General features: G+C 43.1%; 1 protein-coding gene across 2 annotated transcripts; it reads left to right on the top strand.

The window, feature by feature from the left end:
• The first annotated feature begins 41,048 nt into the window (after positions 1–41,048).
• PHF6 (PHD finger protein 6) lies at positions 41,049–66,989 on the top strand. Of its 2 annotated transcripts, XM_071442296.1 has the most exons (11): positions 41,049–41,249; positions 46,074–46,253; positions 46,436–46,537; positions 49,551–49,684; positions 49,993–50,036; positions 59,089–59,255; positions 59,433–59,576; positions 60,821–60,925; positions 61,815–61,948; positions 62,590–62,719; positions 63,008–66,989. In XM_071442296.1, the coding sequence occupies exons 2-10, from the start codon at positions 46,116–46,118 to the stop codon at positions 62,717–62,719; spliced, it is 1,098 nt and encodes a 365-aa protein (XP_071298397.1). In that variant the 5' UTR covers positions 41,049–41,249; positions 46,074–46,115; the 3' UTR covers positions 63,008–66,989. The 2 variants fall into 2 exon arrangements, with proteins under 2 accessions (XP_071298397.1, XP_071298399.1); XM_071442298.1 differs by having other exon boundaries at positions 41,060–41,249; positions 59,092–59,255; positions 62,590–66,989.
• The last annotated feature ends 5,100 nt before the right edge of the window (positions 66,990–72,089 follow it).

Genomic DNA, 72,089 nt, shown 5'->3' with positions numbered 1-72,089 from the left:
TCAGCCCCTGGATTTTGCAGAGGGCTGGATTTCCCTGCAGAGCAGCTGGAAAGCTTTCCTTCACTTCTACCCACAGCACACAGCTCTGCAAAGAGATTTGCTCAGGATTTCCTTGGATTTGAGCTTGGCACCAGGTCAGAGACCCTGACACAGGGGCATTAAAGAACTGCAGGAGCTCAGCCCACAGGGCCAGTGCCAAGAAACAGTGGAAATGTTGCTGTTATCCCACAAACTCTGGGACCAGAGCAACACCTGCTGCAAGCCAGGGGCTAACAGCCACCAGTCCTGGGGTTTGTTCATCCAGCCAGCTCATTCCTGTGCCTGCTGGTACCTGATTACATATTTAGCAAAGGAGTCTATGCACCATGAAAATAATTTTTCGATTTAATGCTCCATGTTTTCTGGGTGGTGGGGTGTACAGGACTTGGGGACAGAGGGAGCTTTCCTCTGCTTTAACCCATTCTACCATTAGCAGCCAGAAAGGGTGAGCAATCTCCTCAGCCAGCTCCATCCTGCAGCAGGCACTGACAGCAAACCAGCCCCACCATCACACACCCCTGGGCAGGCCCTGGTCCTGCTGGGACCACCAGGGAACACTCTGGGAGGGGACCTGAGATGCAGCCAAGGCTTTATCTCATCAGCTGATAACACCCACAGGGCACTGACTTTTCTTCCCCCTCATTATAAACAGATTAAGAACACTCATGGAGGGGATGGTTCTCCAAATTCAATCCTTAAATTCCATCGTGACCTGTTTGCTGTTTACTCCTGTACATCCACAGGAGAGTGATAGCAGAGGAGAGCCAAAGATAAATAACATTTCTGTCCGCACTGGGGCTGAGGGGCCACATCCAGGAGGCAGCAATTGCCCACCTGGCCACCTCCCTGGTTGTTGTTTTGATGCTTTGGAACTGCTGTTGGATGCTATTTTGAACTTCAACTCATCACATAACAGTGAGAAAAAAAACAACTGACAAAACCACCTCTTCCCACCCTGGAAAAAGCCCAACAGTTCAGCAGCAATTATTTATGCCCCTCTAGATGGAAAAAAAAAAAAAAAATCCAATTTTAAAAAATGCAGAAAGAGAGAATAAATTTGTCAGTGGTCAGGGCAAGGGACCAGCACCTCCTCTGGCTCTGGCAGCCCCAACCCAGGATTTACTTGCCTTAGCTCAGCAGTGACAGTGGCATGGCTGTGGGAGAGTGAGGATGAGCCAGAGCAGGGGCTGCCACAAGTGCAGGTTGTGTTTCCCTGGCCCTTCCTCCACCCAGGATACATCTGTGGCACAGGACACATTTCTCCCAGAGAGCTGCAACAGCTCCATCAGATTGAAGACACTAATAAAAACTTTAAATGGATCCAAGGTGTCCTCCCAAATGCTTCACACAGGAGGACATGAAAAATTATTTGAGAGAGCAAGCAAAGCAGAAGCATTTCTAGGAGGAGTTGACTGGAACAATCTACATTGATTTAAATCCACTGGTGCCTGCAGCTCTGAGGGCAGGTAGGGCTTGGGCAGAAATCAGGTTTGAGCAGCAGGAGGGCACAAATTCACTCACAGGGCTCCAAACACCAGCATTGGACACTTCCCCCAGCAACCACCTCTGGGGTTTTGGGGGTTTGCTGCTTTCTTTGCTCTCCTGTGGGGTTTTGGTTCTGTATTTCCCAAGTGAAGCTTTGACAGCCCTGGAGAGAGCAGCAGAGCAGGAGCAGCAGAGCAGAGCACACTGAGAGGGCTCCCAACCACAGCTCCCAACCACAGCATTCCCAAGGGAACTGAGAGGGACTCGGGGTTTATTGCAGTCACTGGGATGTGTCTGACTCCCAGAGATTGATATCATCCAGGGGCTTTTGCCCAGCAGCAATCACATCCCTTCACTGAGGGGCTGGGGCCTCCTGCCCATCCCTGGCTGCTGTGTCACCTCCAGTGTCACCTCCTGATGTGGTGACAGCAGCTCTGCCAACAGGACTGAGAGCACCAGGATTCCTCAGACACAGGAACTGCAGCTGGTGCTGCCAGTGAGAGCACAGCATTTTGCCAGTGCAGCTGGAGAGGGACTGTTCCTTTGGAGAGGAACATCCTTGGGGCCACCCCCAGGGCTGTCCCTGTCCCACTGTCACCCCTGTGCTCCTGCCCAGGGCACAAAGCCTTCAGCATCCTCCTTTGACACCCCAAGTGTCCTTGCCTTGCACTCCACAGGTCATAAACCCACGGGTATTATTTGCCACACTGACAAATCCATATTGCTTTGTTCTTCAAGTCACACCTTCCCACTGGGCTGCTACATGTGCATTAAAAAAAATAAATAAATAAACGAGGCATAAACTCAAGTCAGAGGCAGCATTAACAACTACCCAACAAACTCCAGTTAACTCTGAACACTTTTTAAACCGCTGGAAGCTGCGTTAACTTGCACAGTAGCCAGCAGGCAGAAGCAGTGAAGTCAGGGGGGACCATGGGGGCAAATCCCCAGGGAGCTGATGACAGCACCGTGGTGCTGAGAGCATCCCTGCCCTCGGGGGATGTGGGTACCAGGGCAGGAAAACGCCACAAACCTGCAGCTGGAGGAGCAGCAGCACGATGGGAAAAGACATTTATTATGCAGAGCTAATACTGCCATTAGAGTAAATGGAGTTTGCCCAGAGGAATAACAAAGCAGTGAGATGGTTACAGGAGGGTTCTCCTGGGCGAGGGGGATGATGGTGCTCGGGTGGACTCTGCACGTCCAGGCCCTGGGCACCTCATTCACCTCGTCACATCCCCCTTGGCTTTTGGGGGACAAAACCTGGAGGGGGCTGCAGCACTCAGCCCTCCCGAGCCCGAGGGAGCCGGGGGCTGGAGGATTTATCCACTGAGCTGAAGATTTCTCGCTGCATTTTCTTTAGAAACAGCCTGCCCTCATGTGGTGAATGAAAAACCAGGAGGCTGAAGATTTTGGACTAAAACTGTCCAGCAATGTGTCAGGGCAGGGGCCAGGAGCCAGCCAGGGAGAAAATCCCTCCCAGCTAAGTCATACACAGCTTTTCCTCAGCCCATTTTGTGCCTACTCCCCTTCCCATCTGCACAGCACCCACTTCTGCTGGATTGGTAATTCCCAGCACAGCCCCAGGGCTGCAGCTCCCACTGCCCTGGCAAGCCCTCCATGGGGCTACAGTGAGGAGCTGCAATGAGGAGAAGCCCCATTTGCTGTCAGTTTGGGCAGAACAGTAAGAAGATTTTCTCCAACAGCTCCAGTGACACTTTCCATGAGGGTGCAGCCTTGGCTCAGAAAGGCAATTGCACTCACTTCACATAAGGTGGTTTCTGGGCAGCCTCTTGGGGCAGGCACAGCTTATCGTGACAGGGAATAGAAGCTTTACCCAGAATCAACATTAACCAGAAAAAATGAAACCAAGCTGAGTAAGAGCCAAGAAAGTTGCATTTTCCCCACTCAATCAACAATTTTTTACATTAGTGATAGGCACAGATCTTCCAAACCAGCTGTGATGCAAGACCAGGCTCACCAAGAAGCAGCTGGGACAGTAACTCAGGGGTGATGCTGTGGGCCAGGAGCCACGAGTGCCCAGCAGCCAGCCCCAGTGAGAGCTCTGGTAAGGGGCAGCAGCTCATGGCTCAGGCAGGATATGCAAACAGGACCCAGTGACTCCTGCTTGGGGCTTGCAGGATCCCAAAACCCAGTGAGAAAACAAGAGAATGGACCTGCACATCACCCTGAGAGCCAGCACACACCCACAGTGCAGCCCCAGCCTCTGATGGGACACAGGCACAGCAGAGCTGATTCTCACTGCCAGTGCTTCTGAACAGCATGGGAAAAGCAGAACAGAATCCCACAGTGGGAAGGAAGTTGAAGCAAAGCAAATCCTGCCCAACACAGAGGCAGTTTCTAAGCCAGGATCAGGAGAGTCCCTGAGTCTTGTGCCACCACTCCAGGACATGCTGGGGGACAGTGGGTGCCCAGCTGAGCACCACAAGCTGATGTGGATCCACAGGAAAGGCATCTTCCCACCTCGCCCAAAGTTCATTTAATGCTCCTGTTTGCAAAACTCCTTGAGTGCAGTCCAAGCACCAGGGACCTGTCCTGTCCCTGTCTCACCTGTGCAGCTTCAAGACCTCCCCAAAGGCAGTGACTGATGACAGCTGATAGAAAATAAGGAGAAATGCAAGGAAAGGATCAGTCTGGATGGTGGTCATGGATTTTTACAGCCTAGACAAGCAGCAGCTGCAGCTTCACCTCCACATGCACATTTTCCATGAGTCTCTCACAGCAGCAGGTCCACAGGCACCACTTCCTGAGGCACCTCGGGCACAGCAGCTGAACAAGGGGGTCTAAGTCCACAGGGCAGGGCACTCACACAGATGCACATCCCAGGAGTTCTGAGAGCTGCTAATCCCAGTGCTCTGCCAGCAAGCTCCCAGCAGCTGGAGCGCCAGCCCTGCAACACAGACTGCCCGAGCGGGGAGCCACGAAAGGCAGCAGTGCAGCCCTGCCCGCAGCGAGCACAGGCTCTAATTCCATTTTATCTGCTTGTCAGCACCTCCTAAAACAAGCCAGGCCCATGTTTTAGTTGGAGAGTGAGGTGTAACTGGGTAAAAGAGATTTTTGGTACATAAAAATAATTCTGAGCAGGTCTGTTTACGACAGGGCTGCCTTGGGAATGGCCCCTCAGCAGAGCCAAGGCAAGGAAGCTATCAGGGTTAACACCAGGGTCTTTTGCTATATTTACTGCACTAAGAGAATTGCACAGGAAGGAGCAATGAATGACAAGCAATGCTCCTTCCAGCCCCACTGCTCACACGATTGGTGGTGGAGGAGCCACACTCTGCTGATGCAGCCCTAATTCTGTTAGTTTTTAATTTTTCTTCAAAGCTAACCACTGCTTTTACTGCAGATGAAGCACTTACCATGAAGCCACCCCACAACAGAGGGTGAGCAGCCATCTCATTCTTCTTTCTTATCTCATGATAAAGGGAACTAAAACATTTTTAGCCAATCAAGCTCTGTCATATGCTACTCTTGGGTTGAAGGATAAGGCTTAACATTTTTTGGCTATAGGGTCGATTTACAAGGTTTTCATCACCATCATCATCACCATTTTGTTTCAGCAGAAATTGGTCCTTTGAGGAAAGAAGTATTTGGAGGTTCACATAAACTCATAATGAAAGCAAAGACGAAATTCTTTTCCCATCTTCCTGCATCCTTTTTGCTCCATATCAATGCAAATCCACATTTTTCACCAGTGAAACCAGCAAACTTCTGTTGGTGCAAAGGACTCTTTTTAGTAAGGAAATAAGATGAAAATTAAAAAGCAAGTGAGAAGCCATGAGAGAGGCCAGTGCTGCAGCCTCTCTGAGGGTAGAGCAGTGTCTGGAGTAGATGGGCAGAGCAAACCTCCCATCTCCTGGTACGGTGCTGCCCCATCAGTCCCCAATTCCTCCCACATCCCAGCTGGAAAGCTCCAAACTCAGCTGCAGGCAGCACCAGTTTGCAGCTGAAGGTCCATCAACACCTCCAGCCGCCAACCTCAGCTCAGGGATCCAGGCTGGGACCTCCAAGCCACCTGCAGGGGTTTGAGCACCCATCTCTGAGCACTAAGAATTAATTCAAGTGGATGTTCTGGGAGCTGGTGCCACTTCCAAAACTGCTGTTTATTAAAGCACCAACAGGCAGCTGCAGCATTGCTGGGTATGGGGAGGGACAAGGGAATGTACACAGAGGAGTGGTCTGGCCTTGGAGGAAGGAAGGGGGCTGTGGGTTCAGGACAGGAAAATCTTCATTTTCTTCTCATTACTGCAATGACTCTCTGGGCAGGCAGGCAGGCTGACAAAGAGTGGCCTTTGAAGTCCCAAGAGATTTGTCCTTTGAAGCTTTCAATCTGTCCTGCCAGCCATTTGCTGTGGCTGCAGGGTACCTACCCAGGAAAAAATCTGGGTGCTTCCTCCAGCAGAGAACAGCACAAGGATGGTAACAAGGATGCTACTTAGCACCAAAGAAACCATTTCCATTTAACAAAAACACAACAAAAAAGTTTGGGTTTTTTTAAAATCACTTCAGCTCTGTATCACCAGAATAACAAAATGGCAATTTCCAATTTCCTCTTCTATATTATTTTATATACATCTATATATATATAAAAGTGTAATATATATATATAAGTGTAAAAAAGCATTGATGGTTTCCCCTTTGATTCACTAGAGCAATTCTCCACGTTTTATAAAATCCTTTGGCAAATGAAACTTAACCTTTACAAAGCAACACTTTGAGTGGGAAAGGTAATTAACCACAGAACTGGTGACTTGTGGCCTGGCTGCAGCAGCCAGCACAGCAACTGCAGAAGTACAGCAACTCAAATAGCTGGGTAGACGTAAAAAGGCAAAAAGAATCAGGAATGTTATTGTGGTGCATTATCACAGGGATTGGATACAAAAGCCAGGAGGAGATAAGGCAGGTGAAGCACACAATCACTGTCTCAGCCAGCAGGTCCTGGTCAAGAGCTGGTTTGGATCTGGACAACGCTTGGTCCAGTGACCAATATCAGCAAATTAGAAATACTTACTCCTCTCTGTCAGCTATGATTTAAACCTAATTAACATGTGGAAACAAAGAAAAGAATACTCAGATTTTTTGGACATGACTGTGATTACTTTGGAAAAAAAGTAACTTGGGAGCAACCAAAGATGATGGGCAGTGAGTACACAGACCATGTGAAAAACTCACCAGTTAGAAATGCTTACCTGGCTGTACTGCACTGATTTAGATATGAACATGCTATTTAAAAACCACTCTGAAGATCATCAACAGCAGAAGATACTTTTTTAAAAACAAGATAATTCAGAAGTATTAAGAATTATCTTAACAAGCTCCCCTTAAGAGAAAAACAAAGCACCCACTGGGTGCTCGGCAGGATAACCACTGATTACAGCTGGGAATAACCACACACAGATTAAACAACAAAGTGTTGTGTGACAGGAAGGAGACTGAAATAATATGAAATATTCCCACTCTACAAAAATAGCCCAGGCACTGTGATGTTAGAAGCCCTCTGGAGTTTCCAGAACAAGAGTTGTCTCTTTCCACGATCAGCCCTCACCTCTCAGTGTGCTTGTACCTATTTATCTACTTGCAGTAAAAAATCGCCAGTGCTGACTCCTTTCTGACATCAAACTCCCAGGAACAGCCACTGCAGCAGCTCCAGGGACAGCCCCAGCCCCTCAGCATCGACGTCCAACAACTTCTCATGGGTTAAATTCCTTGTTTAAGAAGCAGAACAGCAGAACAGCCATCCTTGCACTGGCACAGCAGCATTGCACACACAGCCAGGGGGATTCCATCCTTTTCCTCCTCTGCTGGAGCACTGCAGCCCCCAGGGCTTCCCATGGGAGAAGGGGCTGCACAGATCATCCCAAAACAGGTGGGAGAACCCCTGGCTTCAGCTTTTCCAAAGGCAGGGTCAGGGCAAGCCAAAAGGTACATCAGAAAAGCCCAAGATCCTGTGGATTCCCTCCTGGCAGGGAGCTGGAGGCAAAACTCCACAGCTCCACAAACCAAGTGGATGCCCCACTGCAGAGCTCTGCACATCCCACCTCTGCATCCTCCCTCAGAGTTCAGATATCCAAAATCCCCAAACCCAGCATTCTCAGGCGGGTTTGCTTTGGAGTAGAGCTTGTTTGTGGTGTTTTTCTGAGCTTTTTCTGCCCTTCTGGGGCTCCACTGATCATACAGAGCACCCAAAACCTCAGAATCAAGGACATTTCCTGAACAAGCTCCCAAAGCAATGCTCTGGGGTTAAGACAAGGCAATTCTGCTCAGTGCTGCTCGTACAAAAACGGGTCATTTTTGCTTCAAAACAGCAGCTTCGGCATTTTTAAACCTTTGGAAACCTAAGTCTCGACCCTGGGGCAGTGTAAAACAGGCTGTGGGCTGGGCACAGCTGTGAGCAAGGCTGGGAGACCTCAGGAAGGGGCTCTGTAATGTGTGAAAGCCAAGTTTATCCTCAGGTAAGAGTTTATCCTTAGCAAGAGGAAAGGACACAGGAGCTCACAGATAACACAGCTGCCTCCACGGGAAATGCAGTGATGAGTTAGTTCAGAACCAGACTCTGCTGTCACACGGAGCTTCTTTTCACACCACTTCACTCCTCATCAGCTTTAGAGATTTACTCAGGTGCTAATAGGAGCATTTTTGACTTCCAAATCCTGCAATTCCAATACCCTGTGGGTAAACCCCTCCTCACCATTCCACCATCAGCCCTGGAGAGGCTCTACCTGCCCTGCTGTGCTCTCAAGTACCAGAGCCTGACAATAAAATCAACTTACTACCGAGCATAAGCACACACAGGGCACAAGTTTGCAGAAGCTGCTCCCAGGGAGCAGATCTCACTTCCCCCAGGGCCTGAGCTGGTTTACAACTGCAGGAACATTCAGCTGGCTTCCATATTTCAGCACTTTGAGCAGAGTCAGTGAAATCCACGCCAAGCACCCAAACTGCACAGCGGGCTTGTCACCTAGAACAGATTGTGGAGACACTCACCAGCACAGCACCACACCTACGCTGCTGATGGAGCTCTCACTCACAGGGACGCACAGCAACCCCCTCCCTCAGCAGCTTCAACACCACCCTGCTCCCTGCCGAAGCCATGGGGGATCTGCCCACAGCTCAGCCTGCCTGGGGTGGCTTCAGGTGCCCTCCTCAGGCTCTGGCCACACACAGGGCTCACAGCCCTGCCCAGTGACACGTCCCGGGATGGCCACACCAGCCCCTCACACAAACACCGGCTGTGCTGAGCGCTGGTGGCACAGAATTCCCTCCAGCACCCATCCCACCAACACACCCCAAAACCACCAGTGAGACCCCATGAAGAGCTGGGTGCAGCTCAGTATTAGCAATACAAAGCCAAGCTTGGGGCATCTCCCAAGAGTGAACTAACACCACAGCAAACTTGAGCCTCATTCCCAGCACAGACACATCCCAGTGCCTTCCACCCAGCTAGGGCATGGTACACTGCAGTAAATCACAATTAGCCTGCACTCCAACCCATTGTTCCTCACTGTCACTATGTGGTGCAGCCAGAAGGCCTCTGTACTTAGGGAACATCTTTTCCTCCTGTTTGCACGGGGATTTGAAACCCAGATTACAGCTTCCCAGGCACAAGGAAGATTACAACTCAGCCTCAGATTAATTTCTGGGGTAGAAAATCATCCAGAGCCACCAGCTGCAGGGAGACCCTCATAGGAGCTTCTACCAAGAAGCTGTGCTTGGCATTTTCCCTTCCCTGCTGCTCACAACCAGCCCCAGACCACATCTGGGCCTGGGACACTGGGACAGGTTTCCAGCAGGGACCCACAGTGCTATCAGCCCAGCTGGCCACAGTAAGCCAGACCAGCAATGAGATTCTTTTGGATCTGACAGTATTTTAGCTGGGGCAAAAAGGGTGTTGAAAACTCACTGGTGCTGCCCACCCACTTCACAGACCACATCTGCTTGTGCCAAGGCAGCTGCAGCAACCCCATGCCTGGTGCTGGGCCACATGCACAAGTTTGGCCACACAATGCACATGTAACCAGTTTTAGGGGGGCAGGCTAGAAAAAACACCCAGAAATTCAAGAATCCAAGCAACCCCCTCAAGAAGTTGCCTAAGTAAATAAACTACTCAAAACAGACTAAAGCCAGGCCAACATTTAGCACAGGACAGCAATGCAGGACCAGTCTCAACACCACATCTATCAACCCTTGCACACCCACAGTTCAGCTCCCTCCCTTTCCAAAGCACCCAGGTCCCAACAATTAATCAGCACAGAGATTCTCAGCTCTTATAATCAGCTTCTACAGCAGCTTCAGCTCCAGTCCACAGTTCTGCCAGTCACAAACCACAGGGTCCCCACTCCCAGGGCAGCAATTCTAGATAGATGCAGCTCCACTCCCAACTTCAAGGCTGAGAGAGTCAAAGAGCTAATAAAAAAAAATGAGCATGAGCATGGCTTAAGGGTGAGCGAGAGTGGACATCCTTCTGGCCTGGAGAGAAACACTCCCCTTCCTAGCAAAGATTCTCCCTGAATTAGCAGCAGCAAGATGCATCTTCTTTAAAATCAAGGTGGAAGAGGTTGTTGGAGGGTGTAATGCACAATCAGCAAAAAAAGCTCCTTCATTTCTTACTTGTCTACTGTAAATCCATTAGACACGAGTTTTATTTTAAAATGTTTTTATTGGTAAGTCCACCACTGTCACTGACATATTACAGGAACAAACCCCCAAAATGTGCTTCCCTGGACCACCACAAGTGTTCATGAGGTTTCCTTCCCAGGCTGTGTTTTGCGCTCTTATGGTCTTTTTAAATGGTGGACAAACCTTAGTGTGGAAGTTTTCTTTCTTGGTGTCCCTTGAGGCTGTGGAGCCAGCAGCAAGGACAGTCCTGTGAGCGGGAGCAGTGACACAAGGCACGCTGTCAGCGATGAAGGTCTTGCGGTTTACAGATGGATACCGTGCAATTTTTCTCCTACTAAACTAATCAAAATTGCATCGTGATCCACCCGACAACAGCAAAACAAGAGAGCTTGACCAACCTGGCAAACCTGGGGCAGCTCAGCCTGAAGACAAGTCCTCCTTTCCTCCACAGGCCGGGACAAGTGCAATACTCTACACACAGCTACAAGTAATGCAACAAATCCCCACCCATGGAGAAATCAGTGCAAGGCATCTTCATATCTTCCATTGGAAATTTAAAAAAAAAGGAGAGGCAGGGAGGTGAGGGCAGAAGAAAAATAAAAAAGCTTGAAAACCCATTATGCACCACAGATTCACCACCACCACAGTCAGTTTTGCATGGATTTGCACAGCAATTTTAGTAAGCTGGGATGCAAACCTGCAAAACTGACTGTAATCAGCACCATCTTCTCCAGCAACTGGCACTGGCTAGGATGCACTTTATCTAGCAGTACTGTAAGTGCCCACATTACAGTAGGTCCAATTCCAAGCTACCTGCACTATGAGCACTTTGATACTGCTAGGACAAAACTACTTCCTGAGCAATTGCCTTCAATGGAAAAAAAAAAAACCCTTTAACTAAAAACAGTAATTGCTGAGCCAAAGGCAGATGGATGCAGTTCCTCTGGATGTGCAGGCAGCAGCTTGTGCCAGAAGGAGCATTTAGGGCAGTAGATTCTACGCTACATCACTAACTGCACTAGATGCACCTTAACACAAGGACCATTTGCAGCGTGGCTCTAACACAGCACAACAATCCTGGCTCTGTCTGTGCCCTGCCACCATCACGGAATTGCCACAGTGATGCCAGAAGTGCTTAAACTGCAGTAGATCCTAAACTCTACCTGCACTGTAAGCACTTTTGCACAACTCGAGGCCCATCACCAGACACAAATTCTTCAATTCCAAGGTCTTGTTTCAGCGCAGCTAAAGCATCACAGAAGCATCTTGACTGAAGCAACAATACCTGCTAAGAGAGAAGACCAATATTAATGTTGCATAACACAGATATGGATTTGCCTCTCAATTTAGAACAGATTTTTCTTATTAAAGCATGGAGAAGAAATAGGTTCAAGAGTTTTCAGAAGGCAGCTTAACTGAGGGCACACCACATGAGGAAAGGTTTGCATCTGGTTTTCCCTTGAATTAAGGTAAAAATGGCTTCTTCTAGACTTTAGCGGCAGTTCAAATGCACAGTAATAGGTATCAAAACACCCCAGTTTCCTGCTCTCATGTGTTACTGCAGCACGACAGACATTTTTCCAGACCTTTCTCCTGGAACTTCACTGAGGGTCTTGCATCACCAACCACCAAACATTTCCCCCCCAGTAGTGCAAGAAAAGTTCTGACACATGATCCACACCTCCTCATCAGATAATGGAGTATCTGTCCCTCAGATGATGCGGGAGCTGCGGTGCGGCACAAAAGCGACGGACCCACCGCACGGGAGAGGAGGGGGAGATTTCCCTAATAACAAACCTCCATTTCCCTCCGGAGCCGCGCTGTCAGGACTCGGCCTCACAAACCTGCGGGGGCGGGAAGGCTCCGGTCGGGGATGCCCCGGGGCCGCCCCCCGAGGGGCTCTCCCCGAAGCGGAGCCGCTGCGGGTGCCGGTGCTGTGCCCGGGAGGGCCCCCAGCCCCGCGGGGCTTTATCTGCCCCGGGCCGCCGTTATCTCCCAGCACTGACCATCTGCTCGGGGGGGCGGGCACCGGCATTGCTCGGCCCTGCTCGCCACGTGCACGGAGTCCCCCACGTCCGCTGCCACCGGAGCATCGCCGGGGGCACGGCTCGGCGCTGGCACCGCCACTTGCAGAGGGGGAGCGGCGGCCCCGTCCCGGGAGGGGTCCCGGGGCGCCCCGCCACGTGCTGCCCGCCCCGTCCGGGGCCGCGCGCGGCGGCGCGGCGGAACAAAGCACGGTGGGAAATGCAGTTCTCCATTCAAAGCCCCAAAAACGCGCCAAGCCGCCCGCCCGCCCCCCCTCCGTGCCCGCCGCCACCACGAGGGACCCCGGCCCGCCCCGCTGCCCCGGGACACCGGGGAGCCGCGAGCGCAGCGCCGAGTTGCACCGAGGGCGGCTCCGCACGGCCGCGGGCGGCCCCTTTGTCCCGGCCCGACGGGGCAGCGCGGCCGCCTCCCGCCGCCGTGCCCGCGCCGCTCCGGCTCCCCGCGGCCCCCGCCCCGCCCGGTGCCGCCGTCCCGGCCCCCGCCCGGTCCTGCCTGCGCGGGGCCACCGCGGGAGCGCGCGCGGGGATCTCGCGGAGCCCCGACGGCGGCAGCGGCGGCTCCGCCGAGCGCGTGGTGCGGCTCGCGCCCGACCGCCCCCTCCGCCCGCGCGCGCGCGCCGCCGGCCCGCCCCCCTCCGCACTACAACCCCCAGCGCGCCCCGCGCTCGCCGCGCATGCGCAGCGCCGATCCACACCGCCCCCCCCACACCCCCCCCCCCCGCCGCCGCCATGTGCTCGCCGCGCGCGCGCCCCCTCCCCCCCGCCCCACGCGCACCGGCCACGCGGGGGCGGCGCGAGACACCCTCCCCCCCCCCCCAACACACACACACACACCCCCCTCACGGCCCGGGGAAACACCCCGGGACCCCCAGAAAACAGCCCCGAGCCCCCCAGCCCCGGCGCCCCGCTCCGCCCTGAGTTTCGGCCTCTCCCGCCACCGCCTCCCCGGTCCATTGTTGGTGCCGCAGGAGCCGCCGGCCGTGGACGGGGTGGGCATGGGGGGCCCCGCGGTGCGGAGAAGCCACGGGCCCGCGCGGGGCGCTGGGCGAGCCCGGCGCACTCCTACAGGTGGGTGGCGGCCGCCCGAGCCCCGCACGGCGCTGCCACCCCCGCGCTCTCCGCACCGAGCCTCGGATCGGGGGTGCCCGTCCTGGTGCGCGTCCCCCAGCCCCGGGCAGCCCGCGCCGGCCGGCACTGATTGCGGCGGGGCTCGGGAAGGGTGCGGGGCAGAGAGAGAAAAAGAGAAGGAAAAAAAGAGAAAAGCGATAAAATAAATAAAATCATAGAAGAGGTGCAAAGCGGGAGTGCCCTTGGGCTCGCGCCGGTTTTGGGAAGGCGAAACAAAAAAAGGAGCTCGAAGGAGAGAGCAGGGGAAGGGGAAGATAAACACGGTACCTTAGAGCCGAGCTGAGCCCTGGAATAAAAAGGGTTTTACGAAAGTGGCGCGAAGACAATATCATGTGATCTGGCCAGGGCGGCTCCTCCCGCCCGGCCAGCCAAAAACGGGGAGAGGGATCGGGGGGAAGCGAGCACATCCGCTCCCCGCGCCATTAGCATAATTAATTGTGTCCTGCAGCTGCGGCCGCCGCTGCCCGGCCAATGGCAGCCGCCGCCCCCGGCCGCCCCTTCCTCCCGCAGGGGGACGGCGATGGAGGAGACCCCGGGCAGGGCCGGCACGGGGCGGGCCGGCCGCGAGGTTCGGCGGGGATGGGAGTGAGGGATCGAGACTGAGGGATTTTGAGGAGATTTTGGGGTGTTGGGGGCTGCGCCCGTCCCTCGTGGAACGAGAGCCACCGCAGTCGCCACGGCCACGCGTGGCCGCAGTCGCTCAGGGCCACCAGCGCAGCGATGGGAGGAAACCTGGGCCGTTTTGGGGTGAAAAGCCCCGAAATGACGTGGCGGGTCCCGTCCCGGCCGAGCTGGGCTCTCGCCGTCCAGCGAGCCGCCATGGCCTCCCAGCACCTGAGCAGCCCAGAGGTGCATCCTGAGGGCTCCTGCTGCACCTGGAGCCCCCCGAGGGGTCTCCCCCGCCCGGGCTGCTTGGGGACCCCAGCGCGGGGTGTTTGTCCTGCCCTGGCGGGCGGCCCTCGCAGGAATGCTAAAAATGTGCTAATTGTGCCCAGCCAGCGGCCACGGTTCCTCAGGGATTAGGAGTAATCATCTTTTTAAAAATAATAAATTACCTAAAATCGATTGGTAACGAATAGTTTTGCCCACTTCCCCGGGCGGCTCTGCTCAGTTCGGCCAAAGAGCCCCAAAAGTGCCTCAGCTCATCCCGATCATCGGGATCTGAAGTCAGAACAAAATGTCCCCATGGAAACCGGGCAGTATCTATCGGGACTGCGTTCGCACACAACGAGAAAAGGGCTTTTGTGTCGTCGTCGTCCCCCCGCCGTATTTATTGGTGTTTAATTTCTTTATTCGGGCTCCGCGGCCCCGTTCCCGCAGGTCGGAGGGCGAGGCCGGCGAGGTGCAGCGCGTGTGAGGCCTCAGACAAAGCGGCCGAGCCCGGGCGCGGCCGGGGCAGGACGGGCGGGCTCCGCGCAGGCACTGCCGGCCACGGGCTCCTGCTGCTTTTCTTCCAGAAACTGCAATTTGTTTCTAAATCATCAGTGGAAAACCTCAGCCGGGTTGCTCTCTGCAAACTTTGGTGTTGTAGTGCCCGGGATTGATACGGAATTTACTGGTTGGGAGCTGCAGGGAGATCACGTGTAATGGAGGACGCAGTCAAATTCGAAATTTGAATTTTCTGCGGATTAGGCAAAGTGCCTTTCTGAGGTCCCGACCCACAAATGCTAAAAGAGAGCAAAATGCTCAATACTGAAGTCAGCAATTTAGCATGAGTGTGTGAATTTGTTATCAACACCCCTGCAGAAACAGAATAGTGAATTGACACAGAGATAGAAAATGCAAAAGTGTCCCAGCAACTCATACATGCACAACAGGGAAAACATTCCCAAAGAAAAGATACTTCACGCCTAACTCTGTAAAACAAAACTTTTTTAAACTGGCAGCAAATGAACATGACACAGTACTAGAAAACTTCCTTTATATAAAAAATGTTTTGTATGCTGTGCATTGATTTTTAATTCTTTAATATAAACGTTTGTGTCATAAGCATATTCACATCTTATATATGAATAAAGTTACATGTAAGGGAAGGAGCTTTTACTCAATTCACGCTGCAAATTGATTATCTCTTTTTGTCAGTTCAGAAATAAATTAGTCTTTCAACAAAGAGAGCCTGAAAATGGTGAAATAAGTCTACATGAAGTGTTGCACAGATAAGATTAAATGGTATTTTTACATCCTCCTGCTGACCTTTGACTTGTGTTTTTGTGTATCTTGGAAGGGAGTCCTGGGGTCTGCAAATACATCAGTTGCTAAAAAAAGGAATGGCCAAAGAAAAAAGTGCCAGAACTTTTCTTAATATTTTCAAGGGTATTGTGTAGTGAAAGCAGTTCTCTGCCATGTCAGCTGGGCAGAGAGTTTTGATGGCCTTTTCAAGCACACAGTGATTTATAGGTTGCAAGGTGGTGCTTGTAAAACACGTTACTGTGGGAAGGTTCTGGAGGTCTGTTAGCAAAACTAGGTGAGGTGCAATCCATATACAGAGACAGGAGAAAAAATGCAAAAATTACTGAAAATCACTTTCAGAGTTTATTCTGAAAATCTATGCCTCACCCTTCCAACAAATATACAGAAAATATTATTTTTTTCTTTTCTTGTAATGGAACCACATGTATGCATGTGTGCTGAGAAGACATTTCTGTTTCCTTCACTGCACTTTTTACTATTTTTCTGCTGCAGATAATTCTGTTCGAGCTCTTCTTGGTTACTGATTCATTCATACTCTAACAACTATGATCAAGGCTTGCCTTGGACACTCTGCTCTGCTTCTGCTCCCCTACCAAAATCAGAATTATTATCTGAACTTTTTCATACTGGAAAAGGCACAGTGAATTGTGCTGAACTATCCAAATGCATAAAAGAAATCAAAAATAACTAAGAGGGATGAATCTTCATGAAACAACAAATTTCTTTTCAAAACAAACTATCCAAAGATCAGTTCCTGTATGGAAAGATTTCTGACAGATTAATAAAATCCAACTTATTTCTCAAAACTTTGGGAATAGTTGAAAGCCTGAAGTTCTTCTAAACTTGCAGAACACCAGCAAAAAATCAGTGTCCAAACCCCTATTTTATAGCCAGGTCTGGAGTCTTTCAGACACCATACTTGATACTTTTGGAAGAAAATGTGTGGAGAATCAGGTCATCTTAAAAAGAAACAAAAACCCAAAGGAATATTTAAGAGAATCCACTTTAATCATTAGCTACTGAGTTATTCTCCTGATAAGAGGGAGAATTCCTATGAATTCTCACACAGTCACAACTCTGATAAATCTTTGCAGCATTGAAGTTCTTTAAAGGTCTGTCTTCATTTGTCTTCTGTATACTTTGGGTTTTTTGTGTAACTGTGGATTACCTGTCATGTACTGCTGAACTGTCTTTATTTTAAAGCATTCAGCTGAAAAAGATGTAGAATGAAAATTTTCCTCTTGTGAGGACAGAATAAAAAGAGATACTTTGAGAATTTCCTCAATGTCAATGAAAAATTTAATTCAGTATTAGTTTTCCGAGTTGTTTCTATGTGCTTGCACTTGTCATGAAAAATGACTGATAATAGAGTTTTTATTAAAAAATATTTCACACTTTTGTCATTGTATTTGTAAGGCATTTGAAACTGGCATTCACCTTTTATTTTCTATTTGCTTCATTTGTAAAACTATCTCATAGGGAAAAATGGGGTACAAAAAAGCTGTGTAACCTTGCATTTTAGCTAAGTGAAATATACTTATAAAACCACTAAGCCCTCTCCTAAATAAGACCAATCTACATATAAAATAAGAAACAAGGGTACAGTAATGGCATAGACTTCATGTCTAATTTAAAAATTTTTTTAACTGTATTGATTGCTGTAATAAATAATGTAACATTTGCTGTATCTCTGACATGATGCAAAGGACTGCTGCATACTAATGCCTCAAACCTGTCCTTTTAGGAGCTCTTTGACAATTTATTATAAACATGTTTATTATAACAAAATTTAAATGTATAGAATGAACTCTGCCTCATTTATCTTCACAATTTGGTAGCTAAGTATATTAAAGTCTGCATTTAGCTTTCTAATCCTTTTCATTTATTATGTATTACTTTGTTGCAGGCTGAAATTACATTTCTGTAAAGCTCTTTTATGCAATTTCTATGTGGTTTGATTCTGTGAGTTGTCTCCACCTTCATAACATCATGGGAAGTTAAATTAACTCATCCTTTCACTCAGTTCTTCGTCTATTTCCTTCCCATTTCAGGTGGGTTAAATCCTGAAAACTGGTTATAAGTTGTCAAATTGAAAGGCAGCTACTTGTATAACTAAATGAGTCTTTTTGTGGTACAGGATAGGGCCATGTGTAATGCTGAAATTAGAAATATTTCCCACATGAACTTGCTGAGGAACAGGGTTTATATTTTTTTCATGTCAAAATCAATTCTTGAAGGCAGGGTTTTGAACACTGGCCATCTATTCCCTGGTTCAGATTCTCTGGATAGTCTGTCTTGTTAAACACCTTTTCAAACACCCCACACATCCTCCTGCCCTTTTGATAATTATGGATTTTACCTGCCCACACCACTGCATTAAAGTCTCTGTGGTTTGAGATTTGCCTTTCTCATCAGAAGATTTTTCTTGTGTAACAACTTCCCTGCTTCATCTCACTCCAGATGAGTGAATTCCTCTCATGCACAGGTTTCCAATTTTGCCAAATATTGCTGGTATTTTGACGAGTTTTCTAATTTGTGTATGTAACACAGCATTTTAAGTCATGCATATGTCCCTGCATATTAATTCTGAAGTACAGTTTCTATTTTGTAACAGTGCACAACTTCTCTTATTGTAGAATTGCTTAATAGATTTTATTTCTCCACAGCTGGCAATCAGAATATGTTGTGAACTCTCTAGATTTTGTGTAAATCTTAATATTTGGGTGAGCCACATAATCCAAATATGTGCTTAAGCCCTTAAAACTGTGTAAATAGCTTAAATGAGGAGTATGTAAGTTTGCAAACCATGAAAGCTGTGTCTTGAGAAGGGGTGTTCTTTCCATCAAAACAAGCTACAAAGGCAGGCTGCACCGTGAATCTGCTCCTACACATTTTATACACAAGGTGGGCAATTTAGACATGAATGCTCTTGCTGGTGCTTCAGCACAGGAAGAATTGGCCCCAGCCCTGCACTCACCTCTGCACTCTCTGAACTCCTCCTTCAGGGCAGGGGAACTAAACAGAACTGGTTTAACCTTTTATTTCTGTGCCTAAACTTAAAAATATGCTCAAGTCATTTCTAGACGAGACATCTCCTTCCAAAATATACTTCCCTTACACCATGTGGCATTTTAGAAATGAGTCAATATATTACTGTTTGACTCCAGGCTACACATAAAATTGTTATTTTGTTGGGTTCATTAACTGTTACTGCAGGATGATGTACAGCATTGCCTGCATTTTTCTCTGAAATCCAAATATATTACCAATATTTGATGTAAAGACCTGATGAGAAGATCCAGGGACCAGACCTTGTCTTCATATTTCCATTGTGTCCTGTGGTTTGTATGTTGATCCCAGGGAAGACATGTACCTCTCCCCTGTTGGGCAGATTGTGTGCACTCAGGGGAGTCAAGCAGGTATTAGATTTTGAGAGCTCTTTCTGTCAGGCAGCTTCTAAGAAAAGGCAGAGGTTTGGGTATTGTACATGTTAGAAATGTGGGAGTTTACACACACACACCTGATCTTCATGCACAGCAAAAAACAGCTGGTACTTTATTCCACTCTTGAATTCCAACGGTTGCATGCAATAGGAAATGCAAGGATTCCTCTCTTTTTTTTCAGCAGAAACACGAGCATGTTACAGACATAAGCTTTTGGGTTGCCTGTTAAATGTACAGAACCTGAGCAGGTGCAGGGCAGGCTCTGTAAACCACCTGCAAGTGGCAGGATGCTCGTCCTTCACACAGCATCCAGAGCATCCCTCAGGCCCTTTTCTCTGTGCAACATCAGATTGTGCTTCAAGAGCACTGACTGAAGATGTCCTAGACAGAAATCTCTGTATGTGTTCATTAAATTCAAAATCCTGCCAGTTAGGATGAGCTCCTTGGAGCAGGAGAGTGTGAAGTAGTTTTTACATCCATTTGGGGGAGGTATTTCATTATGCAGCTTGTCAAAGTTCCCCTTCGATGATTTCCCTTCCCAGCACTTGTGCAGGAGCTGGGCACTGGAAGGTGCATTTTAGAGATTGTTGCCTCTCACAGGAGCATTTTGTAAATTTAGGGAACAGCTGAGTTAACCTGTTTTAACACAGGTTAGTTAAAACACATTGAGATTCAGGCTGACTAAGCACTAGGATGTCTACCCCAGCCTGCAGAGCAGCTCAGGATTAGAAGGGCATAAAACCATCTTAAACCTGTTATATACTCCCACTTCTCTGGCTACAGGCATAACACAGGATCTCACCTCTCATCCCAAGGCAACGCTTTTTTCCAGTGCCTGTGTCGTGCGTGCTCCAGATCCCTGCTAAGAAGATAAAATACATTAACAGTAGTTTAACACATTTTGGGATGTGCATACTAAAAGGATGATCCTGTTATCCCGAGCTCAAAATGTTCTGTGGGAAAAGAACAGCATGACAGGAGGTAAACAAACCTTACCACGAAGAAGAATGTGTGATTGACCTCAGCATAGTGGGAAAATGTGCTTGCTTGGAGTAATAAAGTCCACAGATCCAGCCCAGACGGGAAATAAGGGTGAGGATGGGTACAGGCTGGAACTCACATAAAAACATGCAAAGATGGGGTTTAAAAATAAAATTCTTTTAGGAGGGAAGCTCCTTTCTGCCTCAGTTGGAGGTAACTGAATGTCTGTCAGAGGGAAGGGGGTGTTATCCCCCGTCCAGAGCCTGTCCCAGCTGCACAACCCTGCGGGAAGCGGCTCCTGCCGGCTGCCGGCACCAGCCGGTGTGGCTCTGCCCCCAGGCTGCGAACAGGCTGAAGTACAGCGCTGGGGAAGAAAAGCGCTCCAAAGACGGAATGAGATCCACTCGCTTTAATAACAGGGAGGGACAGGGACATCTGGGGTGCAGCCAGAGGCGGCCGGCGGCGGGCACCGCTGCAGCGGCATCTCTGCGGTGGCAGCCGGGAGGCGATGGCAGCGCAGGATGTGATGGAGCCCCGGATCCGATGGCAGCCCAGGATCCAGCACCGCAGGAAAAGCTGCTCTGCACAGCTGATGAGCTTGGCTGGCAGGCGCGGCGATCCGCGGGCGGACACACAGCCTTCCGTCTGTCCGTCCGTCCGTCCGTCCGTCCGTCCGTCCGTCCTGCCGCTGCCGCCTCCCGCCGCCCTCCAGCCCGGAGACACCTCCTGCCTGCTCTGATGCGCAAAAATCGCCCGTCCTGGCACAGCCTTTCCCTAGAAATTAGGGTTGCGAGGTCGGGAAAGACTTCCCTCTCCCTGTTTGCATAAATTTACTCCTGCTCTGTAGCCTATGACGAAGCAACACTTCGGTGCTGTGATTTCATGAACCCACAAAGAACACAAAACTGATGCGGACAAAAGGTATTTTTCCATGTAAATAATGCATCTCAAGACACCAGGTCGTGTCAGTGTTTGAGAACTGTTTACTGTGCAGCTCCTTACATGGAATTATTTTCTGGTTAAACATGAGCCATATGCAACCAGCTATGGCAGATTTGCAGTTTACATCACAGAGTTGTCAGCTTTGCAAAAATTGGTGAAAACACACAGATTATTGTGATTCAGCCCTTGAAATTCATTATATTCTACCTTTAAGAATGCTCCCCCAAGTTTTTCGCAGGAATAAAAAGTTAAAATTAAAGCCAAAGCGTAGAAATTCTTGGAGGCAGTAATTCTTACTTGTATTAAATTTTTATTAAACTGATTTGTACTAAACTGAGTTAATAAATAAATCATCTAGTTCTCACATCCTCCCATTATATATGCCCTTTTATTAACTCTTTGAGAAAAATCAGACATGGTTTTCTTTAGATTTTTATGGAAATTATGGGTCAATTCTGCAAACACCTAAACATGCAAGTAATTTTCTTTATGTGAGCAGATTTACTCACATATCTAAATGTTTGCAGAATGAGCCTTTCAAAAGTATAAATCAACTAAAAATATTGACATGTATAACTTCCCTTGTTCAATTAATTCTTGCTAGTGCTGACTAGCAAAACCATGGCATTCGATAGCAAAAATGCCTTTGAGCAGCAAAAAATGATGAAAGATTTGTTGGCTTCTGCCTCCTTCAGGATTAGGGTAGAATAAGATGAGTTTAGTGCTACAGGCAGGACTCAACCTAAACCCAGATGATCTGCAAACGACTTTGTCACCATAGCCACACTCATTTGTCACAAAACAGAACATTCTGAGATTTGAATAGATCACAAATATTTTACTTTCCCATGAAATCATTAAAAGAAACTGAAAAGAATCAAATCCAAAAAAAGTAATTGAATGGTTAAGAGTCTTAGTACCGAATTATAAAGCAAAATGCAAAATGTATAGCAAATTTCATTTACTATTGATTATTTTAAGTCTCCAAATGGATTTATTGAGAAACTTGGGGATAAAAACCCCAAAAATGCACAAAATTTAAGGGCAGAAAACAAGAAAGCAGCTAACATGCTGGGGTTTCTTTCAGATCAGTGTGTGCTCACATGGAAACTGAAATCCTTAAAAGATAACGACAGCAATCCTTGTTAACCCTGAAATTACACCTATGAGCAAGGAGACAGCTGCAGGAGTTGTATGAGCTCTGCAAGGAGTGAAACTCTAACTGAAATATATGTTATACAAAACAAATTCCCTGCAATCTCAGCTCAGAAATGCTTTTGAGGTACCTTGTGACGAGGCACTGGGTCGTGACCCAGGTCTTGAGAAGCCTGAGTTAGGAGATGTTAGTTTTCCTTGGGGCTTTGTTTACCATGGACTTAGACATTTTGTATTATTAAGAATCTGTGGCTTATGAGGACATTCTATTTATCTTACCAGTCTTTTTTGATGGAAATGCCTGAATTTTCTTGGAAACAGGGATTTTATTGTGGATTCCTGGTGCCCCTTGGAGAGGCTTATTTTTCTGGACAATAGTTTTCCTTAGTGTCACTACCCTTTTGATTTCCCAATGGTCACAGGCTCTCAAGGTCGTGCAGAGTGCATCCTTTTGTTATAATGGATCCAGAATTTTGTATTAAAAGGCAGGAAAAAAAATATCTGTTTAGTGATTTAAAGTATATTTTCTGCCATGTACCTCTGTGTTAGATTTTGGGTGTTCTGCTTAAAAAAAACTCTGTGCAATTTGTTAAGAACATAAAAGATTTTAAAGCAAAATACAAGACTACACTCAGTATATATATATATTTTCATTTATATGTAAAACCAAAATGCAGATTCTGCAGCAGGATTCTCCACATGAACCTCTGTATAATTTAAGCATTCAGTGCATCAGAGATTTTGTACCTTACATAGATTGTAATGTAAAGTATTAAGAAAATATGCCTTTCTGTTTTGTTTATTTTGATTTAGCTTGACTTTTCCTTTCTACATTACTCATTTAGACAGATCCTCTTCTCTTAAATTCCTCCTGATGAGTGTTGCATTTAAAAATGCTGATGACTGCCATGGCTTGTGGCATCACTGTAGTTTGTAACAGTGCTTTTGCTTTGCCCAGAAGGGAAATAGTTCCTCTTTTTACTAACCAGAAAGCACAAAACTTTATGAAGACTGAAGATTCAGTGAGAATAATATGAACTCTAACACAATTTTCCCCCCTTTGAGATTTGCCTGTTTGCAATCTCCTTCCGACCTCTGTTTTGATTAAATGTGAAAAAACCACATCAACCTTTTAAGGGCGCTCCAATTCTTTATTTTCTGTTTCAAGATTGCACAGAATTCCAGGCAAATCTGTTCTTCCCAGCGTAGGAAACGTGGCAGCTCCGTTCCCAAAGCGCTGCAGAGGCCGGGAGGGAGCGCGGATTGTGCGAGGCGCCCCAGGGCTCCGGAGGTCACCGCTGCCTTGGGGCTCCTCGGGGCTTTGTCCTGCAGCCCCTCCCGCCCCGCGCTCAACCAGTTCCAGCAGGATCCCGTCCTCTGCTCTCCCTGCAAAACCCGAAAATGATTGTTCGAAACCGATCACGTGCATTAGCAGCTTACACGTTGCTGCCTTCAAGACAGCTTGTCTTTTCCAAAAGTGATTCCTTTCCAAAAGTGATTTATTTTATTTCTTCAGAGATGGCCAACAGCTGCAACGTAAAATGTGTCTGTTTTTAGCATCACTCCCTATTGATAAATTCCCACATTCGGTTTAATTGTAAAAATATACAATTTTAAAACTTTCTTTCTTTAAAAAAAAACTTCTTCACTTTCCTGATATAAAAGCAAACTGGTAAAGCTACAGCTTTTTGAACTGTGGTTTTGTTTGTTTGGGTTTTTTCTCCAAATCTGCTGTTGCTTACTTTTTTGGAAAGTCTCTAAGGAGAAATGAGAAAAATCTGTTGGTTTCATTTTTGCTTACAAGTAGTATCTGACCATTTTCATTGCTTAAACTTGTTCCACTCACACAGCTTTCACTTTGCTCTGCAAATACCCCAGTAACATTTAAACACAAAAAACTATGTGGTAACTGCAAATTTTACACATTTTTATTGAACAATTTTATGAGAAGAAAATTTAATTATAATGTTCTGCATAAATTACCAGGCAGTTCCCTGACAAAGCTTACTGAAGTCACTGGAATTTTTTCTCTTCACTGATTTCAAGTTGAATTAGAAAAAGACTTTGAATAAGACTTAAACAACAAAAACTTCTTTAAAAATTTTCTGACAAAAGATGACACAATAAATTACTTTCAGAGAGTGTAACATGAGACTCACACATTTTTCTATATTTTTTTATCTGCTATTTTTCTATATTTTTCAGTCTTCTGGGGGAAAGAAAAAGCTACTAAGTTAAATTGCAGCTTTGCTTAATTAAGAATTTCAGACCAGTCCTTTTTTTATTTTTTTCTTTTGCATTTTTACCTGAAATGTTTTCAGGTCGAAGTAGAGCTCATTCTCTGATTAAGCTCTTGCATGCTGCTACATTCTAGTAACAAAATAAGGCAACAAATTCACTGAATCCTCCAGTTCTGACAAATCAGTTTATTTTCCCATCTGCTTCTACTTGCTGGAATCACTTTTTAAATCTACCTCTCCAATTCCCACAGAGAGGACAGGAGGATTTCCATTACCTCAGACTTACAGATTTTATTTGTAAAGAAATGATGAATTCTTAAAAGATTTTCTTTTTTCACAAAGTTTTTGTTTTTTTTTTTCTTTAAGAATATAGATTTTTCTTAGAAACCTGAATTCCTTTTTAGTTTAGATCTTTTCTTGAGCTCTGGATGATGCAAGCCATAGGCATAAACAGCTACACAAAGGAAACTGGGATTTTATTGTGCATTCCTGGTGCCCCTTGAAGAGCTTATTTTTGTGGACAATAGTTTTCCTTCGTGTCACCACCCTTTTGATTTCCCAGTGGTCACAGGGTTCCAGGGTCGTGAAAAGTGCATCCTTTTGTTCCTCCTAGCCTAAAATTCTGTATAAAAAGGCTGTTAAAGGACCTTAAATTTGATCAAGACATAGAGGGTATTTCATGTAGCAGAACTCAAGTTGAAGGATTTGTTAAATTGTAGTTAAGATTGCAGTTCAAGAGAAAAGATTTCATTAAACACAGAGTTCAATATCTAAACTTTAACAAATGTCTATTCATAAAGTCACATAATTAATTAATGCTATTTCTTAGCATTCAAATAATGATTGCCAAGCAGCAAAAATTTAATATCCTTTTAATATCTAGTTGTAATTAAATGGGTTAAATAATTTTGTACTGTCTTTTTAAAAGGACTTCACTATTTGTAACTTCATTGTGAAGCACAAACGAATTATTTTCTTTATTATCTAAATATTTTCTTATTATCTCTTCCAGTTAAATCATGCTTCTTAAGGACCTCTTATGCTTCTAAAAAGACTAATGAAAACTAAATTTCAGACAGGAAATTTACAGCTCACCTTTGAAATAAGCACATTTCTTAAATATGTGTATTTCATCTTTAAAATAAGATTAATCATACTAAATAAATGTTGTTATTTGCAATAGTCCATCTCTTTTAACATCCACAGCACACCCCATCCCTGCTTCAGCTTTTATGTTTCTGATACAAGGTGGCTCTTTAAGGGGAGGTGCAGTTTCCATTTATCTCCATTCAATTGTTGGAATTTGGTGTCCTGGGTGAGGTCAGCTCTGCAGGAGAAGGACCCTGGTGGTCACTCCCCTGTTTTGGGCACATCCTCATCCCCTGGAGCAGCTCCCAGCATCCCAGCAAGAGCAGCACAAGAAGGGCAGAGGAAAGGCAGAAAAGCTGGGTAAGAGCTGGAGCAGGGCTGCAGGGGATGGGCAATGGTCAAACACGAGGGTGGGCACTGGAGGGAGAGGAGAATCATTCCCTGCCCCTGGAGCTGGGATAAAGCTCCTGATTCATTCACTGACCCCAAGTGCTGGAGCCTGCAGTGCTGGGCCAGGCTCCTCTGTGCTTCAGCAGTCAGGCTGATCCCATCCCTTAAAGATGGAAAATGTGAGTTATTTCCCAAGGTAAAGTGTCCATGGGGAGTGTGTTACCTCCGAGAAAGTGTTGCTCTGTTTAGTTTCCTAATAAATAAATAAATAAATAAAAGATCATGCAAAACCTGAAACAGTGAATTCTGAAAAATTTCATGGCCCATGTCGTGGATTGCCACGTGTTCTCAGCTTCCCTTTTCAGCCAAATTCCCACAAGGCAGGCAGAAGCTTCTGTGATCCATTCACTTTTTTCTTTTTTCTTTTTTTTTGGAAAATAATCCATCAAGATAAGAACGTTTTGTTTTGCTCACAGAAGAGCAGGATGCATTTCCCAATATAAACACTGCAGTTTGTAAATTAATGGGGTTTTTAACTGAAATGTATACCAAAGCTTTCCAAATCTTCCTTGAAAAACAAGATAAGAGAATCTATTTAAAGCTATTTTCTGGATCCCCTGTAGTCCCTCCTCTTTCAACCTGGTAGTCTCAAGGTCCAATGCTGATTTTCCTAAGAGCAGATGGAGTGCACCTGGAAATTGGAAGAAAAGACCAAGTATCCACATCCAGAGGACTTTCCCTTTTGTGTTGTTCAGCTCTCTTGTTCCTTTGGAAATTGAAAGTATTTCTAATTCACCAGAATCACATAAAACCAGTTTATCTGTCAGCCACTGGAATGCTCAAATATTGGCTCTATCTAATCCAGACTGGAGAGTCACTTCCAGATTAGCAGCCTTGAACCACTGATATTTAACACTGGATATTTTGTCTGCTTGAATGTATAGATCACACTCATCTATGCCATAGGAAGGTGATTTCCCTGGCAGCTGGTGCCTCTGACATTTAGTGAGTGAAGGTTTAACTTCTAAGGAAGCAGCAGTTCCTGGCTGCTCCAAACTCTCCTGTCTTGTCAATTTTCCTAAACTCAGTTTGCCATTTCCATGTGCTCACCTCAGCCTGGTGCCTCCAGCAGCCTGAAGGGTAATTTAAAATAGGATTTCCTAAAACAAAAAGAAACTAATGTCAGACAGAAATATAGATTTTGGGACTAAGAATGATTTGTTTCTGTTTTGTTCAGTGCTTCCATTTAAGGCAAGGACAGAAGCTGAGAGAACTTGAGAGGAAGGCTTATTCCAATAAATGTTCATATATTGAGCTCTTGCTCAATGTAGACCAAACACTCACTACTCATACAAATAGGATGTACTTCCTTCTATCAAGGTGTTAATTACACCCTTGGCTAAGTAAATGCTGAGGCTGAATTACAAATATTATATGTCACATATTTCCATGACACACTATATAGATGAACCTGCACCATGTACAATAAAGTCACATAGAGAATACACTTCAAGCCATATAATTGCATTTTAAATATTATTTTTATAATTTCATGTTTGAAGTTGCACACTACAAAAATTGTCATCCTTTATTAGAAGCCTCAGGAACATATTTTATGTTTGTTGTTTTAACGAAAAGCAAAATACCTTTAAGGGAGTATGAGGAGCTGTAATTGCTCTCCTGGGCCCTTTCAGCTGAGAAAGGGCAGCAGCAGGCTCCCCCACCTCCATTAACCCTGTCAGGGGTGCACACAGGGCTGTTCTGCAGGAGGATGGAGTGCAGGATGGGAAACAGTTTTTTCCAGCACTCCTTTGGACTTCTGTGTCCAACAACCAGTACAACCCACAGGAATCACAGATGTCAGGTAGAGACATCTCCAAACCCTTCCACTGCCCTTAGGGAACACAGAGCTTCTCACAGGAGGTGAAATTTTATATATACAGTGCTGAACCTCCAGGAAAACCCGGGAACCTACAGAGCAATGCAGCTCTTCACAAGTCAGAGGGTCAGCTAAGGGATACTTTCCAAACCAAAGCTGCTTCCCCAACTGACTTGCACTAAAACCAAAAAATAGAAAAGAGAGAGAGAGTGCAGTAGCAGTCACTCTGTCCTTAGATCTACGGGCTCAGCAGCAATATCTCTCCATTCCCTTCCACAATGTCCTTGTCACACCACAAATACAGGGCTTGGCTGTGGATGCACCATGTTCCTATAACATAATGATGGGGTTATCTCTCCTCAGAGCATAAGATCTAGTGTATTCTGAGGGTTTTTTTCTTGGCAGGACTGTCCATTTCCGTGGGGTGGGGGTTGGAATTAGTTGATCATTAAGGTCCCTTGCAGCCCAGATCATTCTGTGATTCTGTGACTGGTGGTGTTCTTTCCAGCCTTGTTTGGCACTTCTCTCTGATTGTTCCTGCCCAGCTTTTGACTTACCTAAAGAGATATTTCTTTAAAGAATCCCCATCTGGCTTGTAGGGAGCTAAGGCTACCCAAGCTGCAGGAAGCAACAACTTCCTCTGAGATCCGGCTGCAGCAGGAAATTTGATGAATTTCTCTTTCTCTCCTCTCCTGTGTCCCTTAGCTATCAGTTTAGCTCAGAAGTCTAACACATATTGTAAGGAAGCCCATTTTTAGGGCAAGACTGAGAAGATAAGCTTGCAGTCCCAGAGATTTTGAACCAAAATTGTTGCATTTCCAGAGCTTTTCATCAGCACAAGTCTGGAGAGCTGCTGCTTGAATGTGGGAAGCTCCAAAGGCAGGTATAACTCATGTCAATTGCTTTGAACTTGTATAATTTACCTCTGCAGTAGGAGTAAGCTGCCCAGAGTACCTGTATCCATTTAGGAATAGTGTTTTGGTAACTCCTTCTGTTATTATTTAATTTTTAATTGATTTATCAGGCAATTACACCAGCACAAATTATTTTTGTAGGTCACATTGTACACTGTCTCACATAGATGCATAAAATCCATTTATGTGATGGGCATCCTTTTGAGATCCAGAGTTCCTGTCCTGCTGAGGTTTCTGTGGCAAACCAGCTTGGCAGAGCTGGGTGGGTGCTTGGGGCAGCTCCCTGTGTGCCCAGGCTGGTGTTGAAGCAGGAGAGAGGCACAAAGGAGGCTCTCCTTCAGCCTCTCTTCACTGAGCTGAATTGGCTGATTGCAGCATGAAGCAAAGCCTGGAGTCTGAACAAGGATGCAGAAAAGTTCAGCTGAGGATGGTGGGAGGAAATTAGAAGTGCTTCTTTTGCTTACACAATACCATGTCCTTTGGGGTCTTTAAAAATTCAAACTTTCAGTGTCTGACTAAATGAGTATTTGTTGTTTGGTTTTACTTTGTTAATTTGCTCCACTGGAACTCAGCCTTCTCTTTATTATGAAGCAAATGTGTCATGGCTAATTGTGTTCATCGGTAAGCTGGTCAGAAATCCTGTTTCCAAAGTTTGGACTTGAGTTTTGGGATATGCAGTTGGAATGAGTCAAAGGTCTAGAGGATAAATAAATAAATAATAGTATTTTCCTTCCTTCCTTCCTTCCTTCCTTCCTTCCTTCCTTCCTTCCTTCCTTCCTTCCTTCCTTCCTTCCTTCCTTCCTTCCTTCCTTCCTTCCTTCCTTCCTTCCTTCTCCCTCTGTTCTTTATCCAGCTGTGGGTTTGTTCCTGACCTGTTCCATGAAAGCACCACTGGCAAATTGCCCTACAGAAGCTGCTCACTGCAGAGCAGGCTGCGCTCAGTGCACATCACAGCGTTGTAAGATGACTTCAGGGGAAGTTTCCATTCTCTTATGATCAATAAGACACTTCCTGTGTGACTTCAGACTCCTCTCCAGATTAATTTAGCCTCTGAGCCCAGCATGGTGCTGACCTCTGTCACAGAGGTACCTGCTTGTGTGAATCTGGGCTGAAACAACTGAGCTACTGTCTGATCACTGCTGGATCAGGAGGATCAAAATCCCACAGAGGAGGAAGACAGATTCTATGATTATTAATCCTCAGTCAACTGAGACAGAAATTCTGGACTTCAGACTGCCTCCACTTTACACTGAACCTCCTCTAATGTCAGTGAGAAGTTCAAATGGAAACTGAACTAGAGGACATCCTTTCTGCAGCATTTGTATTTCAATTTACCCAGACACATACCACATAGGGGAACCTCAACACCCAATAAAGCATCTCTGAACTCACTACTACCCAATTATTTAATTTTGGTTAAGTGAAATATTACTGCTGTTATTTTCCTCATCCACAAATATAAAGTCCATGTCAAAAATCTTGTTTGTGTCTCATTTATATTCCTTATGATTCTTATATATTTTTTTTATTTTAGATGATCCAATTCTGAGAACAAACAAACATTTACCATAATCCTTCTGCAATATATTTCCCTTATTATAGTTTTTCTTATGGGATTTCAATGTAAATCCAGATAAAATTTGTTACTTTTCTGTTTTTAACAATAACTTTTTTTTCATTTCCTAAGTTCAGCAACTATGGTGCAATAAAACATACCTGAACAGATAACTATGGGTAAACATGATAATTACATATTCCAAATTTTTCACTCCTGGAAGTTTTGATTCATGTTCTAATTTAGTTTCAATTGACAGGGATTTGGAGATATCCTTGAAGTTCCTCCAGAAATGTGTTTCTGTATAAATGTGTCTCTGCTCAGTTTGTGCACAAAGAATGGGCTGTGGCTGGAATATCAGGAATCCTGTAGGTCAGGATTAAAGGGCAATTGTCAGGGTTACCAGAGGCAGCCTCTGCTGCCTGTCCATACTCTGCAGAGCTTTCCAGTAATTCGGTGTAATGAGGTCTGACACCTCCACAGTTCTTAAATAACACTTAGCACCCAAACCGCAGCCATGTTTCATATATTCAGATCCCAATGCAAATATTAAAACAAAGTAAGAACCTCCGAGGAGTTTGAGTGGTGATGGGATTGAATTAAGTGAGTTTACAATAAATATAGTTTGTAATACATAAATGTAAACATTTCAAACATAGGTCCTGGAAAATTGATTGAATTTTGAAGATAAGATTTGTTTAATGCATGAACTGTAACATTTATTTGGTTTTTAAAAGTGTATATTTCCTCCAACGAATTAATATCATGCTTTATAAAGCTTTATCAAGCTTTAATATCACACCAACAGTTAAAACACAGCTGAGCTCCTGTGTGTTTAATTGGTGTATTGTCAGATCCCTTCTCACACTGACTGAAACCACCTTGGAGTGTCAGTTTCCTTATATCAGGACTGCTAAGGAAAGGTATTAAAAGTTTTAAACCTTTCTAGAATAAAACCAGTCAGCATTCACATCAAAGTGAAATTATGTAGTTCAAACGTTTTTTTGCCCTGTGATAGCAAAGAAACTTTTAGGAGTGAAGAGAAAACTCTGGAAGGAGATATCATCTCCCAATTTCAGTGCTCAGGACTTTTTTGTCAAGCTAATAAATCTGAATCACTGATGTTTGAAAAATTGGATTGAGAGGGAGAAAAAGGAGTGAAAACAAACAAGCAAACAAACAAAAAAACTTCTGCAATGCGGCAATTACAAAAATTCTAGAGGAAAAAGAGTTCAAAAGGAAAAGAAGGGGTTCCCAAATTCCTTGTTGGAGCATTTGAACCTGAGTTAGGAGGTGCAAAGATAAACATTTCAGAGGAGGAAAGAGCAGGGGATTCTGCCTGCTGCGGGGCTGGTGATTTAGATGTTGGAGCTGAAGAAATCTTCCAGGGAACAGAGGGTCATTGTGCCTGGAATGCAAAGGCATCCGCAGCTTCGCGGCGAGAAATGCCCGGGAGCCGCCGGAGCTCGCTGGGAGCCGCGCGTGGAACTGCGGGGAGGGAGAGGGAAAATGGGGCTCAGTGCGGACACCCCCGGCCGCCCCCGCTCCCAGAGACAACGCGCATCACCCGGGAAAGGGCTGGAAACGGAGGGATTAAACCAAGGCTTAAGGGAAAAAGCAGCAAACTTCTGGAGATGAACTGAAGAGTCGCTTCAGGCAAGAAAAGCAGCGCTTAGCTAAAGGCTGAAATTTGAACAGCCAAGTGCGCATCCGAGCAAAGTTAAAACAGCAGCCGGGACTCGGGAACGGGGTTTGCACAGGGAGGTGGGAATGCAGCACCGCTCGGGAAAATAAGGAGAGAGTTGGCAGCTGTTAAATGGAGAAAAGTGGAGTGAATAAATGTAGAAAAATCTTGCCTGCCTGATATATTAAAGATATATAAATAGACAACCCCCCATGTTTTGTCCCAGCCATTAAATGCCGCACGTGGTGACTTCGGGGTGAAATTTTTCTAAAACACACGAGTGGAAGGAAGCCCGGGAGTTGCGGGGGGCGGAAGGAGGCGAGGGGAGAGGTGCGGGATCCACACCCGCACCGGCGGCTCGGCTTGGGGCTGTCTGTGCAGGAACCCCCGGTCCGAGGGGCCGGGATGGGGATGGGGATGGGGACGGGGATGGGGATGGGGACGGGGACGGGGATGGGGATGGGGATGGGGATGGGGACGGGGACGGGGATGGGGATGGGATGGGGATGGGGATGGGGATGGGGATGGGGATGGGGATGGGGATGGGGACGGGGACGGGGATGGGGATGGGGATGGGGACGGGGACGGGGACGGGGACGGGGATGGGATGGGGATGGGGACGGGGACGGGGACGGGGACGGGGACGGGGACGGGGACGGGGATGGGGATGATTCCCGCTGCGAAGGGAACCAGGAAGCGCTTGCACAGGACCGGGACCGTGGTGCCGGCAGCGCTCGGCTCGCACACCGAGCTGCCGGCGGCTTCTCCCGTGTTACCGTCGGAACCGACCGGCCCCGGCCGGGCTCGCCGCGCCTGCGGGGGAGTTCGGTGTACAATGCACACACCCGACAATGAAACGGGCATCGGGCGGGCGCTGCATCTCCGGGCAGCGCTGCATCTCCGGGCCAGAGGACCGGGGCAGCCGGGAGCGGCTCTGCCCGAACCGCGGCCCCTGCGGGAGCAGCAGCAGAGCGATTCGGGGCTCACTCATCGAGCCACCCTAAGTTCAGTCATCACAGAGTCCTGTGCTTGCCTTTCCTTCCCCTCCTGCCCGCGCTCTGTGAGTGGTTTAAAGTCTACCAGGGCGCTCTGAGCCTCAGCACTTCATATTTACATGGGGGGCAAAGAGGGGTGGGATGCATTTAAAAATTACTCAGTTCAAAGGTAGTGGCTGGTCTTTGGCTGTCTGTCAGATCTAAGAGGAGTGAGTGGATTTTCATGGAGGAATTTCATGGAAATTAAATCTCTACTGGAGTGATCCATTCAACTCCTAAAGCTTCAGCCTAGTTTTGTATCCTGGATGAATGCCCTACTGAATAGCTTGGTGGGGATGCAAAAAGCCACCTTAAACTAGGGATTTTTCTTCTGCTAAATTGACTTCAAAGTAGTAATTAAACAATAGCTAGCTTAAAAAAAATCAAGTTATAAGAAGCTATAGGATGAAATTACCCTATAAGTAGAGGCTGCATTTTATGGGAGGGGGGGCAGGGGATGGGGTGTTCGAAATGGAAAAGTAACTGGGTAGAGGCAAATTGAGAGAAACAAAAATGGATGCAAGAAAGTAAAATGAATTGCACTGATTCAAACTTGTTGGTTTGTTCATTTCTTTTATTACAGCTGTACTATGGTCGAGTCTGGAACTCGGTAAGTGGAGGAAGGGGAGAGACTGCGGAATTGTTTGGGATATTTTAAGCAGAAGCACCCAGTTCAGGGGTGACAGGCTGAGGCAGCTTTCTGTGGCCTTTGTCCTGTCCTGTGTTTGAGGCTTGTCTTCTCCAGGCTGCTCTACACAGGGCTGAGCCTGCACAGCTCAGTATTCATCTCTGCCTTTGTAAAGCAAAAACGGCGTCTGTGGCCAAGGGCAATCTTGCTGCCAATCTTCTCCCTCTTCCTCTGTCTCCCAAACTCACAATCACAACTGCATTCATCTCTCTCTGGGATGATTTAGAACCACATCTGACTTGAAGCTAAACCAAATGAAAACTAATCTCCTGCCTGACTCCCGTGGTGAACTCTCCCTAATTCTCTCCTCTCCTGCAGTAAAACTCCCTCACTTGCCATTTTAGTCCTTGGGTCCTTGCTCTCACATGCAGAATGTTGCCCAGCATTGCACCTTCTTCATCATGCCTGTCCTGGAAGGAGGAACTTGAAAGTTTATTACATAATTTAATTTAAAATCTCTTTTGAGTGATTTGGTGCCTTTCCTGGGTTTGAATGCTTTTGGGGCTTTATTCCCACAATTTTGTTGTATAGACAATGTCACCAAATGAGTTACAGGAAGAAGGGGAGATAAACACAAATTCAGAACTACAGCAGTTCCTAGATTTTCTGTGTGTTTAATGTAAGGCTTACTATTTTAAAGTGAAAAGTCCAACACTGCACTTAATCTGATTAGCACATTTTTTTCATACTCCCGGGATATTTCTGAGAATTAATGCTCAGGTTCAGACTATGGAAGCATGGCAGTGTACACTGGCAGAATCTGAGCCATGGGTCTTTAAAATACTGTCCATCTCTTGACTTCTGACAAGTGAAACCATGGTAAATGGTACTCCAGGTAATGACTTTACAGTCTTATTAAAGCTTACTGCAGTCCTCAGCCTAGACTATCAAGTTTAAGTATTCCCAGTGTCCCAATGTTGTACTGTTAATGTGATAGTTACTGTTAGAAGAAAGCTCTTAAAATATAACTTGCTATTGTTACCTTGCTTTTCAAATACATTTCACAGTCTATTTGCACTGAGAATTGGTTTTTGTTTTTTAATCTTAAATGTAATAGGTTGCTGATAACTGCAGTGCATTTCCATGAAGCGATGAGCTGAAAACTGGCAAGAACTGTTTCATGGGATATGTAAAATCCTGGTGAGTTTTAGCCCACACACAGACACTTTAATTGTTACAAGCCTTTGCATACCTGTCAGAAGGCTGGTTTCCTGCCAGGCAGTAGTCCTTGTGATAACTAAATTTTATCTTCTCCAGGATGATACAAGAGCATGAAGGCAACACACATTGCCAAAAGTACTGGAAACAGGAAAGAACTTTGGACAGCACTGAGAAGCCTCTGTGCTGCTGGCCAGGTAACAAATAGCAATACACAAAGACTTTGCAGCAGCATTAATGTAATTTGCTGGAAAGTCCACACTTTCAGTTCAGAAAACCATGGAAGTTGCCATAAAACACAAAGGCAGTGTGTGTGTTTTGTGTACAGCTTTTCTGCCCGGCTGTTCCACACCATTCAAGCAGACAATGTTGCTGGAGTGTAAAGCAATGAGAGCTCTGCAGGGTGGTTTGTGTCAGCTGAGCTCAAAGCCAGCAGCTCTGGGACAAGATCTGGCAACAAGTCACTCGTGTGGGTGTTGTGTGAGAGGTAGTGACGCGCCGATTGCTGATATTTAATGAATAATCAGTCATCTCTCCTTTCTCACAGGGAGAGCTTGGGGCTCTCAGAAAGTTCCCTTGTGGGGCCAGGTGGGTTTCCAGACAACAGACTGTCCTGGGCCATACACCAAAATTGTCATCTTGTGTTTTGAAAAACAGCCTGAAGAAAATGCCTTCCCAAAGTTGTGCCAGTCCCAGCTGGGACTGTGGGGTCCCTCCCCAGCTACACATTGTCACTGCCAGGCTCAGGCAGAGCTGCTGGCCTAAAATCACTCAGAACAGGTTGCTGAGCTGGTTATAAAAATAAAGATACAAGTGATCACTCACATCTCCTCTGGGAGTCAAAAGGATCTGTATTCTTTATGATAAAGGGTATAAACTCCACATAGGCAAGTGTCAAGTCCCAAATCACATGCAGAGATTATCCACCTCTTTTGAGGGAGCCTGGCCAAAACTATGGACTGTTCTCTGAGTCTTTCACTCTGAATGTCATTCTAATGCCCATGTCTTACACACTCTTTGCAGCTTTACTTGTCTCATGCAGGTATTGCCAGAGGACAGTCTGCAATGCCCCACCAGACCTCACAAGCCGATGTGTTAAGACAGATCTGACAGTGATCCCTAACTCATAAAGAAGTTAACAGTATTTGTTCATTCAGAAAGTTTAGGAACTGCTGGTATAGGATATCTTTATTGTCTGACTATAAAGAAAATATTCTGTATCAGAAAACACAAAAATGTGTTAAATCCATTACTGTGAAATCCTCTCCTAGATGGAAAGCTGAGGTGTACAACTGAAATTGGTTTATTTTTAAGGAAGTGCTGATGGTTTTAAAAATATATTGAATTCAAATGAGGAGAAGATGTTTGCCATAAGCCACGGATGGCTTGAAACAATAGCTCTGACAATGGCTCCCAGAACCATCCTGTTTAATTCAGAAACTTAAAGATGGTTATTTAAACAAGAGTAGCATTAGCTATTTCTATTTTAGCAGAAAAAAAAATCTTTAAAAAATACTAGAACCCAAATGGTCATAATGTCTTTCACTATATTTAAATTTATCTTCTTTATACCTCTAGCCTCAATGATTTGCATGTTCCAGTTACTGACTAAACCACAAATATCTGTTGTGTATTCAAAACAAGGGCAGAATCTATATTAATTACTTATGAAATCAAAACAAGTACAACTTGTATTAATCCTTTTCAAATTTGTTTGGAATTGTTCTATTACTTTTGGAAATAAAAAAATACAAAATCCAATGTTCTTGATATTAGCAGTGAAGTCCACCTGGTTAAGCCTACACACAGCATTCACATTTATCTCAGTTCTCTCCTTTTCCAAAAGAAGAATCTGAACAGTGATTTATACTTCCCACCTCATAAATGGTGGGAAATTCTTACTTCTTGTTGCCATTTTATCTTTGTATTTATAATATCCTGATGCTCTGTAATGCTCATCTCATTTTAGGGATTAGTTTGTGAATTGTACAGGACCAGGACCAAGTTGGTTGTTTGTGTCATGGTGAACTCTGCAAGACACCAAAGTACAGGTAAGGAATGAAGTAACTGAGACCCAGACCTCTGTGCATACATATGAAATATCATCTCTTAAATACTTGTATAACATAGCAGTTAGAGGCTGCAGTATAAGCCTGTAGATAGAAACTCCTGCTTGTAACCTTTGCTACCTACATGGATAAGACAGAGAGAAAAGCAGTGAGATGGAGTGAGACTGTAATGGTGGGTACAACACATACCATGTGAAATATCAAGAAACTGAGAGACAAACCTTGGGCTTGGGTTGGGAAAGGCATCTGTTCATGCTTTAACAGAGCATTTATCCCAGAACCACAGAGAGCAGCGTGTGGCACACAGAAGATGCAGCTATTGAGGTACAGAACACTAAACCAGCGTCCTTATGGATACAGCACAGTGTGATACCTCATCCAGCAATTGTGCTTTGAGCTCAATTAATAGGAATTTGAGTGAGTGAGTGAGGAACCTCTGTATTTTGTAATTGTGGAAGATGAAAGAGCTGCTTCAGGACTGGGAACGCTGTACCTTATACACATCTTTATGCTAAAATAATCAGTACTAGTAATTAGGGTTTCAGTCACCATTGGCAACATTTGTTCTTTTGAAGGGGATTTATAGGGACTTGTTTTGCTTCACTTTAGATTTAACATCTGGACATTTTGTAGCTCCTTTGAGAATGAAAGGAAATAAGATCAACAGTCTTGTACAAAACCAAGCAAATGCAATTAAGTGTCTAATACCTATTGGCTTAGAATTATTCCAGAGTTTAAAATCAAGCTGCTGTTGTACAGTGCAATCAGAGAAGAGACTTGTTTGCCTGCAGTTTTTTGGGGTGGAGCTCAAAGCTTTCTGACACAAGTTCCCTTGGCACAGGACTTTGATGTCCATATTTGACTCCAACTGGGACACACAGTCAACTTTCCTCATTATCATTTTTAAACTACATTTGAATGGCAATTAATAAAATGACAAGATGTTTTATTGGTTTGTTTGGGTTTTTGTTTTTCCTTCTGACAAGATATAAATGGGAGTACCTGCAGAATTGCTGAGCCATTCACTGTTCTCTTTTCCCAGAACACTTTACCCCCATTATCAATTTTCTTATTATTTTCATTCCTCTCCTTGCAATCAGTTTTTGGTGAATGTCCTTGAAGCCAAGTTGGCAGAGCTTGTTTTGGAGCCTTATCCTGCACAGAGGTTGCCTTTGTTCATAAGGTGTAAAGCACTGTCCAAAGAGAGAGAGTGTGAGGGATGTTTGAGCGAGTAGCTGGGTTTTGGTTGGGCTGTTTGTTCTTGGCAGCTGCAGAGGTCTCACCCTGTTTAACTTCAGCTACAGCTTGTACCTCAACCAAGACTGCAGAAAGGGCAAAATTTGTCTGACTGCTCCTTTTTGGATGGTGCTTGAATCCTTCACAGAAACAAAGCAGCTAAAGAAAAATTTTTTTAGAGGTTTCAACCTGTTCCTAAAATGATTTTCCTTAAATAATTACCATCCAGATTGTTCTGACAGACCTTTTATAATGTTTGGGGTTTGTTTTAATCAGGCACTTCTTCATGGAAAAAAAATGAGATTTTATTCCCCAGCATTTTAACTAAAATAATTAGCTGCACACACTGAAGTCACTGTAAACTGGACTGCATTACAGCTGGGCTACAGAAAATCAACAGGGCTGATCATGTCTCTGGTGAGAGGTAAATGATTTCTGTATAAGTCTGAGGTCTACAGAGTAACTGGGTTAATGCTGAGTCTGTGACTAAATGACAACCTCCACTTTGTAATTTCAGTCTTTTTAGATTCTTTATTATGACATTTCTTGTTCTCTTAAGATGGATGAAAGTAAATAATCGAGTTTGTGAGTAATGAGCTTGCCAAACCCAAGGCACTGAGAAGTTCTGAAAGCTCCTGCAGTTGTTAATGCCTGTGGGTTCCTTGCCAACATAGTCAAAACAGTTTACCATAAAGTTTGGAACCCCTTGTGTTGTAATTTTCTTCCATGAAACCAATTGGCTCATCATAACCTGGTATTAGTAATTCACATTAAATCTGGGATGTTGCTGCACATGACCATTATTCCTGGGATAATGTATTATTAATAATTAGCAGTAAAACACCACAATGACAAGACATGAAGTCAGCTGGATGTGCTGTTTCTAAAACTCATTCATTCTTCTGCCTTGCTGAGCCTCTCATTGAAAATGAGTGTGTAAGAGCTCGGTATTCCTGTGAGGTGCAGCCTCCCCAGAGTGCTCTTAGATGCTGTGATGGAAGGAGTAAAGCTACTGCCCATGCTCATTTCAAGTTCCTTTAGGAAGAAAGGAAAATACACTCATGCTTGGAATATCAGGAATAAAATAGGACTAAATATCACTTTCTGTACACAAACTGTAGCCTCCACATCTAGCCTGTGCTCCACACCTTTGGTTCTTAGCCTTGTTCTTGAATATGAAATCTGTAAGATTCTCCTCAGAAAGCTTTTCCTGCCACCTCCACAGGTGCTGGGGCTATACAGCAGCACTGGCACTGCACTGACTTCCAAAATCAAACAACCATCACCACCATCTTTACTGTTGTATTTGCAAATGCTACCCGTTAAAGCTCCTCATGCCAAAGGAGGACAAAAATATTGCCAGAGGGCAACAAAAATAATTGTCTTCAGAAGGAAGCACAACCACTGGAAAAGTTTCTTTCAGGCAAAACACAAAGCAATTGTTTTATGGCTTTATTTCCCTTCCCAACAGCTGATATTCAATAAACATGCACTGAAAAATAAACACCAAAGAGCACCAAAGAGAAAGGAGAGGTTTTCCTCAAGACATGCAGTGGATTCTGGAACTAAATGAATAAATTTTTTATAAATAAAATTAATTCATTGATGAAATATAACAAACAAAATAACAAGATGGCAGAATAATTTCTGCAGGAATACGTGTGTAAAACATCCATGCATTGTGATGCAAAATGGTAGCAGCTTGAAAATTCAAATGTGTATCGGCATTTGGGTTTCTCACTATATTGTAATTCGATCAACATGTGCAATGTGATGACAACTTTGTAAAAAACATGTGTAATTTGTATTACTTATTGTGAGGCCACACCTCAAGTGCTGCTTTCAGTGCTGGACCTCTTACTTCTACAAGGACGTGAAGGCGCTGGAGCCAAGGGCAGCAGGGCTCCTGCAAGGCCTGGGGAACCTCCTGCAAGGACTGGGGAACCGGGAGAGACCAAAACTGGGGAACTGGGAAGGACTGGGAGTCTGATGGGCAGCGGCTGAGGGAGCTGGGGGCTCCAGGAGGCTCCGGGGGGAGCTCATCACCCTTGACGGGAGCGTGCAGTGAGCTGGGGCCGGTCCCGTCTGCCGGCTCTGCACGGAGAGGAGCAGAGGAAACGGCCTCAAACGGCGACAGCAGAGATGCAGATTAGAAAAAAGGAATCCAGTGGTCAGGTGGTCAGGTGTTGGAATAGGCTGCGCAAGGAGGAGATGGAGTCGCCGTCCCTGGAGGTGTTTAAGGGGTGTCTGGATCTGGCGCTGAGTGATGTGGTTTAGGATCACAGAACCGTCAAGGCTGGAAGAGACCTTCAAGATCATCAAATCCAGCCATCCATTCAGCGCTGGCACTGAAACCCCAAAACCACTAAACCACATCAGCCAGCACTGCCAGTGCACCTCCTGAACCAACTGTGTGTCTGAGAGGCGCCTGGATCTGGTGCTGAGTGATGTGGTTTAGGGGTTGTGGTGGCAGTGGTGGATGGGCGGCTGGACTTGATGATCTCGAAGGTCTTCTGCCAACCTTGATCGTTCCGTTCCGTTCCGTTCCGTTCCGCCGGGCCCAGCGCGCCGTGAGGGCGGTCGGGGCTGGAGGGAAGGGGGGGGGGGGGGGGGGGGGCCCACCGTGAGGGAGCGCGCGCGGAGCCGCTCCCCCCTCCCCTCGGGGCGCGCGCGCTGTGCCGCAGCGCCGCCCGCCCCCCGCCGCCCGTTCTGCGCACGCGCGCGGCACTGCGGCTGCGCGGCCGCAGCAGCGCGAATCCCGCGCGCACCCCCCCCACAACGGCTGCGGGTGAGCGCTGCGCATGCGCACCGCTCCCCGTGTGTCCGCGCCTCCCGCCAGCCACGCTCGCTCGCGCCGGGACCTCACGGGGGAAGTGGCGGCGGCGGGCGTGCATGCGCAGAGCCGCCGTTCCCCACACAGCCCCATCTTCCGTTTCCCGGCCGCGCGGAGAAACGCCGCGGGGGCAGCGGGAAAGGCGCGCGCGTCGTCGCGCGTGCGCAGAGGAGGCCGCGAGCGGCGGCCGCCGGGCTCCCGCCAATCGGGCACCGCCCCGCAGCGCCGCCGCGGCCCAGGCGCGCCGTGCGTGCGTGCCTGCGTGCGTGCGTCCGCTCGTGCGTGCGTGCGTGCGTGCGCTCGGCGGCGGCGGCGGCGCGTCCCGAGCCCCGAATGAACGCGCCGGTCCCGGCGGGCGAGCGGCCCTGAGCGACCCGCGAGCGGGGACGGGCCGTGCCGAGCGGCTCCTCCGCCCGCACCCCGCCCGCCGCACGGGTGAGTGACCGACCACCGACCCGCCGAGCGCCTGCTGCCCGCCCCGCCGTCGCCGCGCCGCGCTCCAGGGGCAGGCGCGGCGCCCCCGGCCCGCCCGCAGCCCCCGGCCCGGGGCCCGCCCGCCCGCAGCCGCCGCCACCCCCGGGGCTTCAGCCGGCCCCTGCAGCCCCGCGAGGGTCGCGGCACCCCGCAGTATCCCCTCAGGGTGCCCCGGGTGCCGGTACCGCCCCTCTGCCCCCTCCCCGGGCCGGCGGTGCCGTTCGCTCCGCCCGCCCCGGCCCGCGCCCTCCTTGCAGCGAGGATCCGCCCCCCCTTGTCTCCCGGTCTCGTTTCCCCCAAAATTCCACGGAATCGGGAGGGGGTCGCCCTTGCCGCGTCCCCCCGCGCTCCCCCTGGAGCCCCGCGGCCGGGGAGGGGTCGGGCCCGGCGGTGCCGGCCGGGCCCCGCGGCGAGCTCGGGCGGATCCTGCCCGGGAGATGCCGCCCGGCCCCGGCCATCCCTCGGGGAGGCGGCGGCGGAGGTGCCGCTATCGGCCCATCTCCCGCTCCCCGGGGGAGGATGGAAACTTTCCTGGAGATCCTTCAGCGCTGGCTGCCAGATCTCCCTGACCGCGGGCTCTCTCTGTGTCAGGTGTAGTCACCTGCTCTGCTCTCATTGTTTAGGCGTTCGAGGGTTTGCCCTTCTCCCCTCGTATCTGCCCCCTCTTCGGTGTCTTTTTGGGTTTTTTTAAGAAAGTTGCATGGAGAAATTCCCATCCTACTTTTTATAGTGACTGTAGGATGCGAATGTAACTCTTGGATAAAAATTTCTATGGGACCTGTGATTTGGGTTCTCAGCCACAGAACCCTACAGGATACTTCCCCTCTCCTCTTATTCACTCCCCCTTCTCCAAAATAAATCTCCCAACAATGGATGTCCGACCCGGGAAACTGCAAAGCACTTGTAACCTTGTGACTCTGGTATCTCCGGTGAGCATCTTGGAAAAATCAGCACCAATATTTTCTGTAGCTCTTCCTGAGAGACCAAACCACTTCAGCATCTGCAGTGGCATTTTCTGAAGCTTGTTTACTTCTCACAGGTTCTCCCTAGGTGCCTGAAATTTTCTTCACAAATGTAAATCGTAATTTTTTGAAATTTAGTTTGGGAATCGTACAGGTCACACAGCAAAACAAACTTTACACGTGCAGCATGTAGATGACTGTCCTTTGTAGGAAATACAGGTGAGGTTTTAACTCCTATAATCAGGCTCCTGAAACATGTTTGGGCTATAAACAGAAATTAGAGTCCAGGTTACTTTCCATTCTTTGATGCTGAACAATGTCTCATGCACTGAGGGCATCCCGTGCCTGAGAGTTCTTGAACTTGCTCTTTTATATCAGGAAATCTGTTGCCTAGGGCTCAGCAGAGCAGCACAGAAACTACAGGAGGGTGTAAAACCTGCTGCTTTAAAGATAAAATGAAGATGCTGGGAGGGAAAGCACCACAGTTAATACTTTGGTGCACATAAGAAATGTGAATGCAAATGAACCCAAATTTTTTGGTGGAGAATGGTTGAGTGAATTTCTGCTTGTGTGATTCTGGGGTACATGTAACTTCTCATTTCTTAGATCAAGCCCATGGAAAATTGATCTGTATGGAATAATCTTTGTGTCTGTAGTATGTGTGTTCCATTTTGGTGGAGACAGTGAAAATCTCCCAGCTAGTGATTCCATAGTACATCACTCCTTGTGTTCCAGTCTGTGAGACTCTGACAAAGCTGACAAACAAAATTCTATCAACGGGAGATGTAATCACTGTTTTTTGTAGTTCTTACTCATTTGTTAGCCTTTAAACATGGAAAATCAAAATGCTGAGCTGTTTTTAAGTTGCATTTTTTCTCATTCCAATGAAACGTAGCTTGATACTTGGCAAACTAGATAAGTTGTTCTGGGTGATTTAACTTGAGAGGAGAAAACAGAATTTTGAGTACTTGGATTCAGAATTGTGGGGCTGTAGCTGCATTACTTGGTTCATCTTTCTCAGAAAATGTGTTTTGTTTCTGTTTTTAATGGACAGGATAAGTGAATTTTGACACAGAGAAGTGATCTGAGAGTAGTGTCTTCTCACGTTTATGAGAAAGCAAATGTAATTTATGGAGATGTCCATGGATGTTTCTCATGCTAAACTTTTTTCCAGCACTCTTGAAAAAATGTATAAATAGGGTAAATGCCCAGTGAAACAAACAAAACAAAAAAACCCCACAACTAATGTGGGCTTGGAAAGAAAACTTTTAGATACCGTTGTAAAATGCTTCCAGAATAATTTAATCTGATGGTGAAAAGAATGTGAATTTCCTTTTTGGCCCGTTTGAGTTTTGAATTATTTTTCAAGTGTTAAATTATTTGTAATTGTGAAGTTTTCAAAACATATATTTGCTTTTTTTTAAAACATCAACATTTGTGTATTGAGTAAAGATAGACATTATTTTTAACTTCACTGTGAGCCTTAAAAAATCTAATTTTGCAGAAGTACTTGAGGAAGTCAGGCTGTGTCAGGTTCGGGTGCTGCTGCAGTGATGTGCCTGTGGTGCACTGGGAGGTGCAAAGCAGCGAGCTCTGAGAAGCTTCTTTATAATCTTGTGTCTTGGAAAGTTGTTTTTCTTATGAATTAAATATGATGAGAGCCACCTAAAATTTTTTTATGTGTGCTATATATTACTTTCATTTTCTAAAATACAAACTTGCTGCTTGAATTGAAGAGTAGTATTATTAGTAATTCCTGTTGCTGAGAGTCAGCAGGACCTGTGCACGTGTACAAGGAAATTCCTGATCTTCCTTTTAATAACTGGTATCGTTGGTGTCAATATTTTAATAATGTAATCTGAACATAAAATTAAACAGGTAGACTCTAGTGATTATATGTATATATAGCACACTGTTTAGACAAAACCAGAACTTTTGCATTTTACATTACTTTGTTAGTATATTTCTAAGCATCCCTGTGTGATTTATATTGGTCTATTGAATGTGAGATAGAAACAAGTAATCTTTGTGATATTACTTCCTGCTTGTCTTTTGTAGGTCTTTTTCTGCTCCCAAATATTATTTAAATTTTAAAAATTGCCCAGATTTTTCTTTTTTAACATACATACATACATATCTATCTGTCTGTCTCTTCAGGAACCATTCTTTCTGCTCAGAAGGGATTACAGAATAGTCTTGTTTTATTTTTTCTTCAGAAGAATACTGTATAATAATTCTTTTGTGTTTTAACACTTAAGTACTCCCTATTGCCACCGCAGAAGGGTGTGACTGGTTTATCCAGATTGGCACATTTTTTGTGCAAATCAGCAAGATCCGAAATCTTTGCATTCTTGTTCTGAGTGTGCGGCAGCGCTCGCAGTTAGAGCAGAAAGCAAATGGAGCTGTTGGGAGGGCACAGGCTGGGGGACAGGACAGGCACCTCTAGAGCAGGAGTTCTGCAGTAAACGGTGCAGGGCCAGCAGTTCCGAGGTCTGTGAAGATCTCTTGAAGCAGGAGGGTCTGACAGCAGGAGCTGATGGAAACTGGAGGACGTTGCTTTGAGAGGAGTGAGTGATCCCAGCATTATGAGCATCTGACAGCACCGGCTCTGCCCATGCAAATTGCAGAGAGCAGCCGTGGATTTTCATGCAGATCTGGGCCATTGTAGCCCAGTCCAGATGTTTTGCAACTCTGCTCTCTTTTTTATGGCTGGATTTTACACTTTTTTCCAACACAAATATCAGACCCTATGGTGGCTTTTCGATGGCTTTTCTTACTTAGCCGAGTCAAATGAAGAGAAAGGCTGAGGAGGATTTTATTGCAGTCGTGGCAAATTCTGATAGTGAGGCTCAAATCTCCAAAGTTAAAAGCTCTAAGAAAGTCTATTTGAAGAAGATGATGTTTTTTATTTCTTGGTAGATGTAGAAGCAAATGAACTTCTTAACAAACTTCTTAATACTGGGCCAAGAAATTGATGCACTCATTGAGTATTCTCACTTTTGCACGAGCTGTGTCTGCCTGAGTTGAGCGCTGTGACCTCAGTGTTACATTTTAAAACGTGTTGCTGGTAGCCCCTGAAAAGTTTGTGATTCATACTGAGTTTAAGTTACTTTTCTGAGCTGAGAACAGCAGCTCTCATGCACTTACTGATACCTGGTGTGGTAGTGCCAAACGAGCTGTTGGTCATGGGGAGGTTTCCAGTGCAGCACCTCACAGAGGTGTCTAAAGTTTTGTTCCTAAAGCTGTTTGAGTAGCCACAAGATACCTTGATACCAAAAGTGGTAACATTTTATCGTCTCATCTCTACTCTTTACTCATCTGCCCTGAGACTTTGTGAGCCTTTACAGCCAAAACTGTGCAGGAGGCTGCGCTGGACTCTGTTTTTCTTTGCTTCTGTTTTTGAAGAAGTTCAGTAGCATGAATTTCATTGCATGTACATTTATATATTTTTTTTCTACAAATTCCTTTCCTGTAATAAATAACTATAAAAATGAGTTGCAGTAACTTTCTTTCCCCCGATGATTCTCTTGTTGTATTTCCTACTTATTTATTTTTAGTTTTCTGCTTTTGTATTATCATCCCAAGTTTTATTTTAATTCTCAAACTTACTTGCGTAAAGAAACTACTTTTTCTTGCTGAAAAAAATTCATTAAAATTTGGCCAAATACTGCCTCTGCCAGTCATTTGTTTCTTCGGCTATATTGAAGTAGCATAAAGAAAAGGGACAAATCACTTCCAAGCATCCAATACTGTATTTATGAAGCTACGTTAATTTGCCTTTTGTTGATGTTTACGTACTGATTGCAGTTCTTTTTCCCTGTAGCATTGAGAGGATTGCAGTGGCATTCTAAGGTCATTTAAAATCATGACAAGCTCAGTCGGACAGAAGAAAGTCTCCTCCAGACAAAGGAAGTGTGGGTTCTGTCGGTCGAATAAAGATAACGAATGTGGGCAGTTGCTGATGTCGGAGAACCAGAAGGTGGCGGCACATCACAAGTGTATGGTGAGTGACCGGGAATAACGGGATGGAGCCGGGAAAACGCTGCAAACACCTGGAAAAAACACCCAGATTGGAATTGGCACACGTGATTAACCACTGCAACTTGGTGGGTTTCGTATCTATGAATTTCTCTATCACTTATGCCCTTAAAAATTAAAATACAGGTTTTGTCTTTGCAATTTTAGCTGTTCTCATCCGCACTGGTTTCTTCACACACTGATAATGAGAGTCTTGGTGGATTCTCCATTGAAGATATTCAGAAAGAAATAAAGAGAGGCACAAAACTGGTAAGTCCCTATTTTGGCTCTTGAAAATGAAAGACAGTTTTTTCATACCCTCCATAAAGTTTGCAAGGAAGTTGTTCGGTGTATTTAATCTATTTAATATTTTCTGTTAGATTTCTGAAAGAAATCCACATTTTAGGCTCCTGGGAAGGGTGTTATTGTGCCTTTACCAGTACACGAATTTACTGGCAAAATCTAGTTTTAACTACCAAATACACCTTTTGCTCCTTTTATATTGATTTAAAAAATAATGCTGTGAATGTAGAGGGTTTATGAGGTATGTGGGTACAGCTGTCATTGCAGCTCTAAAAAATTAAAGAGGTTGCACAGCAGTGACTTTTTTTTAATTCCTGGAATTAAAAATTCAAAAATTCATAAGGAATTTTAAAATTATTATTTATTTAGAACTAATATTTTTCCAATTTGGGGAAATGAGTGAGGCTCTTCTTAAAATAATTTTACCAGACAATCAGTTCACTCCTCACATTAAAACCTTTCAGCTTGGTTATTTAAAGCACTCTATGGAAGTCCAAAGTACTGTAGAACTACAATTTTAGAATAATAGTCTACTATTTCATCCACTGTTTCATTTGAATCTTTTCCCATCTAGGGAACTTCATTTGCTCTAATTAACTGAAATAACTGTTCACAGGTCATTCATGTTGTGATCAGGACTTTCCAAAGATCATGGTAGTAAATGAAACTAATGATCATAAAGAGACTTCTTGATTCTTGTGTGTCTTAAAGGTTTTTAAAGGTTTTTTCTTTTTATGTCTTTGGTGGTTTCTCTTTCTGCTTCTGAATCTCTTTATGTTTCTTCTATTGCAATGGCTCCATTCTTGGCTCACCAGCTGTGTGTACCAGGCACTTTGTTCAGGTTTTTGTAGAAAACCTGGATCTGGTCAGTCTAATGGATTCATAGTCCTGAGTTGGCTCCTCTTTGGAGAAAACATACAAGATAATTTTAGATCTTAACTTAGGTGCCTGTCTCTGTGGTTGGCAGAGAGCTGCAGCTCTGAATCACTTTCTGGAGGAATTTGTCTTTCTCCACTGGCATGTGGGAAGTTTAAAGGTAAAGGTTTATCATTAGCACAAATCCCTTCTCTCAGGTCTGCTTGCCTGGTCCATTCTGGGGGAGCACATTCAGCAAAAACCCCCAGAGCACTGGGTTAGGTGAATTTCTTGATGGCTTGGGCTCAGTTTGTGCTCCCCCAGGAGGTGCTGCTGGCCAGGAGGGCTCTGACAGTGGGGACCTCATTACCAGAGGGACAGTGACAGAATGTAGAGACTTTCTGATGGTAATTGATCTGTCTGAGAAAAGCTGCTAGGTTCAGACCTTGGTAGGCCAGGCACAAAAGCTTATGAAGTCTAAATATTTGGAAGAACAAGTCACTGATATCTTAATTATTTAAATTATCTGTGTTATTTCTAGTATCTGTGAATAGAAAGGTTTATGCTTTTTTTTGAAGAACATACCTATTTTGCAGCTTCTTATATACTAACATAACTTGAGTTAGTGACCATTTGGACAGCAGGCATGCACCAATGGAATAAGCATTTTATTACTTACTAAAAACGTGGATAAAATGTGTGTGCCCTGTTTTACAGACACATCATGGTGTTAATAAAAACAAAGTTTTCTTTCAGTCATTTCTGGATTTCAAAAAAACTGAGGATCTGACTAAACTTGATTGGCTGGATATAAAAGCCTAGGCTTTTCTAAAGGACTTTGATCAGCAATTATTATATATAAAACCATAATGGATAACAGATTTATGAGATAAAATGCCCATAAAAATTAGATAACAACTAGGCAACAGTATATAACTGTACCATTTCAGAGCTTGCAGAGGAGTAAATGGAGATGATCCAAGGCTTTGACATTTTTACTGTTCAGTTGACTCCGTTAAAATTGAAAAACAGGCTGGTGGTATATTTGGTAACTTTGGTGGTATATTTTTTTGGCATATTTGAGAGTGCAAGGAGAACTTGACTAAATGAGTGCAGGGGAGAAAAAAATGTATCCACAGAGATAGAGGGAGATATAGATATAGATATATATGTAAGGAATATTCTACATTGCATACTTAGATTTGGAATTGATTGTAACCTTTTGGGGGTGTTGGCAATATGCAGGATACAAAGAACAAGCTCCAGTTGTCTTGGGAGGGGAGTTCAATGGGAAATCCTGAGATTCTGGGGAATATTGAGTCAGTAGAGAACAACAAAGACAAAAATTTTGTGATACTGTCAATTACTTCCTTTCCTACCACAGTATAAGAAGGACCATGAGCAATTTAGAAGGCTAATTTAGATAGCTGCTGTTATCTATGTATCTGATACAGGAAGAATTAATTAATGAGAAAGAAGAGTAAAGCAACAGCCTCACTTTTAATCTTTTTTGCAATAGAAGTACAAAGAGCAAAATTTAGTTTAGTTGAAATAAATTAATTGTGCTTACCAAATATTTCACTAAATTCAGTGTTTTGGAAAGGACTTTAGGACATAACTGTAGAAAAAAAAGTAAAGTTAGCTGCTGATGCTGAGGTAAATTTGCAGGTTATCAGTATTTCTGACTGCAGGATTCATTCTCAAATAGGTGTCATTTTCCCCCTCTTGCCTTTATAATATAATTCAGAATTAAACATGTATCATTATGATTTTAACTTTTCTGAAATGGTCGGTACAGACTGTCCTTGTGAAAGGGATATTCAGGTGAACAGTTGTGTCACTTTTATCAGATACATTCCACAAAAATAAATTACTTATTTTCTTCATTGAGCTGATGATGGTGGTTGAGTTGATAATGCATCTGATGGTTATTGCACTGGTGCACGCTTGTAACAAATTTCTTAATTTTAAAATAAATTATGCAAAACACCTGAGATCAGGAAGAGTAATACCAAGCGCATAAATCCATTTTTTTTTTGTCACTAGGAGTGGTAAATATATTCTTTTTGAGCTCAGCACAATTCATGTTACTTTTGGTTTAGTATTTCTTTCTTTTCCTTTCCAGATGTGCTCTTTGTGCCACTGTCCTGGAGCGACCATTGGCTGTGATGTGAAAACGTGTCACAAGACATATCACTACTACTGTGCTTTGCATGATAAAGCTCAGATAAGAGAGAAACCTTCACAAGGCATTTACATGTAACTATTATTTATTTGTTATGTTTCTTTTTTAATTTGTATTTTACATTCTTTGTTTAAAAAAACAAACAACAAAGCAAAAGAAAACCCCACTTTGGAATCTAAACAAAACTGTTGCAAAAAATTCTGATTATGATTGTGGCATTCAAAATAGTGATGTGCTAGAAAAGCATATTTTCACTGCAAGATTTGTGTATCAGTGAGTCTTATAAGTGGGAGAAAAATGTACTGGCATTTAAATTTAAAAGATGAGTAAATAATCTGTGATTCGTGACTGACTTGACAGTTTTCAACTACTTTGTTTATAGGATTTTATGTCGAAAACACAAGAAAACTACGCATAACTCTGAAGGTAAAATTATTCAATATAAATTTTTCCCATTGTAGAAAGATACTTGGTTAAATTTAATTTTTCTGGAGAATATAAATGTTTTCAGTAAAAATTAGAACTACATATTTTTGAAAAACAATGAGTTTGAAAGTCCATCTGATTTCTGTATTTTCTCTAAAACTTCTTGACTGAGGTGGGAAAAAACCCCAACCATAAATTTTAGGATGTTCAAAAGATATGATGCTCCATAAAACCAAAGTTTGGGTAGAAGTTATACTTTCCCTTCTTGGAAGAAGCTGGCTTATATTTGTAGTTAAGTATTCACAATATTAACATCTGAAATATTTTGTCAGGTAACAGCTGATTTTTGCTAATGTTCCTAAATATTCATTATTTTTTTTACTAGTTAATAGAGTTTAACTCTTGAAAAAAGAAACACCCAATAGTAAATGAAAAGGATTGTGATGAGTTCACTTACAGATAAGTTTCTGAATCATATTATTTTAAAAAAAAATTTTATGGATCCATCCACTAAAGCTTTGCAGAAAAGAATAGTGAAATGCCACAAGTGTAGATATATTGTGTGGTCTGTTAAAATTCCAAACTACTTGTGCTGTTGTGTTTTTATGAAGTATTTTTCTTTTTTTCTGTATCTGAATTTGGGTAAGCAGAGAGTTGGTAGTTTACTTCTTGCATTGTTTTCAACTGAAATGTCCTCAGATTTAACTAATGAGGAGTATGCAACTGTTTAGTGAAAATCAAACTTCATAAATTCCTTCAGTCTCTATGCCAAGTGTATTTTTAAGATAATGTATTGCTTTTTATGCTACAGGTAGTAGACTTATTAATGGCAAAGGTTTGGATGTTATTTCAATGTTCAGAAAGATTCTGAAGGCAGCAGAAAATACCAAAGAAAATTGATTTCTTTTTTTTACTCTATTTTGTCTTGTGTGCCTATATATAAAACTCTAACTTTACTCTTACTGGGTTTAAACAATAAAAACAATATCTATGTTATAATTAGTTCCCCAAAGAGAAGAGGCCACGTTATCTTGTGTTTGTTTGGGGTTGCTTTGTGTGTTAGCAGGCACAGAATGTTAAAGACATTTTGAGTCAGAGAGATTAATCTTTTTAACTGATATTTTAAAATAATCTTTTATACTTGCTCACAAATGTCTCAGTGTTTGACATGTGTTTAAAAATGCCTCCAATTCTGCATGGAGCTCAAAACCAATTAATTACTTTTTCTGCTTGGGATTCCTTGCAGGATCTGAACTTGTGCTTTTCTTTAAGAGTTTTCGGGAACCATTATTTCCAATTTTACAGTGTCATTTTCTAGCACCAAAAACTTTTAAATTTTATATAGATATATTGGGAAAAATTTGTGAGTTTTTTTAACTAAATGTTGATGATAGTAGTTTATTAAAATACTAATCTGGACTCATAGCAAGAGTCTCTTACATTGTGTATTTCTTCTTTCCTACCCTCAATGTCACTCAGAACAGCTGAGGCCAAACAACCTGATGATATTACATTATTTTGCACTTTGCACGCATTTTTTTGTTTGAAATATTTACTTCTGTCATGCTTCACACTTCTAGAAATAGCTTTGCACTTCTAGAACTATATGTAGCTAAACTTCACATTCCTGTTTTCAGTTCTTTATTTAATACTTCACTGAAATTCCACCCAGTGCTCTTTCCCAAAGAATATGTTTTCTTTTTATTCCATACAGTTTTGGAAACTTTACCCATAAAGTAATTTATTACTTACAGTTGTGGATTTGGTAACGCCAGGAGCTGGGGCTCTTTTGTGATAGACCTCCTCTAAATCAAAGGAAGTAGAAATACATATTGCATATGCCTGATACAATGCTCTTAAGTGATTTCCATAGCAATGGTATTTTGCTACATTGAACACTGGTTAACTTCAGCAGACAGAAATTAGAGTGGTTTTCAGAGTTTCAGGGTGGACTTGGGAGGTTTTCTTCCTTAATACTTAATTGCTGAAGTTTGCTAAGTGAAATGACAACTGGAAGGTGTTGGATGGTGAGATTTAGCTTTATATTTGTATTTTGTTTGTTTCTTGATGAAAATGTGAATGTCAAGGAGGCATTTAAATGTGAAAGAATGGTGGTGTGTGAAACCAGATAACGGACTTTGCAGAGGAGAGTGACTAGACAAGGCAGGGAAGCTAGATGTTACCACAGTGGCTTTTTTATCTTGTTTTAGTTTCATTTTCATTAATCTTTGCTTAGCAGTGTTTTCCTAACAGAACAGTTAAAGCTTATCTGTGGTTCTGTCACCCAGTGTGAGGTGCTGGAACCATCAGTCCTTTTTAATGGAAACTTAACTGCTCTTCCTCTGGGTTGCTTTTTGACTGGGGATTTTTTATTATTATTCATTTGTTGCAGGTTTGTTTTTTTCTTGGTCAGTTTAGAACATCTGTGGGTTCTTATCTTGGTTCTTTGAATCCAGATTTAATTGTTCCAGTCCAAGTATTTTTATTCTGTTACTTGTTAGTAGATGTTCAAAGAGTTTTTAGGATTGTTTGGTTTGTCCAGAACAGTTTATTTTCTGTAGGCAGCACTGCTGCATAACAGATTTTTCCTTCCCTTCCCTAGAAAATGGATGCTTCTGGGGGCATACTTGCCCAAGTCTGAGATCCAGCTCAGGCACTTCTGTTAGAAGTTCTAGCTTAAAAAGACTGTGTGTTAAACACTTAATAACAGTTAAAGAAAATCTCTTGAGGCTGCATGGAAGTAATGTTGAAGGACCTATGTTGGGATTAAGTTATCTGCTAAGACTTAATAAAAAGGACCTCATAGATGTTTTTTATTGCTGCTATAAAATTCAGATGGTGTGAGGATTCATCAGACTTGGTATCTACTCATCAAGACAAAACTAATGAGTGATGGGAATTAATTTTTGTTCAAATGACAGGACTTGAACTACCTTCTGCTTTCTTTGAATATGAAAATGTGAAGCATGGCAGCAGAGTACTGTGCTCTTAAATTCATTATCTGTTTCTTCAGATTGTTGGGTTTGTCTAATTTATCTATATGGCCTGGTATTTAGGTGACATAGAATAGGAAAATTGTATTTCTCCTATATTTCCTTTGTGTAGTTCAGAATGATTTTTCTGTGCTTTGTTTCCATTAAATGGAAAAAGGACATCTAGGTTTTTGCCTTGCTGGCTACAAATTTAGCAAAATAACTGAATTTCAGGTACCAGCTTCATTCATAATCTTAGGCAGGCTAAGTTTTCAGTACCTAATAGGTTACAGGAATTGGTGCCAGTGCTTTCAAATGATCACAGCTAACCATTAGCTGAATTACTGTTCAGTTTGATACAATTGCATTTATTCTTTTTGAAGAATGAAGTATTGTTGAACTCATGTTTTGGAGCTGTTTGTTGGAATTTATTCCAATGTACTGGAAATAATTGTTGAAAAATGAATAAACTGGCCTCTCTCAGTTCCCTGCAGGTGAGGCTGCCCTGGCTGATGTGTTGAATTTAAAACAAATTCAGCTGATGAGGAATAGTTTCATATAAACTAAGATAAGAATGTCATTTCATCTGTTACACAGTGGTAAGACAAAGACTAACAAAGAGCTGTGTGACTTCTCCTGTTAATGTTTAAAGCAGATGCTTGAGAACTGTGGGATCAGAAAATAAAATGTCTATAATTTCTGTTCTAGCTGTGCTCAAAGCCTCAGGGAATTCTGTTTCCACAGTGGAAATAAGGACATTCCCTGTCTTAGCATCCTTTTCATGCCAGTCTGAAGATCAGACATGGAATCTGTGCTTCTCACACTGCTCAGTAAGTTGAGTCAGGAATCTGAATCAGGATATTTCTCTGAGACCTACTTAGGGACACTGCAGTCTGTAGTGCACTGAATACTTTCCCAAAGTGCTGTGAAAACCAGGCAGGAAAAACATCTGCAACTTCTTGGCATTCCAGTTAGGTAACATTCTGATTCATCTTTGGATTCTTTGAGCAGTGTTTGTTCTCTGTTGCATTTTCTGTGGCCCAGGTTGTTTGCAGTAACAGTCAGGTGTAAATGGTTCTGTAATGTTGCGCTTTGGGGTCCTTTGGATTTTGATGGTGAGAAAGTCTTCCCAGGCTCTGCTGACTCAGCCTGCCTGCTTCTGTCTCCTGGAGAATGCTCTGGGTGTGGCATCAGATGTGTACCTGGTGTTCCCACAGGAGCACTTGGTCCAGGCAGGAATTAGCAGTGTCCCATTATAGACTAATGAGGGTTTGTGCAGAAACTCCAAGGTTTTCTTATGGAAAACCACAGGGCTAATGGAGAAGGAAAAATGTAGAAGTCATGTGGTGAAGGGTTTGTCCTGTCTGAGGAGCTGTCCTGTGGTGTTCTGATTCTCCCTCCCATCTAGGAAAGGTGTTACACAGAGAGGCTTGGGCTGCTCAACAAATTCATCAGACCAGGGCACATGAGCTCTGTGATTGTGCAAATAAGCCAAGTGCATCATCTCTCTTCAGTCTTTGCCAGTGTTTCTTTGCTTGAAAATGCATTTAAATTGTGTGTATTTAAATAAAATTTAAATTTTATTATTATATTTAATAATAAAATAGTAAGAACTATTTTATTGTTTTTCTATGTTAAATCTACTTAAATAAATAATCTCAAATACCTCATAACAAATAACTTCTGGACGAGAGTCATCAGTTCCTTCAAGTGTCTGAGGCTTTTGGAAAACATATTAGTGGCAGGACTTAAGGGGTAACTTAATTTTTTCCTCTCAGTTCTTACTTTAATTTAAATGTGTTTAATGTAACTTATTCTTTTTACATTGAAAAAGATAACGCAAAAAATATATTCAGCATTTTGGTCGTTAATTTCACATCATCTGCTAATAAAAACTACCATTATTTCATGATTAGTTTACCTGATTTTGTATTTGTTTGCAAGGGGGTTTATGCAAATCCCTGTTCCTTATTATTGCTTATAGATGCATGCACATTTTTAGTATTAACTATGGGGCCAGTAAGGCTCTTTTGGGGTTTTTTTTTGATGTTTCTTTCCAATTTAAAACAATGATGTTGGCTCATATGGTTTATTTGGTTTCAACCATAGTTTAATGAGATTTTACTCTAGCATGCTGAAGTACTCTTCTTTTTCTGCTATATTCCATTTCTCTTGTAAAAATCTAGTAAGATTGATTTTGTTCCTTGAATTTTTAATTTCTCTTTTATCCCAAATGCACTGTAAAACTTTACCTGCATATGTGGGATTTCAGATTTATATAGCAGCATGTCTCAGCCCCTTCAACATTCTATGCTTTGGCTTCTTTTCATGTCCAGTTCTACTTGCAAATATATTTTGCCAGTAGTTTTAGCTTTTATCCTCCTCATACAAAATCAGCCTGCTTTGTTTCTGGCTCTCTTATTCTGTTGGTTAAGGTACTGTAGGATGTAAATAGAGCCATATTTATTGTACACATCCTCTTTTTACATGTTCTTTCACAACCTTTAAATCACTTAATTCTTTATTCCTTTGCTTTAACCTGGCTTTTGGAAAGGGGTTCCATGTGTCTTTCAAGCTGATGCAGTATGGATCAGTGATTTCTCAACCTCTTCTCTGCCAAGCCTTATTTTAAACAGCAAAACATCTTGATCCTTTTTCCTTCTAGTCATGATCAAAGGAGAATTTTTAGATTTCTCTCTGAAGCCGAATCTCCCTGTTAACAGTTGATGTAATAGAGCATTTTGCCGGGGTTCCTTCTCTGGTACTTTGTACTGCTCATGGATTTCTAAAATGCAAATTAGAGGCTTGTTGCTACTCATCTGAATTTACAATATCCTATTCCTAGGTGCTTTTTAAAATGTAGATTGTTTCTTCTTGATTCCTACTCTTACCCCCTCCTTTCTCAGGTCGTGTATTGGGCTCTTTTCAGATCTAGCATTTAGGGACTTCTGAGGGAAGCTCATAGAAACCTCCTTGGAACACTTTAGATAAAGTTACACTGAGAAAATTGTCCTAATTTTAAAAATCAATGCAGTAATGGGATATGGGATGGGGGGTAGTAGAAAAGGGAATTCTAGGGATTCTAGGGAATCTCAGGGGATTCAGAGGATGGGTGATATCCATGATAAAACATCACCTGGTCAGGGAGGAGTTGAACAACTTTTTGTGTTTTCCTTAGTTCAAGCTGACATGAGAAGTTGGAAACACCCAACCATCAGATGCCAGGGACACAGGGTAAGCTGGCAGTGGGCCTGAGGGGAGGGATAGGGCACCCACCAAGCTGTGAATTAAACATGAAGACCATGCAGGGCAGATGTGTTTGACACTGGTTCCAGTGCCCCTGTTCTGTTCTGTGGGTTCAGGGTGCTGTAAAAACGAGAGGAGCTTTAATGTTTGAGGTATCAGGCTTGGAGGACAGATGTGGCAGAGCACATCCTCACATCTTGGTGCTGTTACTCTCTAGGTCCACATCACTTGAAGTAGGAGATGTAAATCTTCAAGGAATTGTGTTTTAGTGAAGGGGTGTCATGTAGCATCTGGGTTTTCATGTCTGACCTTCTCTGGAAGTTGTAGTTTTGAGCACAGAAGAGGGGTTCTCCTTTAAAGAAAGCTGTGCATTCTTCATGTTTTTTTATCTTACACTGAAACTATCTTTTAAAAATACAGCATTTTTACTCTTCAAATCTTAAATATGCTAATAATGATAGACTAAAAAATAGCACTTCAGAACTTATTCTCTTAGGAGATTGACGCTTCTTCTAAGAAATTTGTTTTCATAAGGTGTGCTTGGTTTTTAGCAATTATAACTCACTCTCCGATTTTTAAAGTGGGACTGTAAAGAGTTCAGGACATACTTTAATGTTATTGTAGAAAATAAGGGTGGACTGAGGTGGAAAGCATTTTGGCTGACAAAATTGACAAGGAGCTTTGGAAAAGATAAAGAATGGCAGTGAATGGACTACGTTTTGTTCCATGAAATAGTAGGGAAGTCCACTGAATTATTTTGGAAGGAATATTTTTAACTTCTTACTGATGTCATTTAAAGGGTCATGGATTCAATAGTCACATTTTTGTAAGACTGTTTTTCTAGAATAACCATCTATGATTTCTGTAAATGTAAAAATAGAGACAAATATTCACAAATTTCTTTGAATAATCAGTGGAGAGGTCATGTGATAAACAAGATGAAAAGATAATTCTTTTTGAAAGAAGTTTTCAGATTGCAATAAAATTTGCTATATGCAGTCCAAGAGGTCAATATCTAAATTGCATAATCTTGCTTGGGGAATTTAGCAAGTGGTGACAAATGGAAAATAATGTTGGATAGAAAATACTGAGAAGAAAATGTAAACTGTATTGTTTCATTACATCGTCTGTGTCATCATGTATTTAGATTTTTTTCAGAGTAAAATAAATGGTGCTTTACACATGTGATTAGAAAAGAGTAGTTTATATATTAAAGTATAGGGATGTTGTAGACAGACTGATGTGTCCTAGCAACTTGGGCAAATCTGTATATAGCTGAATAATCTGTAAGTTTAAACCAAAATAATTTGCAGATCAGTATAAATTTCAATATAACTGTTGTGATGCATTTGGATGAGTTTTCTGTCCTTCCTTAATAACTGAGCAGAAGCTGTAGCTTTCCTTAGGGATTAGTGACAGATACAATGGATGGAGCTGAGCAGGATGTCCTTGTGTGCCAGGCTGGGCCAGGGCTTCACTTGTCTTCTGCTCTCACTTGGTGGCTGTGGAATCTGTTCAGCACTTGGACTTCAAGTTTTGTGCAGTTGGGTCTCTGTTATCACAAGAGAAAAATGTGATCTGAGTTCTATGTGATAATAGGTAAGAAAGAGGAGTGCTGGCAAGGAAGCATTCAGTCTCCAGCTAAGATGTCCTATCTGGACACTAAACCAACATGGCAATATCATCAAGTGAATGTTCCAGGTCTTCTCATTACCATTCCTTCTTTCTGGGGGCTCATACTGATGTTTGTGGTCAGGGTTTTGAGAATAAAAGTCCTTCAGCAGGGTCTGTGCATGTTCTTTAAACAAGTCTGAAATTTGTTTGTGGTTCAAGCAGGGGTGGGTGCTACAGATTAAAAAGGAAAAAAAGGAGGGTGGTTCTGTGAGTAGGAAAGTTGTTAGTGACTGAATAGAGCTGGTTGTTAGATGTAATTATCAGATACAATTTAACTAGATCTTATTGGAGGCAATCTCAATCTTGTAGAATTGATCTGTATCTTCTCTAGAACTGAGTTGTGCAAAGGCCAGTGTGCCCAAAGGCTGGGCTCAGCTCTGTGCAGCATTCACAGCTCAGCTGGCATTTGCAAAGGAACTTGCCAGGCCTATTTGGCATGTCTGTATTAAAAAATGTGTTCTTATGTTCCTAATAGTCTGTAATACTTGATATGGGATGTTGTCAGTGGGGATGATTTCCTCTGAACTGGAGGCTGGTTTTAGCTGCAGATCTAAAAATAATCTGTAATGACATAAAATTGTAGATTTGTTTCACTGAAGGCAAAATACTTTTCAGTTTTAAAGGTTGATGTTATAACCCAATGGATGAATTTTTTTCTTAAGTCAACAGGCATCAATTATTAAAGCAAGGAGAGAGGTATTATTGGGTACACTGGCATACTATCAAGGGCAATTTACATTGGAGTTATGCATCTTAAAATAACAAATTATCAGCATATTTCATGTGTGAAAACACTTTCCAGTTTCAGTGTAGATTAAATGGATGTTTTTTTCAGTGAAGGTGAAGATGTGTGTCTGAGGACACATTTTGGGTCTGAAAGTAGAAGTTGTAAGAAACACTAAACCTTCTTATGTTTTAAAGATGCAAAGCTGTATGACATATAAGAAGTAATGTTTTCAGAATCTGCAGTTGCATGTTTGTAATAAATGGGGAAAAGGTGCTATTTTTATTTCTGACTAAAATTTGGAAAATACAAGTTGTGGTTTTTCTTGTCTGGTGTTGGTGGGTTGTGGGTTGGTTTTGGTTTGGGGTTTTCTCTTAGTTTACTTTTTATAAAATTGTGGAGAATCTTATTTAATGATGTTTTCTGACTTCTAAAGCAGATTTAGAAGACAATATCAATGAACACGAATTGGAGCCTTCACCTCCCAAAGGAAAAAGGAGGGGTCGTAAGGGAAAGCCAAGAAAAACAAATTTAAAAGGGCAGTCAGAAGACACTAGATCTACGTCCTCACATGGCACAGATGAAATAGAAAGCAGTTCCTATGTAAGCAGTAAATATGCTAAACTTCTTAGAAGACAGAATTGCATATTTCTTCTCTGAAATATAAGTTTTGTGAAAATTTGCATTTGTCTGAGCCTCCAGCTGGTGGCCACAGGCTTTTAAAATTGCAACCTTATTTGTATCCCAGCAGTATATTTTAGTAAAATGTTTTTCTTTCAGAGAGACAGGTCTCCCCACAGAAGCAGCCCCAGTGATACAAAACCTAAATGTGGATTCTGTCATGCAGGTGAAGAAGAAAATGAAGCTAGAGGAAAGCTTCATATATTTAATGCCAAAAAGGCTGCAGCACACTATAAGTGCATGGTGAGTAACAGTATTGTTGTTAACCAGTCTGTTCTGTGAATTTTGTCTGAATTGCTATTTTGGATTTTAATACAGTACCCTCACATGTAATTATGCTGAGTATTGTCTGGATGTTGATGATCTTAAGCACTGAAGTGTTGCAAAGTGAGCAATTCATTTATTTTCACTGCAGGCAATATGAATAAAAGTTGGCTTCATGCTAAGAGATGGAATTAGCTCAGGGAGATGCTTTAGCTTATTAAAAATGCTCCCTTAGTGTCTAAATGCATATGAAGTTTTTAAAAAGGAAAACAGAAAACAGTTTTAACTAAAAGAATCCTTTCCAAGAATAAAACAACTTTGCAGGCGTTCAGGGACTTCAATCTGAGAAGAATCCATGAACTTTGTTCATTTTCTGACCTGTGGATTCAGGCTGTTTGAGTTAAGTAGAGGTGAGATATGGAAGTTCCAGGAAGCTCCATCTTGCCTTTAGATGATCACATTTGTGGAACTGTCAGCCTGAACGGGATCTCATTGCAAAGAACATGAGCAGACAGTGCCATGAGTGAGGTGGAGCTTTGGGTAACAAAATTCACTGGTTCACATTGTACCTCAAAATGAATAAATAGTCCAGGCAATCTGTGGAGTTACTCATTGACTCTCTGTACCCAGTCTCACTAAACAGAGAGAGAGCTGCTGTGTGCCAGAGTCTTACATTAGCAAAGCTCTTTGTTACTTTGTCTACCTGAACTTCAGTTTTAAGGCAGTTAAAGCTGAATACACCAGGATGATGGTGGAAGGGATGGTATTCTGTTCTCCATTTTCATCCCTCAGGACTTCACAGCTGTATTGATATAAGGGTTGAACCTGAATTACATATATATATGTCACAGGGAAGGAAATGGAATATTCCTAAAACGTTGAGTGTGCAATTGATAATATTTTCCATTTGCTACTTTATATTTTCATCCTATCATTACTTCTCGTCTACTCCTCTGTCTTTTAAAAGAAATTTCTCCAAGGCAACAACAACTCTAATTAAAGCAGTCAGGTGGGGATCAGAAGGAATGCTTTAATTGCTCAGCATAGGGTTTTTCCTAGTTTGTTGGTAAAGCACATCTTGTCTGAGATCACAAAACAGGATGTTCAGTGCTCAGTTATTCCTGTAAAAAAAATTTCCAAGCATCTTGGTTTGTTCATCTTGAAGAAGGATGTTCATCCAACATCTTGGGACCTGACATTACTTTGACTTGCTTGTTTTACAGTTGTTCTCTTCTGGCACTGTCCAGCTAACAACAACTTCAAGGGCAGAATTTGGTGATTTTGATATCAAAACTGTACTTCAAGAAATCAAGAGAGGAAAAAGAATGGTATGTACCCACAGAATGTAGTGAATGTGTTAGTGATTCTGCTAAGGTCTGTATAGCTCTGCCTCCTTCCTTTTACGGAGCAATCTTTTCCATCTTTTTCTAAACACAAAATTAAAATATATTGTTACTTGTGGGAAGTGCAGCCAGATAGGAATCACCATAATATTAGTGGTGTTTGGGCTTGTGGTATTTGGGATTCTTTATGACAATTGTACATAACTGTTATGATCACAGAATCATATGATTCATATTAGCCATGCTGTAACTATAAGAGAGTAACAGCTTTGGACCTGTGTTACTAAAAACACACTGTGTGGAGCTGCACATAAAATTAGAGAATATGCAGTTCTTGCAGTGAATATATTCTCTAAAATTGGAAACAAACCAGTGTTTCCAACTGTTTTGGTATTTTAGTAGGAAAACATTTTAAGATCTTAGAGATGGGGGTGCTGGTAAAACATCACATTTTATTTTATTAAAACTCAGGATGTTTTTAAAGTGCTAAGAAATTTATAGGGGATCAAGAGAGATAATAAAAAACTAGCAATATTGTTCCTTGAAAAAAATAATTTATATAATTTATATATTAGCATACTAACTTCAGCAGCAATAAAATGGCCTTGGACGTGCAATAACATGTTTTGTAATCACATAGCAATTTTCTGTGCAACAGACAGGTAAATCCTAATATTCATGTTTTTGTGGGTTGGTATCTTACAGTTTCTGGTTTACCATGTCTTTGATTAACTTTTCATTGGAAGGAGGATCTGCCAGGGGAATTACTGTGTTCCAAAGTGTTAGCCATAAATATGATGAACATTAAACTGAGTACTAAGAGACACAAGACTGAGATGCTGAATGTTGCTGTTCTCTTCTTTCCCCTGCACAGAAATGCACACTCTGCAGCCAGCCTGGTGCTACTATTGGGTGTGAAATCAAAGCCTGCATAAAAACATACCATTACCACTGTGGAGTAGAAGACAAAGCTAAATACATTGAGAACATGTCACGAGGAATTTATAAGTAAGGACCTATGTAACTGGTTGAATCTGCTACAAAAGTAAAGATATATCATGACACTTTTTCTGCCTAACTCTGCTAGTCAATATGTTCTTTAAAAAGAGGATATTATTTAGCTTAAAATGGTACATTTAAGTAGTTGTTGACTTTACGAAACATTTCAGTTACTCTGCTAATTTGAAATTTCTGTACTGTTGTAAATAGGAGAAATGAGAAAATTATTTGACTTGTATTATATTTTCCTTCTCCAATAATCTGTAATTTAGATCAAGAAAATTGATGTCATGATTCCTCCATATTGATGTGTTTGTAGCTTCCTTCAGGGGCTTTTTGGACCCCACAACTTTGCATCCTTCCTGAAGAGCTGTGGCTTGGCTGCAGCTGAGCTGCCTGCTGTGCCCACGAGAGGGCATTCGCCGAGCAGGGAGAGAGGCAGGTCTGCCAAACTGGGATTGGCCACAGTTTTGTTGGCTGCCCTTGACCCTTGTTTTCCTTCTCGGTTTAACTGATGCTTGACTGGAAGCTGTGAATGATTTAAGAGTTTGCAACTGACTTGTAGCACATCTCAAAACTAATTGAGAGATAAGTCAGGTTTTGATGGATGTTTTCAGTGTAAATTCTCACTGTTCCTTTTATTGTGCCAGACTCTATTGTAAAAACCATAGTGGAAACGATGAAAGAGATGAAGAGGATGAAGAAAGAGAAAGCAAAAGCCGTGGCAAATCAGGCACTGACCATAATGACATTCCTCAGCAGCAGCTCAATGGAAACTAGGTATGGAAGTTCTCCTGACAGATCTGTTACCAAGACTGAAACGCAATAGTCAATTAATGTAGTTTACTGCAGTGAAGTATTTCAATCTAGTGTATGCAGAGTACTTTTTATTGGCATACTGTAGAAGAACGGGGAGGATTTGTTGTTTTTTAAATCCGGCTGACTTTGTAACAGTGTAAGAAGGGAGGCCCTCATTTCTATTGCTAAATGTAGATGTAATGTCAGAGCTGTGAAATGCTTTTCTGTATGATTTTAAATTTACTATTGTTTTCATCATTTTTTAAACAGGTTCAAGGGACAGAGTTATAGAACTGGGAATGGCTAAGACATCATAACTACTAATTCTTTTAAATTGTTTTCTAAAAATCAGAAAAGGGTTAGTAACTTTTTACTACCCAACTCTGTTAGAAATTTCATTGAACTGCCTGAAACGTTCATGTGTGTGAGCCTTCAGTAAGTGGCAGAGTTTTACATGTCAATATTATGTAGTTTGTAGTCTGCAGTGTCTGGAAAAAAATGAAACACTATATAAATGATATGTAATATGTACAGTGTCAAAAGTTAAGGCAGACATTGAAATGAAGTAAGATCTATATTTCTGGACTGAATAAAAACTTTAAGATTTGGAATGTGTAAGTTGTTTAGTGGATTCACACAATGAGGGAAGGTCTTAGCTAGTTTAACTAACAACACGGACAAGTCCTTGATGGCAACGAGCTGGTACTTTGTGAATTTTGCATTTTCTTCCTGCACGAGTTCCGGAGGCCGTTGATGGCAGAGCCGCGCTGGTCTGGCTCGGGCAGCAGCAGTAGGAAAGGACTCTGTGTACACCAAGCACGCTTGAACATTTCAGGTTGTTCCTGTTGTGATTGCTCATTCCGCCCGGCATTGTTTGCGGGAGATTTACTTGAGCAGCTGTTGGTTCTGAGCTGTGAGCTTTAGAACTCATGCCAAAGGGCTGTAGTTCATTCTTTCCCCAAAAACCCACCTCTTTCTGTGTCCTGATTTACAAAGAACACTTCACCAAGTGTGATTAAAACCCTACTATACAAATGTTTGGACTTTGCAGCCCAATCTCTTTTACTTCAGAGAGTTACAACTCTTAACTCACTATGGAATTTAGCCACCATATCTGACGTCCATACCTCAGGTGTTCTCTGTTGTGTGGAACACTTCATGTTTTGTCAAGAATGTGCATAAAGGTCCCATATTCTGTAAGAAGAATGAGGAAGCAACCTTTTTTGCTAGATTGGTATTTATTTTTTAATCATATGACCACTATATGGGAAAGTTCACGTATCATCCTTATTGTTTTAGTGATTTTTTTTTTCCTTTCTCTGTCAAGTCAACAATCACATCATGGAATTCTACTTGCTAGAATTTGATGTTCCTTGAGGGAACGCTCAGATCTAGGCTATACCAAACCTAAAGAACAGTCCTCTGACTGCTTTCAAAAATGACCTTGTCATTTCTAATGGCTACTGGCTTCTTCAATTGGTCTGTTAAAGCACATCCTCAGACTTACTTAAATAAAACCAAAAAGCTGAATCTAGTCCACATGTTTGTCTGTTGCTACCACATCACCTTATTGTTTGTTTAGGGTTTTGACTTGTTTCACTCTGAACTCCCAACAAAACTTCTGGATTTGAAGGAAAGAAACAAGCAAAAGACACTGATTTGACTATAAACTGCTACAGTTCTTCTGTGATTGGTATTGCAAAAACGGTTCATATGTAACATGAGTTTCTGTAGCATTTTTTACTTGTATTTTTAAAAGATTTAACGTGTGTCATTTGTCTTCTTATGCATTCCCTTAATGTCTTGAGGGACTCAATTACTGTATATTGGAGTTTCTAACATTTTACCTGTTAGAATTCAATCAATTCTGTTTGCTTTCCTGGAGAATAATCCCGTTTGGAAAGAAATATTGCTGTGTACAGAAAATATTCAGTTACTGCTCTAAACATGATGCCATTGCTCATTTTTATTTTGTATTTGTAACTTTCAAAATTAAAAGTGTGACTTGAATTGCAATTGACAGATCGATTATTGAAATTGTCTATCAAGGTGTTTTGTTTCTCCTAGAACATGAACATTTTTCAGCCACTCAGAACAGTTTTAGAATGCAAAATAGCATCCTTCAATATTTAAATTACTTCAGTTTGTGCCTCAGACATGGCCCTCCCATGGAAAAAAGGCACTTTGTTTGCAGCTACTGTATTTAACTAAGTTTGCATGGGGTAGATCTGCCAGCATACTGACTGTACTTGAGACTGAGCTCTAATTCATTGTGTCAGTGGCTTAGTATAATATTCAGTCCAATAACTCACCTGTTATGGATAAATTAACCCATTCCTTGCCTTGAAGAACCAGAACAGCACTTTACCTTCGGGTAGCAAAAAAGCAAGTGGCTGATTTCCCTGTTGCCCCTGAGTGCTGAAATGGCCTGGTGAAACTGTCATCAATTCAGAATTCATGGAAGCAAAGTCAAAAGCAAAAACCTTTTCTTACAAGCCTCAAATTTGTCATAACTGACTTCAACTCATGTATGCTGGGTAAAAGTGCCTTACAATGTAAAAATTGTATTTATATGTTCCCAAGTAGCATCACCTGCTGGGGAGTAATTCTGTCGTGGTGTTAATATTTAGAAGAAATGTACCTCAGCAGTGTATTTACTGTACATCTCTTACGTCCTTAATTGTAGTTTTAAAAAGCATGACAATGTATCATAGTATACAACATTTACATCATTTTTTTAAAAAACAAAATACTGCCATTACTGTCTTTTTATGTGTATTTTAGCTTGGAATTTCAGACAGTCTCTCTGAATTTTTGGGGGTTTGTTTTGGTTTGCAGGTTTGTTTTTTTTTTTTTGGTAAAGCAATGTAATCTTTGCAAGCATATATTGAAGATTATTCTGGAGCATCTACTGCCTTCCCAGAAATGTTAGAAGTAATGAAAGTGCTCTATAGGTGAACTAGGTATGTTTAAATTAGCTAGTTAAATTAATACAGTCAATTTGTTACTGAGATTTTTTTTTACTAGGCACCTTCTGCTTTCATCTCACAATCGGAGAATTCAACGTCATGAATTCAACAAAACTTGTCTTAAAAAACTGGTTTCACTTTAATTTTTTAAATTTTATTTTATTATTGTTACTTTTTGCCTTTGGGCATTTCTTTTGCTCACAAGAGGATTGTGTGCTGTTTAAGATGCCTGGAACCCTCTGAGAAGGGAGGTTTCTCCCCAGCACCTCTCCATTAAGAGATCTCCCCAACTCACTGTGGTCTCACAGATCTGTGGTTCTGCTGTTCCCAGAAGGACTGTGCCAAGGAAGGACAGGCATCACAAGGATCCTGTTCAGATCTCTTGAGGACACAGCTGGTGCAATGCCAGAGTCCTGAGGTCAATCCCCCAGAGCAGTGGCTGTGCTGTCCAGGGCAGGGGGAAAGGGCTGCTTCAGTGCCAGTGCAGCTCCTGCAGCACGGGCTGCTCCACAGCACGTTCTGTGATAAGGCTCCAGCAGGAGCCACACCTGCACTCCACAAAGTCTCAGCTTCAGGTACAAAGAGCTGTGCTGATCTAGAATGCTTTGAGTCTGCCAAATCTGGCCCTAAAATGTAGTGTAGCAGAAGAGTTTGCCTCTTACTCCTGCCTATAGGAAAAAGAACTTCATGCTAAAACAGAGTGAAAAATGAAGAGGTGATAATCTATTTGAAATATCAGACTTATCTGACAGGTGATAATCAGTGCATTCCAAAAATACTAATACACTGAATCAGATTGACAAGAAAATTAATCTTCATTAGATTAATTTAATCTGAAGAGAACCGAAAGTGCATGATAGCAATTAGTAACTCTTCTTCCATGTCACCAGAGTCAGATCCCACTATATTAGTGATGGAGGTGAAAAAAAACAGAACACAGCCCTTGATTTATGTACTTGGTGAAGCAGCTCCTGTACATGGATATGTATGCACAGCCATTAGTCTGCAGTGACATCTCAGCCCTTAATGAATCCTGGAGAGCTGTTGCTTGTCAAAGCACTCAGGTTAGGCCAACGTTTGCAGCTTTTGCTCTAGCATATATTTACATTAGGTGTAAAGACAAGGAATGTATGGAAGAGGGTAAATGCATTCCTATCTACAATGTTATGTATATTTTGTTCCTGTTATATTGGCTTTACTTCCAAAGTTGTAGTTTGCAGTATTAGTTTCTTTTTATTGGTATCCTTGCATATATATATTCAATAAATGAGTTATGAATTTCATGCTTGCATATCTGTCCTTTTTCCAAAAGTATAACTTCTGAAACTGTCATTTTAATGCATAAGTGCAGTATTTCCTGTTGAGGTTACAGGCCCAGGAAAACATTTCCAGGAGAGAGGTGAGAAGGCATCATGCTTACAGTGTGGCACTTGGTGGTAACTCTGCCTGTCTCTGTTCCTAACTCTGCACTGGGTAAGCTGCTTTGGATTTACCACTGCTTAATGCAAAGTTACTGACTTGCTGGAGGTTCCCTTTCTCACCTTTCAAGAACTTTTTCTTTTTTCCAAGAGTGAATTAATTTAGACTAAGAGACCAAGGGAATGCAGAGTATGTCTTGGTTTCAGCTGGGATAAGGTTCATTTTCTTCTAGTAGCTGGCACAGTGCTGTGTTTTGGATTTGGTGTAAGAATACACTTGATAACACACTGATGGTTTAGTAGTTGCTAAGTAGTGTTTATACTAAGTCAAGGACTTTTCAGCTTCTTGTGGCTAAAGGACACAAGAAGTTGGGAAGGCACAGAGCCAGGAGAGCTGGGCCAGAGGGATATTCCCTACCATATGGTGTCATAAACTGGGGGAAAGCTGGCTGGGGCTGCTGCTTGGAAACTGGCCAAGCATCTGTCAGCACGTGGGAGAGTTGGATTGTGCATCACCTGATTCGTATATTCTAGTTTTTTATCATTATCATCATCATCATGATCACCATTCTTATTTTCATCTTTTTCTGCCCTATTAAACTGTCCTTATCTCAACCCATGTGTTTTCTCCCTTTAACTCTTGCAGTTCTCTCCCCCATCCCGCTGGGAGGAGCAGTGAGTGAGCGGCTGTGTGGGGCTGAGTTACCCCCTGGGTTCCATGGCAGTGCAAGTGAAGCACACTGCAGACATGCAGCTGCATCCAGGATGCACTCTGGAACCACAGAAATGTAGCATAAGAGATTAACAGAGCAAAGGATTGCTTGGAAATCACTGGATTTGTCCAAATATGTAACTGCCTAGAGCAAAACACTGATACCTGTCAGCAATTTTAAAGTATCTACAAATGTGCTGGGAAAACTCCATAGAAGAAAGGGCACTATTGCTGTATTGATGAAGACTTCATTATTATGTCATCACCTTAAGCAAGGAGTTGATTTAATGAGCATGGTAGGTAATTACTGGGACCTGAAAACAAGTATATCCTTTCTGCACAGAAAAAAATTGTTGAGCAATATGTTCAATTAAGAGTTGCCAAATGATCAGGTCTTATTGATAAGGTCATAGAATCATAGAATATCCTGGGTTGGACAGGACCTACAAGGATCATTGAGTCCAGCTCCTGGCCCTGCACAGGACAACCCCAGAGTGGAATTATTGATGCTGTGATCCACAGCCATCTTTGCAAAGGTTTCATAAAAAGGCTATTCAAGACTTCTGTTACCAAAGTTGATGTTTGGAATAGTTTCATCACATGGCTTCTGATGCCATGGAAATTATTACTGGATCCATATTTACTTTATTTGCTGGAATTTTTTTGTGGTTTAATTCAATCACCTGAGGGAAGTGTAGGATATTGTGCAATAACCTTCTCTGTTTCATGGATGTGATTTCTCACTGGTATGGCTGGACACTTCTAGCAGTGGAGGGGGTGGAGGGGCATAGGCACAGGAGGAAAAGACTTTCATTGTCCCTGTGTTGTGTTAGAGCAGAGCAGTGAATGCTTTGAGGGCTCTCAGGTCCTCACTTGGACAAGCTCTGCCTACTCTGTCCTGTGTAAGGGATTGCAGCACAAGTACAACAACTGTGGGTGTCCTTGTGCCTAAGTGAGACACCCCATATGGTAAATTACTTCCCAGCATTAGAGACAAAGGGGTTGCTGTAAACTCTGAAGGCTCAGCTTGTCTCTGCTTCCTTCTGCCTGCTCAGAACTCAGGGTCAATAGTTTAAACTGGAAAATTAATGGAAAAGGGAAGCTTATCAGTGAGTGTCTAAAAGAAAGATCAAATTTTGTTAATCTGCACCAAGTTAACAAGCTCCTTGAGCAGAGGAGAAGCAGTGAGCACAGCTTTATTTTAACTGACTCTAATGACTTTATGTAAGATAGCAGGGAAATGTAGTCTGACACCAATTTAAAAAGTGAGGTGATAAAAATTGTTTGCAAAACCTTATCAGAGTAATTGTTAAAAATTCACACTGCAGGGATGTATTGAGGGGGATTCTCTGCAGTTCTTCTCTGATTTGAGATTACTTGGTATTTTCATTAACAACTTGGATGGCATATGCTGATTAAATTGTAGCAAGCAGCAGACTTGAGCTAACTACTGACTGAGCAGAAGACAAATACAACTGAAAGTCAACTTGACAAATTCAGAAGAGTTAGCATGTGATTCAGTAAGTCCAGCAATGGATTTGACAAATGTGTGTTTGTAGACTTCAGCAGAAGCTGCAATCAGCTGAACAAATACAGGATGGGACAGGACAGGCTGCTACGATAGCAGTTGCACAGAAGAGTTTTCCTGGGGTTACAGCCAGTCACCAGCTGAACATGATTCAACAGCATCCTGTTCCTGAAAAAAACCCCAGTGTTGTTATGGAATGTATGAACAGAATGTAATCTGTGGCATACATGGCGTGGTCCCTCTTCCTCACGTCCTAGCAGAAAGCCTTTCTCAGAGCATGGTATCGAGCTGTGGGCACTGCACTTCCTGCAAAATGGGGATCAGCTGGAGATGGCTGGAGAAAAGCAGTGAGAGGGGTGACAGGATGGATGACTGGGCTGGTTTCAAGGTGATGGGAGAGATGTTTTCAAATCAGTTAGAGGTAGGTGCAAAGAAGGAAATAAAGGCTTTTTCCCACTGCTGTGGGTAGGAGAAGGAAGCAATTCTATTACAGCAGGAGATACTGAGCTGAGACATCCAAACGGGCCTTGACAGCAGGAACAGCAAAACTCTGGAATACCTTTCCTGGGTAGGCTGTGGCATCTCTGGAATTTTAGATTTTAAAGGAGGAGTCTGTGGGCATGGTACAGGGCTGGCACAGATGGGGGTTGGAGGTGCAGGGGATTAGGGCAGTGCAGAGCTCCCAGTTCATGCACTGCCCTGTGACTTGCACCCAGGCCTGGGAGGGGTCAGAGCTGCTCCAGAGCAAACACTGCACTGGCAAAGCTCTGCAGCACAGCCATAGCTCACAGCCATGTGTTTCCTTTTCCATCCCTTCTTTAAAAAGGAGTTGTGGTAATACCATCTGTGGGCACACTGGCAGTGTGGCCCATGTCTGCAGAGTTCGTACAAACTCCCTGACACCGCCCAGTGCAAGGCACTCTCCATGCTTCCATAACAAATTTTTGGGAGTACTTCAGCTTTCACAGTGAATGCATCCCACACCTTAAATGTACATTTTTGTTGTGCAAGAATAAGCAAAGTGACAGCAGTACTTAATGTGAATGTAGGATTAGTGCACACAAACCACTTCTTGATTGTGTGTGTATGTGCACTGGGATGATACAGAGTTTGGAGTGGCTGCTCTCTTACCCAATTACTGTGGCAGGAATCTTAAACCTTTATCTGTATTTTTGCCAGAGATGGTATCTCACTTTGTTTAAACTGGGTTCTCTGCTTTTATTTTTCCTAAAACAACATTCCAGCTGAGAAGAAAGCAACCAGGGCTGGTGCTGCCCAGCTTTTCATACCCTGGGCAGACATGCAGGTTGCTTGGCACAAATGCAAGACCCAAATTTACTCTGCTGGCCAAAAGAAATTCCATATTCCTGTGCAAAGACTCCCATCAGGCTCTGCCTGCCAGTGAAGAGCATTTCAGAGGCTTGGGACAGGGGGAGGGAGAAACTCCCTCCCAAACCATCCACTAAAAATAGGTTGATGCTGTCTGTGCAAACAGCTTTGCTGTGAACTTCCTTCTGGCAGGCAGCCACGCAGCTGCCTGAGAGTTTTAAGCCCAAATACCTCACCAAAACAGAAAGTCACTGAAGTTAAGCACAGTTAGCAATGCTTTTAATCTTAATATTCCCTGCTGTGTTGTCTCAATTTCAGCTTCTTCCACTGTGCAGGTAGCTTATTCAGGATCTAAGGTCAGGAGTTTTTTTAACCTGAACCATGGTTGAGACTGGTGCTGTCAATCCCTGGAGTCTGCAAAGTTCAAAGCAGGGAGGAGGCCTCTGATCTAAAGCTGAAATGCTCAGGTGATGTGTCCAAAAAGTGCTGTCCTGCAGAGTGAAAAGTGCAGTAGCTGGGCTGCAGAAGGTTTCAAAATTCTCCAAATTGCTGTTAACTAAACATCCTTAAATCCCACTGTGGTGATGTGAAATTGGAAAGTTGGTTCCTTAAAAAAGACTACTTTAAAAAGAATAAACACAAGACTCTGGGCAATTGGATTGAATAACAGCAGTGATTCATTTAGGCATTGAAGTCTATGAGCTGTTTGAATTTGCCATATTTTCCAGTGTTTTTACTGCTTATTAGTGCCAACATTTTGCCCTAAAATAAATCATGTCACATTCTTCTGTACATTTTGACTATGAAGACTGATGTTTCAGTTTCAGTATCAATCTTTCTTCATTTCAATAGTTGCTGATTGTTTAGGCATAACAAGATTCACATTTTCCTTTATCATGATTTTATAGGAAGAACATTTTCCAAGACTAATTAAATCTCTGGGTCATTTTCAGCTATGAAAATGATCAAGAATCACTGATAACACAGTAATTTTGCATAGCTGGATTTTTCCCTCTCAACTTTGTATTATCAAATACTCAGTTTTTATTTTAATTCTCTGTATCCAATTATCTGGTTTGTGTGGCAATTAAACAGAAGATCAGTGTCATTGTGTTCTACATTCTCTTTAAACTCTCATCAAGAGCAGGACCACACCAGTCCAAGTTTGTAATTCAAGATGCATTTGGCTGGAGTTCAAAGAGACAGGAGCTCCAGTCTGTCTCACTTCCCCTTGGAAAGCCTTTCTGATGCTGCCAAACAATATTTACACCAGCAGGGAACTGAGTTTTGGAAAACTTTTCCAGGCTCTGAAGAAACCAAGCAACCTGAGACTTTGATAAGCCTTAGTAAATTTAAAAACTCTTGATGCTATCACTGTGTAAAACTTGTATTAGCC

This window comes from Agelaius tricolor, unplaced genomic scaffold, assembly GCF_023055355.1.
Source record: "Agelaius tricolor isolate 1412-34295 unplaced genomic scaffold, bAgeTri1.0.p SCAF_17, whole genome shotgun sequence".
NCBI classification, from domain to species: Eukaryota; Metazoa; Chordata; class Aves; order Passeriformes; family Icteridae; genus Agelaius; species Agelaius tricolor.
This window is presented reverse-complemented; position numbering and strand designations above follow the sequence as displayed.

Coding starts and splice junctions, on each gene's coding strand:
- PHF6 (XM_071442296.1), top strand. CDS start 46,116: ATGACAAGCTCAGTCGGACAGAAGAAAGTCTCCTCCAGACAAAGGAAG. Junction 46,254..46,435: donor CGGCACATCACAAGTGTATG/GTGAGTGACCGG, acceptor TTGCAATTTTAG/CTGTTCTCATCCGCACTGGT. Junction 59,256..59,432: donor AAATAGAAAGCAGTTCCTAT/GTAAGCAGTAAA, acceptor TTTTTCTTTCAG/AGAGACAGGTCTCCCCACAG.